The 56,413-nt window shown below is 44.5% G+C and overlaps 1 protein-coding gene across 2 annotated transcripts; it reads right to left on the bottom strand.

Annotated features, from left to right (window-relative positions):
- Nucleotides 1–4,367: 4,367 nt before the first annotated feature.
- Nucleotides 4,368–38,211, bottom strand: USP46 (ubiquitin specific peptidase 46). 2 transcript variants are annotated; one of them, XM_012724217.1, is made up of 9 exons: nucleotides 38,136–38,211; nucleotides 35,713–35,926; nucleotides 33,765–33,994; nucleotides 24,664–24,740; nucleotides 17,783–17,866; nucleotides 14,237–14,434; nucleotides 12,155–12,233; nucleotides 11,118–11,319; nucleotides 4,368–5,119 (listed from the first exon to the last, which is right to left on the bottom strand). In XM_012724217.1, the coding sequence occupies exons 3-8, from the start codon at nucleotides 33,975–33,977 to the stop codon at nucleotides 11,218–11,220; spliced, it is 753 nt and encodes a 250-aa protein (XP_012579671.1). In that variant the 5' UTR covers nucleotides 33,978–33,994; nucleotides 35,713–35,926; nucleotides 38,136–38,211; the 3' UTR covers nucleotides 4,368–5,119; nucleotides 11,118–11,217. The 2 variants fall into 2 exon arrangements, with proteins under 2 accessions (XP_012579671.1, XP_012579672.1); XM_012724218.1 differs by lacking the exons at nucleotides 4,368–5,119; nucleotides 38,136–38,211 and having other exon boundaries at nucleotides 9,691–11,319; nucleotides 14,273–14,434; nucleotides 35,713–35,795.
- Nucleotides 38,212–56,413: the final 18,202 nt, after the last annotated feature.

Here is a 56,413-nt window from a genome sequence, read left to right as displayed (position 1 = left end):
AAAAAAAAAAAAAAAGTAACACTTGCAAGGGGGCAGTAACACTATCAGCTGGGTCCACTTACCAGTTCCACCAACCAACACCTGAAAGCAGGGCTGTTGAAGGGTTTGAAAACCTCAACCCTGCTTCATTTTTAGGGGATGAGGATGGGAAGGGTGAGGTTCTCTACCCGAGAGCCTTTGGCTTCTGTTCTGTCCTGGCTGCTGAGATCACCCCAGGCCACTGCCACTCTGGGTGCCATCCTCAGACACCACGAGAGGGAGGCAGGGATGGTCAGAGAGCAGCTGACTGGAAGCTTGCATTTCTCTCCGGCTGCAGGGAGGCATCACCTCAAAGCAGCAAGTATGGCAGGGCAAAGCCCCTAGCCTGCAGGTGATGCTGACAGGGAAAGAAAGCAGACGAGTATAGCTAAGACCTCTGGGCTGTGGTTCCGAGCTAAGAGGCTGCAAAGTCTGCACTGTTGTCCAAGACTTCCTCTCCTCTCTGACATTATTTGACTTAACCCAATGGTCAGTGACATCTACGAATGATAGGTCATGAGGAAAAATACCAACAGGAAAGGGGAGAGATAAATAGAAACATTGAGCTTGTCCTCATGCCTGTGGAAAATTCCAGAAGGGGGTAGAGGGACAGGTAAAACGGAACAGAAAGCAAGAGAGCCGTTTTCACTTTTGAATCAATATGCCTAAGACTTTGGTCTACATTCTCTTACAGATGGCCATTAATTTCATCTAATGTGCCAAATAAACGTGCACATCCTCAAACACTGAACCCTGTTTCATTGTATTTCACATTAGCCATTATACAAGCTAAGTTTACTATATACATATTTAATATTTAAACTCATATGTATATAGTTTTTTATCATTTATGTATGTATATAAGAGCTGGGATGTAAGCCAGAGGTGTGGGGTGGGGAGAGGTGAGAGGAATCACCAGAGACAGAGTAGGGAACAGATCAGGCAGATCAGCTGAGATGTACTGCTGCGGGGAGCAGTGGGCGGGACAGGAGAGGTCTGCTGTGCCATGTGGGTCAGCTCCCTGGCTGGGGATTGAATTTGTGCAGCAGTGACTGCTGATAGTTTTGTAGTGCTGAGACTTAACCCTTTGTGCCACCAGGGAGCGCCCAAGCTAAGTCTACTTTAACCATAAGATCATTATTACAAAACATAACAAGTTAGAGGAATGACAAAATTAATGGCCCATTCTTCAGAGCTGGTGGTCAATCTGAACTGTACTAATGCCTCGTATTTACCCTTTATGGATTCAGAGATCCTGAAATGTTAGAGACTTGTTATTTTGGTGACTTTCCAATGTGATCTGAGAATTCCATCGGTCTGATACAAGACTGTCCATAGTTACCTGTTGGAGATGAGCAGAAAGTTGGTAGAGCTTCTCTATTCTGTCTCTATGTGTATGCATGTTCAAAATGTCCCATAACAAAGCTTTTAAAAATAAAATGTCTTCCCTGAAATCTACTTTAAAATAGATCCTATCTGTCAACTTTATCAAGACCTTCGTGTGGCCGAAGGCAGGCACCAAGCAGCTGTGCAGAGGAAGGATAACGCCACGTTCTCCCTGCTCCTTCAAGGCCGCTTTGCAATTTCTCTTTGTTGCATGTTCTCACATTTCCATCCTTCACCTACTCACAGCTTCTGTTCTGATGTTGCTACAGACTTTCTGTCCAAATGGAGAAGAGAAAAATCCTGAGCCTAATGTGATTAAAGTTCCATTCTACAGCTTATAATTTGAAATCAGCAGACATGACTACAAAGAAATGCCTCAGCAAAAGTAATGCAAGACTGCTGCAAAATACAGAACAATTTTCCAGCAATTCTAAAATAGCAAATTAGTGCCAGCCCTTTAGAGTTTTTGTGCAAGAACGAAATCAATAGCTTGCAAAGAATTTTAACCAGAATGTGAATAGGAGAAACAAAACAGTGTATTTGCCCTCAGGTAGAGCTGTAAGGATTTAAAAGCAGGCTTAGTCATTTTAGCTATCTTAGCAAGGGGCATTCTCCCACTCCCTCCCGAATTTAGACAGTGGCTCTCAGAGCTTTCATTTCAATCCTTGTGTTAGTTTCTCCAAGAAGCTGTTTTTCTTTACTCTTTTTCTTCCTTTCCTGCTTTGTAACAGCCAGACAGGGACAGGAATCAATTATTCTCAGCTCTTCTCAGGTGCCTTTACTCTTACTCCTGCCCGATGCCGGGCATTTGTTTCACTCAATGACTGACCCTTCTAGGCCTGAATCTCCAGACACTAAGGGGACACTGTCTTCAAGGAGGGCATTTTCTTTTCTCCTTCGCCCTGGTGACCCCTTGTTCTGCTGCCCCATCCTGCAGAGAGCTGAAAACCTATTAAAGTTAAGTCTTGATTTAGACTTAAAATGGCTGACTTTGGTTTGTTTTTAGCAAAGACCGTGAGCAAATAATGTATATAAAATAAAAGCAAGATGGGCCACAGTTTGAGAAAAGCTCCCAGCAGAGGGCACTAGACCCTGCACTACTCAATCACCTCCAGACCCCGCGGCCTTCACCTCTTACTGTCCCTCACCCCCATTCTTAACTCTGATTCTAGAAAGTTTATTGGCATCCATAGCAAGATCCAGGCAGAGCCGGGATCTTCTCAGCAGGGAAAGTCTGGAATTCTTGAAATAGACTTTGTTCCTTCCCTGCGGAAGACACTCAGGCCCCCATCAGGTCAGTTTTAGACCCTGCCTCAAATATAGGATCTGTCTCCTGAAGGGCTCAACAGATAGACACACCTGAACCTGAGACACGCACAGGTGGGTGTGGAAGTGTCAGGAATGCAGAGTGAGCCAAGCGTGTCAGTCCATACATGTCCAGCTCATAATCACCAAATAAAATGCTTGGTGTGCTTGCCAGCAGTTTCTGTACGTTTGACCCTACGTTTGACCCTCTACTTTATAGGTCAGCAAAAAAATGAGATCCTGATTTAGTCACTTTTAAGCTTGCCTTGGAACCCAGCCCCTCCCCCCACCTGACCACCCCTGTTCCGGACAGGAGTTCCTAGAGGCCAATTAGATATGGGACACGAGTGACAAACTTGACTGTGTGTGGCTCTCCTCCCCGCCACGAGAGGGGCAGACCCAGGCTGACCCCAGGAAGTGGTTATCCCCTCTGTTCGGGCTCCCCCAGCCAGACCACCAGGAACACAACGGTGGTTGAACAAACTGCTGTTCACAGCAGTGAGACCACACACTGTGGGCAGCTCTATTAGAGGGTGTGAGAAAGAACTTGCAGGATCGGAACTTTGGTTTGTTATTGGGGGGACGGTTGAGGGAATAAGGGCTTCACTCCTATTGGCTGCTTTCAGGAGGTGGGGCCAATGCTTTCATCCTGTACATTTTTTTTAGATTTATTTATTCATACAGACTGGGGTACAGGCCAGAGATGCGGAGGGTGAGAGGATTCACCAGGAACAGAGTGGGGAGCAGAACAGGCAGATCGAGGAAGTACACTGCTGAGGGGAGCAGGGGGGGGCGGTCAGGAGAGGTCTGCCACACCATGTGGATCTCCTCCGGGGCAGGCGGGGATCGAACTCATGCGGAATTGGCTTAAGCTTCTTAGTGCAGTGCTTTTAACCCGCTGCACCACCAGGGAGGGCCCCATCCTGGACATTTTAATAAATCTCACCTAGGAGGGCAACGAAGCTGTCATCATTGGATGTTTGGTATCCGTGGGTTGCAGTGACCTTGTTTTTGTCTATGCAGATAAAATTATACAGTGGTCTTGGGTTTTGTCTCAGTTCACCATGGTCACAGAACAACCTTGTCTGAGGTTAGTGTTCTGGGAGGTTGTTTACATTCAACCAGAAACCACCATGGCCCAGTGAGCACCAGGCCAGCTGGGAACAGCAGGCAAGGAGGGACTGCTGGGGGCCGGTTCCTGGCCGTCAGGAGCTGCGTTTCTGTTCTCAACTCTGTGCAGTCTTGTCCTTCATGCCTGGAAGATATTATAGGGGTCAGGGAAAACTCAATACAGTACTGCAGAACTTCATTTCTTGTATGCTGTTGCTATTTTTTTTTTTTTTTCAGGTAACCACCATTCAGAATTTCTTGATTAAGGAACTAGTTACTGTATGTCTTCCATTGCTGGGCAACTGTAGCTTCATCACTGTTGAACCCAAGGAAAGCCTGCTTTACCAAGCACCAGTCCTTAGCATCTTAATCCCAACACTATGGCCAACATCTGACTCAGGTGCCAAAGCTCTGACATCATTCAAACAGGTAGCCAGTCACGACTTTGATTGTTAAAGTCTTAAGCCTTCTGATGCATCTCCCCCTCCTCCCACTAGAACCTGGTCTTGGGATTCTAGGTCCACCACTATTATAGAATCTAAATATAGAATCTAAAGTTCTATCAGAGATCCCAGTCACGCCAACAGAAAGCATAAAGAACCTGTAGTTTTATATGAGGTAGGGACAGCTGTGGGGTTCTCCTCTAAGTCTCAGGGCAAGCACACAGATTGGGACAGGTATTAGCAAGAGACCCAAGGCCAAAAACCGAGCAGTAATGTCAGAAGGGGTTTAACCTCTTCTCCTCTTACCCCTGCGACATGCACCCCATTATACTTCTACATTTGATACAATTTCCATATGAGGGCAGATTCTGTGGTGAGTTTGTTGTTGATAAAAACCTCTGATGACAGTGTTTAAATACCAGGGCAATCAACAAACATGCAGGACACAGGTTTCTCTCTTATTTCTGATGAAACCTCAAATGTACAAGTTAGCATATACAACACAGTGAAGTTAGCAACTTATTGTTTTCTGGGCTTTAGAATTGAGGTGGGAAAACATACAGAAGTAATTTCTTTGCAAGGAGTTTTCAAATCATTTATTCTGAGGGGGAGGGAGGGATAACTTGGAGAGAGCAACAGAATGAGCTTCTTCACACACTAGCTTCATAACCCATTAAAAAGTGTTTTTCTACATCTCAGTTGGGAAACAGGCAATTCTCAACCTGGAGAGAAGCTCTCTAGTGAAGAGATTTAGCTTGCTGCAGAAGGCATGATGGCTCACTCTTATATTTTTCTGGTGTTTATTTTCAGTTGTCTCAGCACAGAATGTTCTCTCAGGCAAGGTCAGTTAAGAAACTCTGAAACACAAATACAATGGAGTTGGATCACAGGAGGAGAACTTGGTAAAATATATAGAAATGGTGGCTTCTGCTAGTAAATTATTTTGCTTCCTGCCAAATCTATGTCTCAGTTTTCTTCTCCAAGGCCCCTACTACCTTGGAGAAGCAAGAACAAAATATCAATTCAATGCATTAGTGCCCAGCATTCCCAGGGAGTTTCTGTGGGATTTCACACTGCCTTAAAAATGAGGACCTTATCTTACAACTTGAACATGATACCCCCAAGGTTGCTAATAAATACTTTATTATGAATCTTCATGTAGGAAAATGAGCACAAAATTAGGAATCCTTTTTACAAAATCTAATGTCTGACTCCAGAGTCTCATAACCAAAATGAAGTTTATTTTTCATTTCTCTGTAAGCTCTTAATATGCTTTGTTTAAAGCACTATCAAAACATAGGGGAACCCCAAAACTGAAACTTGGTTGATAAGCCAATAAAAGCATTAGTCACGTAGCTGAAAAAAATCAAGCTTTCATTGATGTTGGTTAAATTTAGACAGTCTCTAAAATTACTTGGTGCTAATGTAACGAGACTGTTCAGACATTTTATTCATAAAACCACAGTAAAACTTTTGATGTCCTGGCTCGTTTACTATGACAACTAAGAGCAAACCCTCGGATGCATTGTTGCCACATAGGGATTCACACAGGGTTTTGAAAACTGTGCTGTCCCTGGGTGCTGAGAGGCAGGCTAAGTTAATACCAAGAGCAGGCAGGAAAGGGACTGGAGCTCCAGAGGAGGCCAAGGAAGGGAGGGAGTGAGTGACCTATTTTATCCACAGTACCCAGCTGCACAGTCAGAAACAGACTGAATACCAAACCACGCTGGGCATGACGAATTTTCCACACACAAGTAATTTCCACACTCTAAATTCCTTTTCCACTGACTTCCCTTCTTCCCCCCCCCACCCCTTTTCTTTTTAAAGGATTTATTTATTTATGCATACAAGAGCTGGGGTATAGGCCAGAAGTGTGGGGGTGGTGAAAGGATTTGCCAGAGACAGAGTAGGGAGCAGAACAGACAGATCTACTGAAATACACTGCTGAGGGGAACTGCAAGCGAGAGGAGAGGTCTGCTGGGCCATGTGGGGCAGCTCCCTGGCCGGAGATCTAACTCAGGCCCAGCTCAGGTCCTAGCGGCTGGCAACTGCTTCATAGTGCTAAGATCACCCCTGTGCCACAAGGGAGGCCCTCCACTGATTTTCTTCCAAGTCAAGAAACCTCAAGAGAAACCCTGCCTGCTTCCCCACTTCATCTTCCCCAAGTCCCAGCACACGGCCTATAGCAGAGTAGGTGGGAAATAATCGCTTATGAAACTCTTCAACTGAGGTACCTCTAGAGTAAGACTAAGTGGTTTGTCTTTATACTCTCTCCACAATCAAAATCTCTGCTTAGGAAAGAACAATGACTTAGCATAATGTTTACTTCATGTAAAAGTAAAGCAATGAAGACAGGAGGCTTCATTCTCTACTAAAGGCATCTGAAATAGAGAGGGAAGGAAATTTAGAAAAAGCAGGAACATTTCTCCTCCAGAAGTTATGTCACGTTGGTGGTGACAGGCTTATCCTATAAACCCAACTGACAGATGGACAAGACAAAGACTAAAACAATGTATTCCCAATGTCTTCCCCTCCCTCAGCCTTCAAGGCAGGTAAAGTGACTTCCCCAGCAGGCTCTATGCCAGCTCAGTCACGTTCAACTGAATTGCCCCAAGACAAGACTGATGGAAAGTGGGTGACTTAGTGGCACGCTGGGTTTTTATTCCCACAACTGGACCCAGGCAAATATATTCATGTGTCATTTCCTGCCCAGTCACAAAACCCTGAAGTGACTTGCTTGATGAGAGGGGTTGAGGGGGGAATCCCAACTATCCCAAGCATGTTAACAGCAATCCTGATTCTCAGTCCTGGGAAACCATTCCCTGAGAACACAGCATGTGGGTCCCCACCTGCCCTGCTTCTGGTAGAACAATGTAAGGAGTGGTGATCACCCAACCGGGGATGCTAACTGGGTCTCACAGCTTAGGAAGCAGCCCAGCACCCAGGGCGAGGGCCAGGGCCACAGAACTGATGCTGACGCGTCACAGAGCTGCGAGCTGTGTCCTTGTTTGGAGGGGGGCTTTCAGTTCATAGCTGATAAAGCATATTTTATAAGCAGCCCCAGCTTAAGCAATTCATGGGGATGTCTATAATTACCTACCCTGAATTCTTTTCTTCATTGCTCTTAATTGGCTCATCCCCAAATAGAAGGTTCTGGATTAATTCTGTTAATCTTTTTCATTCAAAACAGTGGTGAATTATCTCCAGATCACTGATTGTATCAACAATAACACTTCCTTCACAGATTATAATACCAAACATGCTCTACATGTCCACTGCTTCAAAATTGTTTAGAGCCGAACAGTTTGCCAATGACCCACATTTTATCAAAAGGATTTACATCCGTGTGTATGTAACATTACTCGCATGTAATTCTCTAAAAAGAGAATTCCTACTTTATTTATTTATTATTATTATTTTTTTGCAAACAATTTTAGAGGCAGGGTGTTAAACTGATTGAAATTTCACAAGATTGACATTATTGCTTAAAGTGCTTGAATTGGTTACATTAAAGAAAAGTAAGGTACAGACTGCTTTAAATAAAAACAATTTTTTTCTTTCTTTTTTCTTTTTTTTTTTAGCAACAAAGTCAAATGAATGCCACACAAATACAGTAACTATTTTGGTTATACAGAAATGGAAGCCAAAAATAAATAAATGTAATACTGGAAAACAGAAATTTAATTAGGCAGGAAAGTAGGAATTAATTTTCCCTGACCCATGCCATTTACATGAGTTAATCACAATAGTGCTGATAAATGCCTTGACCATATAATAGCAAACGAGGGCAAAACATTTAATGCACAATATTTTAATACACATGAATATACAAAGTTGATCAGAATGCAATGTTTAAAGATAAAATCCATCTGTAATAAAGCTACACTCCAATATCTAAAATAAGCCCTAAGCTCCAGTTAGAACACAGTTCATTATTAGGCATGCCCATGAAATTAAGGGTACCCATGAAAATAAATGCATAGAGACCATTTCTATAACTTTATTCCTATTTCCTCTTATACCCAAAGTACTCCAGGTATGAAGCCAAGCATGACTGGTTTCCTATACAAAGCAACACCCTGTGTGTTGTTCCTTGGCTCCTTCAAACCAGCCCACTTTGTGCTGTCCCAAAGGAAACGCATCAACATAACAGACTGGATGTCCACATTTTGCTGAACTTACTTCAAAATATCTTTTTAGCATACTGTGTCATAACCTAGATGCTAAACTAGTAAGTAGCCGGTAAAGCAAATATTTCTCCTCTTTTTTAAGAGTGAAAGGCTAACTTAATTTAAAACATCCAGCAGTTAAAAGAACCCAACAGGTCTTCTCAGGCCTGCCAGAAAGCGACACACAATCACCCTGGCATTTGAGGGAATACTGCTGAGCCTTTGTGCTATTGCCGACCTCAGAAGGGTCTCACCTGTCTACACCTTCTCTGACTTTATCCAATGAATGAGGGATGAAAAATTAAAGTGTTTGCATGCTACTGTTATTACGTAAAGTAAAAAGACTGGGCGGGGAAAATGTAGCTGCCTAGTGTTCGTTTCATTGATTGGCAAGGAAGAGGGAAGAAGTCATGAAATAGTTCTAAAGTATAAAAACTTGGAGTGTTGGTGGATAAGTGCATTTTGTTCTTCCACCTTCCTTTCCTTGACCGCACAATCATTTTAATGACTTTGTATTATCTTCCATATTCCATACTTTCTGTTATTCTAAAAGTCTATCCATGAATACTGAATTATAACTCACCTTCTCTATTAAAAAAAGAATGAGTTCAGTTAAGTCACTGGGAAACACTCCTTACAGATTTTTTAAAAACCTAAAACACACAAAAAACCCCAAACCAAACAAAATGTACTGAATCTATGACTTAGCATTTAGATATTACTTCTATAAGCTTCCAATTGAAAATTTTTTTCTAATAAATTAGCTTCAAGAGTCATTTCAAAGATAATTTTAATAGTTTTTCTTATTAATCAGTTCCAAAATAAATTAGAGCTCAACCATCATTTCTTTAAACTTTGCAACCTGCTGCCAAACATATGGGTTGTATATTGTACACACAGTTCCCTGTATCAATTACCTTCGATCGGAAAGTGTTTCTCCTTAAAAACAGAGTAGACTCACCTTCCAGGTAAGTGATTACTGCATATGTCTTGTGGAAGGAAAAAAAGACAAAATATTTATACATATGAATTTGCCCCTAAAAACAAGGCAAGGTATAGTTTCATCATTTGTATAAAACAATAAGCTCACCCTGTTTTTGTCTTCTCCAGTGAAAAGTAAAACATTTCACTTCAAGCATGAACAAATGAGGTTTTGCATGCTTATTTCGTTCTGAGTGATAATCAGTTCAAGATATTTCAGAAAGATAAGAAATCCAGTTTTCATCTCGATAAAGTGCTATGCCTTAATTGTTGCAAAATGACCACTAACATTTTTAATTTCAATTTTAGTTCACATTATGCCAAAAGTTTGCATGTTTGTTCGCTGATTTTATTAGGTAACAAGATGATATGTTCACAGTATATTTATAGTGTGTGGAAGCCAGCTGACTTCCCGCAGGAAGCCAAGATCTCCAACTTGTATTTGCAGGAAACCAACAACCAGCTCAATGGCAAAACACCAAACTGACCCTTTTAATAAAAGGTCCCAATACTCAAGTGAGCTAATAAATACATATATAATAAAAGTGAAAAAGATAAAAGTAACTATGGTGAGATGAGGTTCTTCCATTTAAAAAACTCCCTCTCGTCAAGCATTCTAAGAGTCTGAGCCAAAGAAACGCTGCCCCTTTGTTCATTCCTCCACCTGCGCACGGACACTTTCTGTTCGCCACCTTCTTACCCAGATAATTCCAATATTCCCTCTGGGAAAGGTTCCACATCAGCTCTGGGATGTGCCAGCGCCTCAGTGAACAAACTGATAAGTTGACAAGTGAACAGTTGTACAATGCGGCTGATGGTGGCAAAGGCGCATCGCCTTCTTGTGCCTGATAAAGAAGGGTGTTGGTGCTGACCGTCTCAGGAGAGCTATGCCAGAGGTGGCCACGCGGTGTCCTGGGCCTGCAACCACAGACTGCCAAACACCAGCAGGACTGGAAAGACACCTTGGAAAGCTTAGCAGTGCCAGATAAAGGATAAATACAATTCACACCACCCTACTGAAGAAAAGTATCACTAAAAACAGCATAGTTATTTTCCTGAAACTTGGTTTTGGTAGAAAGGTAAGAAAAGTAACTTTTCACTGTCCACTAAAGCTTCCTCCCCTTGTCTGTGCCTGCCCTGAGTCTCACCCCTTCTCAGCCCCTGCAATTCTCATAGCCAGGAAGGCACAGCCTGCTGCAGACCACCAGCCACCATGAACAGCTTCTTTTCACTCTGCTCTGCATGGAGGGTGATTTTAGTATCGAGGTTACTCACGTTTAAACATTTTCACTTGCACAAACTTAAAGCTATAGTTGCAGCCCTAAAAGGTGAACATCTACCCAGTTCTTCCATCTTCCGGTCAGAAAGGAGGCAGGAAAGCTAAAAATGGGTAACAATGTTTCCAGGAACAAATTAAGGGAATGCATTGAAAGGAGGCTCAGGAAGCCGTTTAGGGAGTTTAGCAAAGACCAGAAAGAGACTGCAGACATTCCTAGGAAAAGTCATTCTGATTCAGCCAGACACAGCCAGTGGCACAGCATTTACCCAACCCTAGAATTAGCGACTGTTATTCATATAAACCTTACTACAATCTGATTGCAGTTAACTCTACCTCAGACTAAAATAAACCACAAGTAGTGCTGCATGTAGAAAAACAAAGGGAGACAGTCTAACACAGCCAGACCACTGGGACTCGGAGTAATACCGTTCGTGGGCCGCTGGGGAAGAAGGCAGTCTGCAGAGAAACCAGGTAACAGTGCTTTGAACATTTCCCCCACTTGAATTAGTCCCACAAGTTCTTTAAGTTATTCTCTTGACTGATAGAATAAAATATATCCAGATTCTGAATTTTTTGATATATCTGATGTCAGGCCATAGAATTCTTCAATAGCTTGGGCATCTATTTTCTGCAAAAAAAGAGAAAGAACATAATTGTTTAACATGATTACAGGGAGAAGGGAAGAAAAACTAACAGTACACATGAAAATGCAGTTATAAAAACACTGTCATACAACCACGATTGGTGATTTTCTACAGACCTGACAGAAGGATATCATTATTATATAAATTGCCAATCACTAGGGAAGAAAGAAATCTATTAGCAACCATTCGTGATCCTTCTTTGAAGAAGGATCCTTCTTTTCATCTCTCGAATGGCAATTTGGGGGGGTCTTGGGATAATCTTGGTTCATTGGGACCAGCTGTGCACTTGCAGAGTTCACTCCCTAGAGTGTTATCCTTGTGAGCTAAAATAAACCAAGTTACTGAGTACAGATTTCATTTTAGCTAATATTACTCTACAATAAAATCAACACATAGACTGTTCTAATGTAATATAAAGATTTTCAGATCCAACAGACTAAACGACGTGTTTTTAAAAACTAATCAATATGAGAAAATTTTGGTATAAAGAAAGAATCCTATTACGACATTGATGTTTATTTGGTCTCTTCCAGAAAAGCCGTGCTAGGAAGCAGAATTGACATTAAATAGGACTTATGGTGACACAGAGAGCCCATGTCTACGGCTCATCAGTGAGCTTAATAAGTCCACATCACATCCGCCTCCCTTGTCAGGGGAAATGCAGAATTTCATTTTGGAGGAAATATAAGTCATTTTTTAACCCAGACTGTGGGAGAAAGGGCCTGTTTTAGGAAATGTTCATGTGTTTGTGTGCGCACACACACACACACACACCCCAACTGTGCCCTAACCCCACCCTAGAATAATCTGTATACCAACCTCTACAATGTCATCATCAAACAAAAGCCAGAAGCCATGACTTTTCACAATAGTAATATAATGCCCACGATTAGGACCACTGGAAAAGAACAAACAAAACAAAGTCACCAAGTTAACATTCAGTTCTTTATAAGCCTCCACAATGATTCATTTGGAAAAACTACTGGGAGAAAACGCTCCTAGCTTGTGTGTCCTAGCTTGTGTGTCCACACTGGTCGGCCACAGGCCGCAGAGGAACACGCCCTGCGCTGGGCGTGAGGGTGAGTGAGACAGCGGTCTGCTGTGGACTTATAATCCAGGGGGTGGCAACAGACATACAAGCTCGGCGAACAGCAATAAATAATCACCGCTCGCTGCTCTGTGCTAGACCCTATTCCGCTGTCAGAAAGCAGAGAACAAAACCAAGTCCCCACTTACACGGGCCTGGGGTCAGATAGGCAGTAACTGACTGAAACAGAAATATTGTTCAGGCAGTGCAGAGCGCCACGAAGAAGCAAGCAGCGTCGTGCACTGCGTGATGGGGGAACGGGCTCTTCCACAGTGGCGAGAGGCCTGTCTGATCACCTGGGGGGGGGGCCCACGTGACTCCGCGCGGGAAGTCTCAGGAACGGGCAGCAAATGCAGATCTGCCGCAGACAGTGGGGTGGACGGAGCCTTATGTGCTCGCTAAACTCCAAGCGCCTGGTGAGTTAGGGGGCTAGGCCAGGAGGAGGGGGGAACTAGGGTGTCATGGTTAAAATTTTAAACTTTTCGGAAGCCAGAGAGACTCTGAGGAATTTTAAAGAGCAACTGATGTGATCTAAGGTTCAGGAAGCTGTTAACCCCTAGTGCACAATGTCAAGTGCTGAAATAAAGGCAGATATTCTTCAGTGTGGGAACAGGAAGTAGCTGCCATTACTGCAGTTACATCTGTACAGCTGAGAGAGTTCATCCTAAACCTAGAGACTTGTTCTGTAACTTTTAATGTACCACTAAGACTGCCAGGCTGGATTTCTCAGTTTGCTTTGCTCAATCGCGGATGCCCCACGCCCCCTGTCGCTGCCGGTCGGCAACCTCACCCAGCCGCACTGCTCAGCCCTCCCTCCCTGCTCAGCTCAAGTCTCCCCTCTGCACACACATCGCCCTTTGCATCGTGGGTCTCTGCAACTCGGCCCCCAGCTGCCCCTGCCCCAAAGTCCGCTTTCTTGGCCCACTGCATCCTTAGGTTCCGGCTCAAAATGTCGCCTCAGTAGATAACGCCGTTGTGGCTCAGCTTGCCTGACGATGTACCACTCCCAGCGCTGCCTCATTCATCTCCCTGTTCCTGCCTAATAGCACTAATGAAATCCTAGCTTATTTTGCCGTGTTTGTGTGTTCTGGGTGGTGACTGGCTGGTGTGTTCACTTGTCCGGGTCTTGCCCTAGATCTCAGTTTCTAGACGGCAGGCGCCGCATGCCTTGGTCACTACTGGACCCTCAGGTGGTAGATGGAGCCCAGGAAACAAGAGTTCAAAAAGCACCTGTCATGGAAATCGATGACTGAGGCAGTACACCCACACTGCAGTCATGGGCTGGAGGGGATATGGAACAAAGAACTTGCTCAAAGGATTTTCTGCGAAATGCTTCTTCCTATCTGTCTTCGCTCTTTCTCTAATTGTGCGCTTACAATAGCGTGTTGGGGAAAGATGGAAAATTACATAAAGAATATCTTAGAGCAGATTTTTCATCACTCAAAATGCCAAAAAATTTCAACTTACCTACAATTTTTTTCTCTTAAAATATTTTGGACATTGCACTATTATTTGTAACCTAGCTTTTGAAAAAGTAAAACCATATAGCATCAGCAGTTAATTCTCCATGCCACTTTAAATTCCTCCTAGGCATCATCTCTAACCAATGAAGAGTTACGCGTGGAGGTAGGCATGTTTGCATTTGCTTTTGACAGGATGCATAAAAAAGAGCAGCGTCATGGAGACGTCCACAGTCACTGTTATTACAGAGCTCGGGGCCCAGAAGCGAACACTGGGTCCTTCGGAGCGGAGCGGGGGGTGGGGGGGGTGGGGGGGGCACTTCCCCGCCTCTCCTGCGACCCACCCACCCTCACCTGCCGCAGTGCACCACCACCGCCACGAGGTCGTACATGCGGTCCAGGTTCACCGCGTCGCTGGAGGTGTTGAAGAGCCGGAGTTCCAGCGGGAAGACCACTCGGTACGAGAGCTTGGTGTACCTGTGGAGCTGCTCCATGTACTTGAACCGCTTCAGGTGCAGGGCCAGAATCATGGGCAGCTTTTTCACTCTCATCCTAAGGAGCCATGAAATAGAAAATCAGTTGTACCCAACACTGTGAGAGCACTACTGCCTGCAGGAGAGCAGGAGGAGTCTAACAAAGTTCCAGCCAACAGATAAACCACCACTCTTGAGAAAATAGTGGGTTCACTTACTTAACGCTGACTTACCACGTATCTTCAGCTAGCTGGAGCATGTTGGCCAAAGACAAATGTAACGGCAAGTCTCTGGTCAAAGCAGACATCCCAGAGTTTCTGTGCCAATAAAAAGATGCCATACGAGTGCTCCCTGCCATGCCCTCTGCCTCCCAAGAAGGAATGCTGTTTGGCAATCCCCCAAAGGAGAAGAGAGGTGGCAGCCTTTGAGAAAAGAAGTTGAAAGAACAGCAGGTGGGACGTGGACCCGCGGGGGTCTGAGCACCAGTGAGGATGTTCAGACAAGGCTGTGCTGGCTCTCGGGAAGGGCCTGTCCCTCACGCCCTGCTCGTGTGCTTTTGGGCATGTCATTTCCTCATTTAAAAAATGCAGGGCTTAGCTTGGGGATACATAACCAAACTGGGGTCAGTGGAGCACTGGATGTGTTACTAGGGGAGGGGTTTCTGTGGCTGTGTTGACAACACTACATTGTATTCTGAAGCTCCTCAATGCACATTAGCATAGTGATTTGAGAAATCCCACAGTAAGGGAAGTATTCTCTTTTGCTTGATGCAGCTTTTCCCAAACTTACATCAACACAGAAAGCTCTATTCACTAGATGACCATTAATGGGCCTCCATAAGAAGCCACCAGGGCTACAGGTCATGTGGACATCTCTGCTCGAATAGAGGGTCTCCAGTTACCATCCAGGACCCCCATTTTATGAACGTCTTACATGTCCTTTGAGGATCAATGCTGCTTGCTTGTCTACATTCTCTGTGGACATTATTTGAAAAGAACAACATTTAAGAGAGCATTATTCCAAAATCTGAGGTAAAACCCCATTCATAAAAACAAGCAAAACAACATCAGCAGAAATATAAGGCTCGGGGGGCACCCTCAACGCTAAAGGAACACACTACATCCGATACATGAGATCACCCAGGCTTTTTACTGTAATAAACACCTCGGGCCACACAGGGAGACTGTGCTGTCCTTTGGTGGACTTAGGTTGTAAGGGCTGGAGGCACAGGCCACTCTCACTCCCACACCTGCCTCCTACAGTGACTAACCTTTTGTGAGTTTTGATGCAGCAGGGAGGAAAGTGCATGCCTCTCCCCAAGTGAGAGGCTGGGCAGAGAAATGGTATCAGCTCAAATGCAGACGCCTGAGGCTGCAGGTGGCAGTAATGAGTGCCTGTGAGTTACCTTGGATGAGCCGTAACTGTGGGCAGGGTGAATTTAACTCAGAAGGCTGCACTGAGATGGAAGTATGGAGTTTCCTAGTTTCTGGGCTTGGGAGAATCACTGGATATCTCCACGAGTCCAGGAGCTGTCAATGGTTGGTGCTGATAAAAAGAAACCTTGGGCCCCATCACAATTCAGAATGTGATGACTTTCTTATTATTTATCCATGTACCAATATGTTACTGATTTTCTCATGATTCCTTATGAAATCATGAACATTTTAAACTTCTAAGTCTCCAGAGAAGAAGTTCCAATACTCAGGCAGTACTTATAATATTACTGGCTGTCTGCTATGTGTTATGTATTATGCTAAAGCCTTTTTGTAGTTTGTCTTGAAATCCCAAACGGACAGCAATTATATTTGATAACTACTTGTTCCTAGAATAGTATCTGGTATAGAGTTAACATTCATAAGTGCTTGTGGAATGAATGAATGAGCAAATGACATATAATCAAACAAAGGGACAACTCCCCTCGTTTTACCTTGAGGAAGGTACCTGTCTTCCCCAAAATGACTTCCCAGACACCGCTACAGGCACATGGACATGGGATTCAAAGTTAGGTCTGTCCCACCTACTAGCTGGGGACCATTTTTGCACATCATAATCTGACGAGGGGTTAATATCCAACATATCTAAATAACGAAAACTCAGCAAAAACCAGCCCCATGAAAAATGGGCCGGCGCTCTGCACAGATACTTTCTCCAAAGAAGACATACAGATGACCAAAGACACATGGAAAGTTGTTCATCGCCTCTTATTATTAAGAAGATGCAAAGTGAAACCCCAGAGATGTCACCTCATGAAAACAGTTTCTTGGTTTCTGGGCGTGGATAATAGGGAATCAATGGCTATCTCTGAGACTCCAAGAGCTGTAAATGGCAGGTGCTGATAGAAAGTGAACTTGGACTCCATCCCAAAAGGATAAAAGACAAGGAGCAAGGGTTGGAGAGGATGTGGGGAGAAGGGGTTTCTCGTGCACTGTTGGTGGGAATGGGGACTAGGGCCATCACAGTGGAAGGCAGTGTGGAAACTCCGCAACAAATTAAAAATAGAAATTCCTACAAGCCACTGGCCCACCTCTGGGTACCCAATGAAAAATACAAGCATACTAGTTTGAAGAGATCTATGTATGCCCAAGTTGACTGCAGTACTACTTAAAATAACCCAGAACTAGAAATAACTTAAGTACCCACGGGTTGATGAATGGATAAAGACGAGGTGGTATGTGGGATATACACAAGTGGATTACGACTCAGCTCTATATAAAGAGTGAGGGTGAAAGCTGCCACTTGTAAGAATATGGATGGGCCTAGACGGTATCATGCTTGGTGAAATGAATCACACAGAGACAGACAAGCACCCTATGAGGTCACTCCTCTGTGGTGTATAGAGAAACCAAAAGAAATCACCTTTTTGGCTTTAAGACCAAATCAGGGGGTGGCTTGGGTAAGTCAGGTAAAAGGGGTCAATTGTATGGTGAAGGGCAGAACTGAACTCTAATGGTGAATTTAGTACAGTTCACAAAGTGCTGACAGAGTGAGGCATATCTGAAACTGACATAATGCTATAATACAAAGTCACTTGAATAAAAAAATAATTTTATCATTAAAAATAAATGGAGTGGGCTCTCCGTGGTGGCGCAGCAGGTGAAAGCACAGCACTACGAAGCTAAAGCCACTTCAGCCTGTGTTGATCCCCGCCCCAGAGGTGGCCCACATGGCGCGGCAGACCTCTCCTGACCCGCCCGCTGCTCCCCTCAGCGGTGCGCTTCCTTGATCTGCCTGTTCTGCTCCCCGCTGTCTCTGGTGAATCCTCTCACCGCCCCTGCACCTCTGGCCTGTACCCCAGCTCTGTATGCATAAATAAAGAAATCTTGAAAATCAAAAAATAAATAAGAGTGAATTTAAAAAACAAACATGTGCCGGGCACTAAGGCATATGTTGTTTCTCAACATACAAAGCCAGATGAGCCTTTACGCACCTTTTCTGGGCCTCCTGTTTGCTGCAGCAGGTTTCACAATAATATTTCTGTTCACTACACAGAGTTTCTGTGTTGCTGAAGTCTCTGCAGAGGAAAAGATTTTCATCTTTTAAAAAGTTCGAAATATACTTGATATACCCTACTTGAAAGCCTCTGTTACCTGCAGGCTCACTTCTAGCACTGCGGGGAAAGAGGGAATGAGAAAAGGTCCGTCTTAGGAGTGGGGCAGGGCCCTGACAGCACTTCTACTGACTGGGCTGTGATTTCACCACAAGAGATTTCAAGTGTGGTTTTATTTAAGGGGGCACAAGTAAATAAGAAATCAGGGTTCCCAAAGGCTTCAGGAAAAGCTCGGAGTTTGACAGTGGATACCAGTAAGGTGAAGACTGAAAATGATGTGAGCAAATACTAACAACAGCAAAAAAGAAAAACTCACCACGACACTATGAAAGTTGGGGCCGAAAAAGGCAACCACGGAAAACGCAAGGTGACATTATTGCACATTTAGCGAAAAACAGTACGTCCCAGGTAGACTGGCTTTTCAAAGAGCACAAAAATAAAAGACGGTAAGGTTGAAAACAGCTACAACGGCTCTTCCAGCAAACTAAGAGTCCCGGGTGAGCAAAGCATGACTGCTTCCTACCAAGCGCCCGCTCCCGCCCCTCACACCCACAAGCTAAGAACCCTGACTCAAATGCCACTGTGTCCTGTCCGTATTCACCTATCGTGATGTTTTACTGTACTGCTTATAGTTTTCATTTTTTAAATGTCACGGCTTTTCATTCTTTTCTGGTCATTGAGATTCTGCTTAACATTCCTGTGGCTTTGCTTCCCAGGCTGAAAAGAACATCCAGAATATAATAATACCCTCAGAGTCTTGAAAACGCCTGTGACATTTCCTTCTTCACAAGGAGTGTCCTAACACCAAAATGATCAGATTTTGTGAAATGGAAAATGTTATATACATAGCGTTAGAGACTCAACCGCTTCACCAGAGCTTTTCCAAAGGAAACGCAGACTGTTCTCTCATTAACTCCCCAAGCATTTAGGGGCGCACTCTGGACAGGGTGCTGGATTTGCAGTGCACATGCGCTCCTGTGGCCCCGAGAGACACACACATGAGTTCACAGCATCAAGTGCTCGGTGCAGGGGAAACAAACTGTTTCACACAAACAGTTACAGTGCACTGAAGCCTCAAACCCCAATGCCAGCCGGGGCCGCCAGACCTGAGGCCAGTTGCACCCTTCCAGCCCCCTCCTCCCACCCGCTGCCCTCACCTGCCCCAGCAGCCTCGCTCCCCACACCCCTCCCTGAAGAAAACAGGTCTGCTGTTTTCTTCACACTGGCAGCTCCTTTCCAGAAGCCTCCATGGCTGGCCACCTGTTCAGAGCTCAGCCTAAAGGTCATCTCTACAGAGGGCTTCCCTGGTCACTCTCGCAAGCCCACCCAGCCCCTCTCCATACCTGTGACTCGTTTTCTTCTGAGCACTTACTCCTAACGGAAACCGCCCTGCTTACCGGCACTCTCACCTCCCCTGCACACAGCCGAGATCGCCTGTCTCACTCACTGCTGTGCCCAGCACGAGGACAGGCCCGACGGCGGCACTGTCACCCTCACTGTGCAAACAAACGGAGACAGAGCGTGTGTGTAAAGTCCAGGGGAAGCCAAGAGGGAAAATGGACCCGGACAGGGTAACTCGAGCACGCCGGTGGGTGAGAGTCAGGGGCTCCAGGTGGGGATGTGAGGGCGGGCAGAGCTGTTCCCGAGATGCTGGCTCAGACCTGAGCTCGCCAGACAACCTCCAGACAGTGCTTTCCGAAATGCCTCTTCTGGCGGCACCGGAGAAAGACGAGGGGGCCACGAGAAGGCAAGGCAACTGCTGAGAGGCGACGCACCAGCTGCAGGTTTCAAGTACCGAGCACATCATCGAGCACATCACCCGGCCCCACGGCAGCCGAGGGCTGGCTGGCACGTCACTGAGTGACTGGTGTGACATCCGGTCTGGGCCTGCACAGGAGTATTCAGGCGGAATGGGAAACTGAAAACAGGGAGATGAGCCTGGGGCATGCAGAGATTCACATCCTGGGTAAGGCCACCCAGAAAACCTCTTTGTACTGCGAAAGTCAGAACAACTAAGGCAAACACAGCAGTGAAGAAGGAACTGAATGTTTTCTATTCATACTTATTTAGCAAAAAATTTTCAATTATTTGTAAACCTAAATAGGTAGAAAAATATTAGACATTAGTGCCTAAATTAAAGAACTTGGGCCTCCCAGTGGCTCAAAGGGTTAAGTCTCAGCACTTTGAAGCTGTGAGCACCGCTGCAGCATGAGTTCAATCCCTGCCCCGGAGGTGACCCACATGGCACAGCAGACTTCTCCCATCTCACCCGCTGCTCCCCTCAGCAGTGTACTTCATCGATCTGCCTGTTCTGTTCCCCACTCTGTCCCTGGTGAAGCCTCTCACCGCCCCTGCACCTCTAGTCTGTACCCTAGTTCTGTATGCATAAATAAATAAATACATCTTTAAAAAATAAGTGAAGAGCCAACTTACAAGTAACCACTGGCTGGAAGACACCACCAGGAGAGGTGGGGCAGTGAATCGGGGTGTCCGTGAGTGGAGATTCAGGGAAGAGACTTCAGAAAATGCCAGACTACATTTGGCAAAGGCGGTGGGGGGACCCCAGCAGGAAAGGATGAGGGAGAGCAGGACTGCCAGTCGAGCTGTACGGTGGCCGGAACCGCAGCAGACCGCAGGGTGGTCTGCCTTTCTCAAAGCGAGAAAGGGCCAAGGGTCACAGAGGAGTCTACAACACCCGGGACTAACGGCGCGCGCAAAGCGGCCGTGGGGAAGCACAAAGCTCTCTGCAGCAATTTAAGCTACAACAGTACAGACAGAGGATGGAGGAGGTCTCTAAAGAAACACCTGCCTTTACAAGAGAAACCATCAAACTTTATGGAAATTTATACGAGACTGAGAAAGTGGAGAAAACACTATGTGCCTGAAGGGAAGGCTACCTACGGTACAGCTATCATGTCCAAGTTAGGTAATGCCCCTATCTGACACACTTTTAATTAAAATCTTCACTTTTTCATTCAACACAATAATTCAAAAATGATTGGGGGAAAATGCTCATGTAATGCTTTCTGGTCGTTTTCATGTTAAGGCTCACATAGAAAATGACTCCACGACCTCCATGGTGGCACAAGAGATTAAAGTCTCGGCACTGTGGAGCTCGCTGCAGCCACTGCAGCATGAGTTGGATCCCCGCCCGCCCCGGAGCTGCCCCACATGGCGGCAGCCCTCTCTTGTCTCGCCCCCTGCTCCCCTCAGCAGTGTCTTGCAGTAGATGCACCTGCTCCCCGCTATGATGAATCCTCCTAACCACTCCCCTGCACCGCTGACCTGTACCCCAGCTCTTGTATGCATAAAGAAAGAAATCTTTATTTTTAAAAAAAAAATAATAATAAAGACTCCAGGTGAGAAGAGGGGGTGTGTAACCAATGCGGCTGCACCTATGGGAGCCATGGCTGGCAGCTTGAGGCTCTCACCAGCCTCCCAGGAGCGGAGAACTCAGCACACACCTGTAACCTACTTTACCTGGCACAACAACAACTGGGTCACTTTCTTCTAGAATCCTGTGTTCACTGAAATTACCTGGGAAGCTTTAGAAGCTTTAAAAACAATCTCAGCGCTTAATCCTCCACTAGTCAATTACAGTGCACGCTCTCCAGGCACTGCTGTGAGAGAGGACAGCTCCCTCTCACTGCCAGGGCTGACGCAGCAGTCCCCACGGCTTGGCGATCACTGACAAACATGCCTTTGAATCACCTGGAGCTCCGTTCAACTGCAGGTTCTTACTGATTCATTCTGGGGAGTCTGCATTTCTAGTTAGAAAAGGTGCTAGCCCTTAGATGGCTGTTTGAGTACAAAAATCTAAAAAGTGATGCTCAAACTTTGCTGGTTATCAGAATCATCCAGAAAAATTTAAGTGGGAAGTCTGAGCCGACTGAGTATGAGTATGACATGGGCCTCTATTTCTGCCTGCCTCCCTGGTGATTCAGATTCACAGCAAAGTCTGTCTTACTAAAGATTTTTAAAAGGAAATTCACAAGATAGACATAAGTGTCAGATACTGGAAAGTCTGAATATCAATCATACCAAAACAAAGGTCAGAGAAAATAATATACAGGCAGGGGACAATGGGTGGGTGCGAGTGGACTTAGTCCAGTGAAGTAGAAGAGGAATTTTGTTTTAAAAGAGGAATTTTGAAAATAGAGGTTTTGGAGAATGAAAAGAGCACTTTCCTCCTAACACTGAGCTGACTGCCTCAGCGCTAGGGAAAGGAATTTACACCAAAGGAAGGCAGAGGGAGGGAGAAGTGGTTTCAGAGCACGGAGCCCTAGAGGATAAAGGTAAGTGTCAGGGAGGGAGGCTGGGGAGGGATGAGGCAGTAGAGTGGAAGACAAAGGCACAAAAAGGCCTTGGGAGGATAATTAAGAGAAAGTTCATGGATTTTAAAGTTTTGCCTCAGGCCACCTTTGAACCTTTCACAAAGGAAAAAAAAAAAAAAGCATTGTCAGCATCGGCTTGTGACACAGATGGCTTCCCTCACCCTGCTGAAGACACCTGCTCAGGTGTGGGTATCAAGTCACAGCCCAGCTGCAATGTGGGTTTAATGGCTCTAGACTGTATCACGTTTAACCACTACTATTTCATCATTTCTCTGGGGCAAAAATTCAGCAAAACTACAGTGGAACTGATCACCAAAAGCCCTTCTCGGTGGAGATGACTAAAATCTTAGGTACAAATTAGCTTGATTTTTATCTTCAAAGTAAGTGAAACTGAAAAACATCCCACCAGAAGAGATATGTAAGGACCTGATGTTAAGGAAGGAAATTCATGATTCTAATTTTAAAAACAAACCCAAGAATGTGAGCAAAATGAAGCCATGAAAGGAGACAAGAAAGATCCTGATCACTCCTCCTCTTTTGTCTCAGAGAGGAAAAGCTAATGAACCGGCTGGCATCATGTATTCCCTGGGCCTTTCTCCGCACTTCCTTCTTTTGGGGCAAGCTGGAAAGCTGCCACCTCAGCATAGAATTCTCCGGAGTGACTGACAACACGTGGCAGGCTTTGCTTTCTGTCGGAGGTGAGACCCCAGGCATGTGTGAGGGAGGGGAGAGCTAGGCAGTCCTGGTCTCCTTCAGGAGTGATGTAAAATGGGGGTGGGGTAGTCTTAGGCACACCAGCCTCCATGGTGCACTTAGACCAGAAGCTCCTGTTCAGAAGACCCTCTGAGGCTCTTTCACACCCTCCCAGCCCAGTTCTGGTATTTCCTTATGCCACAAGCCTGACTTCAACAAGCGCATGGCCTATGTTCCTACACCGAAGGTATAGAGAAAACACACAATTTGTCCAGGGGGAAAAAAAAAAGGAAACATAAGTGTCTTTATAATAAGGTTCTCCAAACTAACCAGGTTAGTTTCAAGTTCCAGATACTGTCATCTGCCCTAACAGCACAGAAATTCCCTGGAAGGGAAAAGAAGGCGCTCAACCTCCTAACTGAGTCCTTCTAACTCCCTCACTCAGAGAAGGGGAGTGGCGTGGAGTACCTTCTTTTCGTCCTCAGTGCCTGATGTTGGCACAATCAACCCTGCAATCAGAAAAGGAACAGAACTGGCTCTTCTTTTCACAAGAATATTAAGAACCCATGCCATAAACTGAACTATTCAAAGCAAAAGGGGCCAGCGGGCCTACAAAAACAATTTGCAAACAAAGACATAAGCGGCTGTCCTAGACACCTGGGCCTAATGCATCTGGGGATAGGACTGACATGCTTCTCACAGGAAGTGCTGAAGTAACTATGGTGTGAGAGGAGGGGCCCTGACTCCTGGAGGACACTGGAGCAGTCAGCCCCCTGCCCCTGGCTCACACACACATCACGCACAGATGAACCAGGCAGCCCTCAATGCTGGAGTCAGGGCCTCTGCCCTGAAGATAGTTCCCTAGCAGTCAGGAACCACAGTAGGCCCTTTAATTTATTCTTCTAAAAGGTGCTCAGTAACATGAATTTCTGAAGGACAATTCTGTCACCCTGATTCTGACTGCTAAAACTCAACAGTGCCTTATTACGGCCCTGTAAAACGTCTCTGAGCTGGGGTAGCCTACACAATAGCGGGGAACCCGACTACTTACTTGACTGTAACAGCATCCCACAATGAGCACTCTCTAGACCTGTTCACTGTCCTTGCAAGCACTGATCACTGCCACCATTCTCACTAGAATGTTAAGTGCTAAGAGAGCAGAGGAATGTCTGGTGCTCATGCCTTCACCCCAGAGCAGGGTCCAGTACAGGGCTGGGCCAACTAAGAAGCACTCCTGACCTCCTGGTGAGAGAACGGAGCAGGGGGAAGGAGAACCATGTCTCCATGGCAACTTGGAACACATCTCACTACACAGGCCACCTTTCATTGAACATCGGGTCAAAACTGCCTAATTTTTTAAATAATAGATTAGTTTAGAAAATGAAAGTGCTGGTACGTATCTGCAGCATTTACTCACTTAACTTATATGCTTGTTATGTACGTGTCCTACGCACACACACAGTTGGAGGTTTGACGAACGCTCACAAAAGCAAGAGCATATATTTATATGAAAGATTAAAAACTTATTTTTAAACTTAGTAACTAATGACTTCTTCTCCAGACCACATCTACTTATTTTAATCTCTCTTGGGAAAGAAGAATAGATTAATAGGATTACCTTGGTTTAACAGAAAGGGAAATTATCTCCTGAGGAAATACAGGATTTTTAATTTTTTCCCCATGTATTTCCTAGCCTGATCCAAAGTTCAGGCCAGTCAGAATTTACTAGGTTACCTTAGACAGTGAGTAATAGATGTATTCTGCTCCACATCGACAGAAAGGTCGAGAAAATCTTCATCTTTGCTACTAACCTGAAGCAAAAAAAAAAAAAAAAAAAGAAGAAGAAAAGAAAGCATTTGGCACAAAATACTCAACAGACAAAGCAGATAAAACTCAGAATATTTATAAGTAACCCAAAACTGTAACTACGGTAAACATCACACGTGGTTTTAGCCTGCTCGCCCACAGTGAGAGCCGCCTGAAAAAAAAGCCCAATCCAGAAGAAATCCCAAGTTCTCGGTTTAGCCTTCTCTTCATTCCTGCTTTGGTTCAGAACTTTCAATAATTAAAACTCAACCTGATCTCTTCCTCCCGGCTCATCTCCCCACTGAGGCTAAGCAGGAAGCACTGACAGACACCAAAGAGTTCACGGTGGCAGATGATAAAAATGGAAATGGAAAAACAAGAGACTTAGAGCGCCTCCTGCTCAGATTCTCACCTCTCCGCTAAGCGGTTGGTGCTTTCTGCCAGTGCCCTGGCACCAGGCCCTCCCTCACACGTGTCAGTATTCACACTGAGTGCAGGTGGCTGCGAGCCACACTGGCCACACCCAGGCAGCCCCTGTGCTGTCTGCAGCCTCGGCTCACACCGTCGGCCACGCCCCGGCTCCTTCTCAGCCCTCCACAGCTCACCAAAGCTGAGACTGCAAAAAGTCTACTGGCAAGCCTGAGGTTTCGCCGCCTAGGACTGAAAGGGACAAAGTAGCCCAGCAACAACTCCACAGGCAGCAGAAGGGCACAGACACTCCTCAAGTATGACAGCTGCCCTCGGACCAGGACCCCATTGCTAGGAAATTCTCTCAAGGGACAGCCAAAGATGTGGACACGATCATTTTACTTCTATGACCAGGCACAGAACAGGCATACCCAGCCTCTGCTGCTTATAAAGCAGATGGCTTCAGACCAATTACTTAGCCTCTCTGAACCTCGGTTTCATCTGTGAGTTAGGCAAAGTGACAGTATCTATTTCATAAAGTTGATGAAACGATGCAAAGTGCTTTCAGATATAAGCACTCAATATACTGTGGACAGGTGAAAAAATTTAAGTGACCTAACGTAGCTAAAAAGCTGGGATGGCTTTACTACACTGTAGGCATGACAGCAAATGAAAAGCAGGCAGTACAATCATGTAGCTGTGAAGATCTGACGGGTTAAGTTCAAGCGTGTGTAAGAGGGCATGTATACATTCATATACACAGGTAACACAGCCTTATCTCTATTATCAGTTTGAATTTTCTAATCACACTTGTTTCACCTTTTTGCAGCTATGGTAGAGTGCATGAAAGACCTGTCTGTGCTCGCTTCGTTGACAGACTAACTTCAGGGGCCAACAGGCCTGCTTCCCACCCCTGACTGAGTTCAGCCATGTGAATTGGTCTGGCCAGTGCTATCACTTGCTGGAATAGGAGCTATCTTATAAACTGAGGCTTGAACAAGCGCTTGTGAAATGGCTTTCTTGCATGTCTGTCACTGCCATGAGAAACAGAAGCCCACACTAGCCCACTGTTTCTGGCAAAAAGCTAAGAGTCCCATGCAGCAAAGCTTCTCCAAGGTGCCCCAGCCAAGCCCAGTGCTGTCTGCTTATATCTTCTGCTGACCCCTGAGTGGTACAGACATAGAGAACACGAGTGGCAACTCAGCTGGACATGAATGGGCTGACCCAAGACTCAAGCTGCTGCCAAAGAAAGATATTAGTTTGAGTTCAACCAAGTTACGCACCTTCTGAAACTAAAGAAATTCAATACTCATTAAAGATAAATAACAGCCTCTGAAACTTAACATTCTCAATGTCCTTGATAGGATCCAAACTTACACGACATGAAGAACTGAGAAAATGGAAGACATTTTAAAATAAAACAACTGAGACGAATCCTGGGATGACCAGGTATTAGAGTCATCAGATGAAAATTTAAAGGAAGCTATTAAAACTATCTTCAGTAAAGTAAAATATACTCACAATGAATCAAAAGATAAAATATATAAAATCTCAGCAGAGGAAGCTAAACTATAAAAATGGATCAAGCCAGAATTCCAGAATTGGAAAATTAATAAACTGGGTGGACTTAAGAAGTGGAAATGACAGAGGGAAGAACAAGAGAAATTTGAAGCCAAATCAATGAAAATTACCCAGTGAGAAAAATATAGGGGAAAAAAAAAAGAGATTGAAATAAAAATTAACAGATTCTTAGAGACCTGTCAGAAAAATTCTCAGGGACACATTATATAATATTGTACACATAACAGGAGCCCTAGGAGAAAGAATAGGACAGAAAAACTATCTGAAAAATCATGACTGAATATAACCTAATTTTGAGAAAGACATTCAAGCAAGATTAATACAAAGACCAGCCAAGGCACATCATAGACAAACTGTTGAAAACCAAAGGTAAAAAAGTAAATCTTAACAGCTAAAGAAAAATGGCACATTACACACACACGGATGATTCAGCCGGAAGCTAACCTCTCAGCAGGAGCTATGGAGGTTAGAAGACAGTGGGATGATCTTTCATGTGCTGAAAAAAGACGACTAATGCATTATTCTTATATTCCATAAATAAATCCTTCAAGAATAAAGGCAAAATGAAGCTTCTTTATAATCAGATCTACACACAAGAGGTTAAAGGAAATGATACCAAATGGCAATTCAGGTCCTCAAGAAAAAAGAAAAGCATCAAGAATGTAGTAGCGGCATGTGACTGGTGGCATTTACAATAAATGTGCGTATACAACACACGAGGTGGGTGGTCGTGAAGGAACATGCACCCATACAGATTTAAGTTTTCTGTTTTCTGTGAAACGCAAAATTATCAATCGTAAGCAGCCTGAGAAAAGTAGAGAATATATATGGTCATCTCTAGAGCAACCGCTAAAACACACACACAAAGGTATACTTTAAGAGGAAAATTAAAATGGAGTTGTAAAAACACATGTATTTATATATATTTCACTGCTCCCCCAACCATAAAAAGCAGGTAAACAAAACACTAACAGGGGAAGTAAAAAGAAAACAAATAAAATGGGAGCCCCAGATACAAATATTTCAATAATTACATTATGCATAAATATAACAAATGTTTCAAGAAAAAACAAATTGCAAAATAGATTAATTTAAAAAATTTATATGTTGCTCACAGAAGCTATGCTTTAATACAAAGACAGAGCATGAAAATAAGTGAATGGAAACAGATACACGATGCAAAATTGTCATAGGTATGAATTCAGACTGCTATATTAATAATCAGAGAAAATAGATTTTAGATAAAATTATAATCAAACATAAAACAGAGATCTCTACACAATTAGGTGAGTTTACTGGAAAAAAACAGCAAGAAAGTAATAGCATGCCTTTTACAAAAAAGCCATAATCTTAAAAATATATGAAGCTGGAAAACTATACTGTTCACCACTAAAAAGGGTTGAACTGTGCTCACTTTGATAGCACACACACTAAAACTGGAGTATACAGAAAGACTAGCATGAATTACCTGTGCAAGAATGACACTCAAAGCTGTGACACAGTCTACAAATCAGGAAGAAATGGACTACTGATACATACGCCACACAAAGGAACCTCGAAAACATGATGTAAGTTTAACAAAAGTCAGACACAAAGGCCATACATGTGGCATGATTCATTTGATATGAAATGTCTAGAAAAGGCAAATATCTAAAGACAGAAAGAAATTAGTAGTGGTCCAGGGCTCACAACAGAAACACCCGGATACACAGGGTCTTATCGGAATCATGGAAATATTTTTGACTAGATTATAATAGCTGACAACTCAGTGTATTACTAAAAAAAAAAATAGATGATTTTTATGGTATACAATATATAAACTATATCTCAATAGTTGTTTTAAAAAGCCAAAAAAATCATGAAAAAGAAAGACAGATGTTGAAGAAAAAATAAGATAATTCCACAATCATAGATTTAACATTGCTTTTTCTATCATTGATTTTAAAAAAAATACTAAGGGAAAAATCAAGAAGGGCAAAGCAGATCTGAACTGCCATCAAAACCAACTGACAGCCAGCCATCCACTATACCCAGCAATCACAGAGTACACACTCCTTTCAACTCACTGGTTCCCAGTGCACATTCACAATGTCTGCCCATATTTACTGCAGTCACATCCTGGGGGGTGACTCTGGCATTAGCAGGTAGAAGCCAGGGTGCTGTTAAACATCCTTTAAGTAATTACGCAGGGCAGCACCACTTAAACAACTATTGACCCTAAATGTTAACAGTTCCAAGGTTGAGGGAACCCACTTTCATGGCTACCACATCAGGCTAAGTGTTAGGACACCAGAAATATCACAATAAATTTCAAACAACTGAAATCATATAGAATATGTTCCCTAACCGCAATGTAATTAAATTAGAAACCAGTAACATTAAGATAGCTAAGAAAATCCCAAATATTTGAAAATTAAACAATATATTTCTAAGTTATGCATGAATCGAAGAAAACTATCACAACACCAATGAACTTATTTTGAACAAATAATGAAGAAAACATCAGAATTTGTGGCATGCAGCTAAAGCAGTGGCTTAAAGGGAAATTTATAGCTCTAAAATGTGTATATTAGTAAAAAAATATATTTTTACCACTTCTGTTAGCTTTAACTGCTGTATTACTAGTACCTAAAATAATTTCCAGCTTTAGTAAGTACCCACCAAATATTAAATGGATGAATGAAAAGTGAACAAGATTATGAATGACTTTCTTTTTGCATTATTCCTGAATCTGATCTTTTTAGTAACCCACAAGTATTATATATTTTAATTAGTGAAACTTTTTTTAAACCTAAATGGTTACTCTCTGGGAGAAAATGATATTGCCAACCAAAATCAAATTTTATTTAGATTGCTGAGATCAGATTCTGCTCAAGATCTTATACTTGAAGGGGGACAAAAACAAATGAACCAGAAAGATGTAAACCTAATTAACTGATTGCAGAAAGGTACAGTAACTTTTTCAGTTCCAAATGCAAACTGCTTCCAGAATTAAAGAGTGTGAGAAAGCACTCTCAGGTGAATCCTCGCTGCTAAGGTTATCAAAACAAGGCACAATAGTCTTCCAAAATCCATTTGGATAGTCATCCTCTGCCCCACACTGACACAGTCAAAATTGGTGAGTGATCAAGCAAATTTTTTTGCCTCTCTCTTCCAAGAAAGCTGCCAGGAGATAAAACCATTTTCTTCCCCCACACACGATCTCATTCTGGTCTAAGTGAAAATACAGCTTGTCTCCAAGGAAACATATATATCACCAAGGCTCCAATCCTCTCCACGAGTGCAGGCGACTTCTTATTCTTTCTTTGTCCCCAATGTTGGGCACGGAGTCACCCAAAACTCACTTAAGTAGAGTAGAAGAGCTCCTGCTTGCTCTTCGTTTTAAAACAATAAACAATTAAGTCAACCGGCATTAATACAGAGGGCGTTCATATAAATCATGAGTCTGTCAGGTTCCTGGTGATTAAAATCCTACTCGAATGTGTTCCTATAGCCCCCAAATCCTCTCCTGGGCCTCGTAGCACAGGTGAGACTGGACAGCAGCCCCATGATACCCAGACAGGAACTGAACTGGCTTAGAACAGAATCAAAATGGTGGGGTTCAGGCAGGGCAAGTGGCAGCCCACCAGCATGAGTGGCCTCTGACCCCTGCCGAAGAAGTGGTCCGGCCACACCACCCTGCCCACTCTTCTGTGTGAGGCGCTCACAAGCTCCACCAGAGCAATCTCAGGCTCTGCATAGAAGAACTGTGCCGCTGGTACTTAGTCAAGCTGTTCTTTAGACAGCCTGCTGGCTCCAGGAACAGAAACGTGTTTGGGGAGAAGCACTAAAAACCACAGATCTGCAGAGCGAAAATTCAGTTAGTTCAGTGGAAAAAGGGGGAAATTAACAACAACAAAATTAAGTTCCTACTGGCCCAGCGAATCTTATGAACCAAGCAAAGAACCACCAAGGGAGTGCTGAGGCTAGACTGGAAACTCCCCACGCCTCAATTCCGGAGCGCTTTTACCAAGGTTATCTGGGAAAGCTAGCACAGACCGACCCCTTAAAATAGTCTCTCTGAGTCTGCTGCAGAATGAAACTATTTGTCTCCATAAATCTCTCAGTTGACATTTGCACTGCAATCACAAGCAACATTTACAAAGGGTGAGACCCAGAAAAAAAAAAATCATTGTTTTCTGAAAGCATGAGGGCTGGCATAAGGAGTTTTCCACACAGGAGGGACCAGCAGTGGAGGCTGCCACAATGGCAAGGCTCCCCCAGGGGCTAATTTGCTGCTTAGGATCTAGTGCAGTTTAATCCCACTGTGAGGTTTCATGAACGCAGTTCTTGGAAACTCTGACTGAAGTGCTGTCTAAAGGCTTCCTGCCCTGGGCACAGGGTGTTACTCAAAGGGACCGGTGTTTCTCATCCTGTGAAGGAAAACGTTAATGTTGGGTCCTCTTTTACACTAAATTCTAGACAGTTTACAACCAAAAAAGCCTGCAGATATGTATTTTCTTAGAAAGTCTAGGGCTTTTTAACAACGGGAGCTTTCTAAAAATGGAGTGTGTGGCCTCAGGAGACTGAATTCTCTGTCCCTGGACAGTGTCCAGCAGATACTGGTGACCAACTGGCCAGGGCCTACAGCGGGGCGTGGCACAGTGCAGGAAGCACTAGATGGCTCCAGCCCATCACAGGAGCTGAGAAATGGAGGTGATCACCCAAGAAACTCCAGAAGAAAAACACTCTTGCTTAAAATCGTCTCATCATCTTGGGGCATAAAAATACGGGACTTTCAGAGTGTACCACTCTCCACAAAGATACATTCAAAACTCATGCTCTTTCCACACACCACGTGTATGTAAGCAGTTGGACATCCATTCCAACAAGTTGTCCAGTACCATGCAGAAGTTGCAGGGGACGTCTTAGGGCATGCAGGTACCATCCGTAGTAACCTTCCTGGAAATAACGCTTCGTAACAGTCTTCACAATACAAATATCTGTATTTGCTGCAATTAACTGACCTGCTTATAGACAAAAAAGACAGTGCAGCAGGGAAGGAGCCAACCACGTGAGCCTTCCCGGGAACCCTGGACGCTGGGCTAATGTCAGGGCTAGCCCAAAGGGCCGAGCGGCAGCACCGGCAGCAGGCCGCCAGGCTGTAGGCAGCGGGGTGACACCCCCAGTTTGGCTCCGGTGTCATAAGCTCCCCTGGGACTCCGCATTTCTTAGCAGTGTGCCATTGTAATTATACAACTAACTTACTCATTTTGTCAGTAATGTGTTTTTTATGCTGAGGGTTCTAGAGAGGCCAGGCTCTTACTGTATTCCCAGGGTTTATTCCTTTATTTGGGAGGAAAAAAAGCCAGTTCTTACTGAACTCCTTCATCCAGCCACTATATTGCCCACAGGAAAGTTGTTCAAAATGATGTTGCAAACAAGAAGGTGGGAAAATGAGAATGTTCATATGAAGGCTGTGCAAATTGGTGCAGTCATGTTAGGAGTCATATTTTTTTAGTGAGGTTAATGATAACCTCATATCACCTAACAAATCTACTTCTTTGTCTAGATCCTAGAAAAACTGGATGCACGAGCACACATTTTATGGACCAAAATGTCGTAGCAGGATGGTTTATTATTGTCTGAAATTGGAAACAACTAAATACACACCAACAGCACAATGGATTAGTGAATTATGGTCTATTCACTCAATGGAATACTGCAAAGAAAATGAATGAACTAAAGCATCACACAACCACACAAAAGAATCTCACAAGGGATGATGAGCAAAAGAAACACAGAAAGCACATATTTTATGGGGCCAATTCTAAAAATCAGAAACAAATCACACTGAACTATATGTTTAGGTGGTAAGGCTCAACCAAATATTCAAAGAACTGATGAAAAGTTACACAAACTCTTCCAAAGAAACAAACAGGAAGTCACATGGAAGAAGCAAGAGAAAAAGAAACCCAGTAGGAAGTTACTGTGGTGGCGGAGATGGGAGCACCAGGCAAGGGCTGATGGTGCCCTGCACCAGGGAGGCGCAGCGGGCTGCAGGGAGTCAAAAGAGCAAAGAGACAGGCAGGACTTGTTGCTGCGATAGAGCCCAGGAGTCAGGTCACGATGGCGCCAAGGAATCCTCTCTCGATATAAAAAAGAAAAAACCAAGGACAAATTTGAAAATTATAATATTTACAATACAGCCCTAGTTTTGATGTTGAGAGATACATAAATCTATTCTAAAAATAAACTTGAGTATCAAAAGGAATCAAAACTGCAATAGATGAAAAGACATGGAACGTTAAAATTCATGCGTTCACCAGGAAGCAATAATACAAAAGAAGGAAAAAGCGATAATGTGTTCTAAAGGCTTTGGCACTGTTGGGAAAACGGCAAAAAATAATTAAGACAAGGAAGCATATGATAATCTCTAGAGCACTCCCAAAAAGAGTCAAACTAACAATATAATAAATGACATATCCAGTGAGAAACAGCAGGACTTTCAGCCATCATATAACAAGGCTACTCAGTTAAAATCACATCCACTGAGCCAAGATGACACCCTGAACCATGCTCTGGAGAACAAGAATCTTTGAAATCAACCAACACTGGCACTGGCACCTACCACATGACAGACTCATCCCAACACACAAGCTCCCCACTCCTACGACAGCACTGTAAGGGGCTCCTAGCTGCAGCAGAGTCAGGAAGCAGGCCTGTCCCCTGAATTCAGTTCACCATACCACATCCTTTAAGTTGGAGCAATGGTCTGTTCTAAGTCTCACAGGACCTCCTGGTGACCAAAATCTTTTCAAGATAAACTGATGGAGATCCAGTTCAGTACGTGGATCCTACACATTCGCCCCTGTGCAAACCTTGTAACACTCAGCCATTTGAGACATGCTGGAGGAGGACGTGCTTCCAAGAGTTTGCCCTGGGATCCGCCCATAAAAAAATTGTCTGCATGTTAAAGACAAATGTTATAATGCCACATTATACTCTCGTGCAAGAAAAACAGCTATGACCGACTGTATGAAGGCCTTCTCAGCACTTACAGTTTCACAGTTCAAGCATCGAGTTTCATTGGTGAGCGTTCCCTGAAAAATCTCGTGGACCCAGGTGAGTTCTGGTTTATTATTCTCCGCAGGTTCGTTCATGTTGCCATTTTTTAATTTTCCGTTTTGCTTTTCCTGTTTCTTCTCTTCCTGCAGGATGTCCGCAATAGTGTTTAGCAAATAATTTAAAAATTCGTGCGCATCCTGCTGCATGTAGTTATCAAAGAGATCTGAAAAGAAGAAGGTCAGTATTTCAATGTCTGGTTCTTGAAAAACAAATTAAAATGCTGTTCTGCATGCCGCATTTCAGTTCTTATACTGAGAGAGTTGACAGGCTTGGCACATAATCATCACTATTTTGCATCTTCAGTTGGTAACTTTTAAAAGAACTTTTGTTCATTTCCATTTCCTACCACCCAGGAGGACTAAATTTTCCATATTACCTTGAAGTCATCATGAAGACAAAACAGTACTGAAATTTTTGTCCCACACAAAAAAATTATATATATATATGTATTTATGTGTGTGTGTATATATATATATATATGCACATATATATAAAAGAATACAATGTCTTGATAAATTCCCTGATAAAATATCAGTATTTAATATGACATGACCACAAATTATCAATTATTCACTTGGTAATTTATCTAGAGCAATTGGGGCCCCTTCCCAAAGATCATATTAAACTCTGGAGTGGGCTGGAAGCAGCTTAAATGAACCACATAAGGGAGAGGAGACACGCACGTGAGAACATGTCTATCTGATGGAGTTCTGAAACCGGATACGTCACAGAAGCCTATGCTGTTCACTGCCATCAGGACAATCAAGAGATGAATGAGGCTGTGAAACCTCATTATTAATCACATTCACAAGGAGACTTGGGAGTGCTCTGTTTCCTTCTTGAATTATTTTGATTCTGGTATGTATAAACTAAAGCAACATTAAAAGACAACAATCAAATTAAATGAGACTTTATAAAATAAACATCTGATTAACTGTACAATTCTGTTAAGTAAGGTTGAAATCTAGGGTAAACAGAAGTAACAATAGCAAATATTTCTACAATCATAAAAATGACTAATACAGAACTTCTAGGATAATCTAGTTTCTACCAGCACTTCCCTTGAAAATAAGATAAAAAAAATCAGGGGGAGAAATGGATATAGTTATTATATAAAGGTATCAATTTCATATCCTCCAATTGTCTTTAGCAAATAAAAATCAAAGATATTTTTAAAACAGCACAGACTCAGATTAGATAGGATGTATTTATTCTAATCACTTATGACAGGTTTATAAAACATTATTTTGCCCCTTTATTGCATCAACCTATTTATTATATCCTGCTCAGAAGGGCTCTCTTGAGCAATTTCTGCTCTCACAAAGATCCTACCCAGAAAAAAAAATCCATGTGAAGCAAATAAAAGATCATTAAAAAAATAATAATAATAACAAAACAAGATAATAAATCTAAATTTCAATCTTTTTTTTTTTTTTATCCAGTTCTATTTTATGTCTACTGGGTGGGAAAGGTGAGGTATCTTTTCTTTAAAAGAATATTATTTGGGGGCCTCTCTGTTGGTACAGGAGTTAAAGTTTCAGCATTGTGAAGCTAGTACCAGCTGTTGTGGCATGAATTCGATCCCCAGCCAGGGAGCTAAGCCATAAAGCGCAGCAGACCGCTCCTGTCTCACCTGCTGCTCCCCTCAGCAGTGTATTTCAGTAGATCTGCCTGTTCTGCTCCCCACTCTGTCTCTGGTGAATTGGCCTACACCCCAGTTCCTGTCTGCATAAATAAATAAAAACAAATCTTTAAAAATATCTATTATTTGCATACTGAGCCATGCTATTTTCCCTGCCAAGTGCCAGGTTCCTTTTGAGGATGTACAGTCAATTCTCTGTATTTCAGAACACTCGATACATTAATTACCACACTACTCACCATTTTCTTTCCTCAGCCTAGAGATGAACTTCTTTGGTGGGATCACGCCAACCTTCTTTTTCTGTGTGGCAATGCTGTGGAAGAGGTCTGCCAGGCACGTCAGCAGGTTTTCCTTCTTTTTTTGCTGGGCCTTGTATGCCAGCACATTCTCCCGGAACGGCCGGCAGAAGTACAGCGCCTGGAGCACGGAGTTACAGTAGCACGTGTTTCCAAACTGCCAAAGGACAACAGTGGGGGTTCAGCTCTTGGCCCAGACCCGCCATCCCTGTCTCCAGTAGGGAGGGGGAAGGCCGCCCTCTGCCAGCCGCCCGGGTCTCCCGGTAGCGGGGTTGCTCCCGCACATGAGGAGACTACTCTGGACACCAGTGACTAGCTCACCAACAGGGAAATGAACACAAATTTACATAAGCCTGGTGCTGCTCTAGCCCAGAAGAGTCCCCAAAGTGCTTCTTCACAAGTCCTCTGCCTTCATTAAGGGAAAGTAAAAATCTGAGGAGACCTTCTGGCGTGGAAGACACAGGAAACAAATCTATATAATATGAAGACCCAGAAAAGCCGGTTGGTTAAATGAAAGATGCGACACTACAACAGATCCAAACTTCCAAGACATGGAAAGTAAAGACCCAAGTCTGAAAGTCATCCAGGAGCCACTGCTCAGCTGCAGGAAGCTCCTTCACTGGGCGAAGACTTCTTCCATATTTCTCTCTCAGGGCTCCCTGGCCCCCAGCTCTAGACCACATTTCCTCATGACTCCGGAGTGACAGAGGCGAAGAAGTGCCTTGTTATGTCATCCCCTTGCGGCTCAAAATTACTCTGCAGCATTGTTTCTGCCAAAGTGGCAACTGTCCCATTATAATACTGCCCAGGCCGCGTCCCCACCCCCCCCCCCCAAACACACACACAAGTCAGATGAGAGCCCATTGAATTATATTCCGCTCTTCTCAAAACCCACGAAGACTCAGATAATGTCAAGGGGGAAAAGTCTTCATCTCACTAGTTTCAACGAACTGTAAAGCCAACTCTGGGAAAACAGAGCTGAGGCCATGGCTTTAGACTTTTTCAAACACACTAAGATGAAAAGGAGTTAATAACAGATAATAACAGATGAATAGCAGATCACAAAATACTGTGCAAGATTAAAATAGGGCATGAACATCTTCTCAGGATCGGCTGTTGGCTTGTGTGCTGCTTACCCTGGAGCAAGGCAGATGCTGCGCCATACTTAACGCGACATTTCCACGTATGCTAAGATAGAACGTTTCCTATTTTTACATATATTCCTCCACTTTGACACAATTATGTAAGAGGAGACAAACCTCTTTACAGAGACGCTGCAACTTTGATGAGCGGCTATCTGAAGTAAACACAAATGAAACTATTAATAAACTCAGCTTTCACAAAGCTTCTACAAACTAGGAAATAGTCTTAGTTCCTTCTCCATCTGCATTTGGACTAGCCAGGGCAGAATTCCCACAACTTGAGTAACTGTCTTCACCTAGCTCAAGCAAGGGGGCTGTGCACAATGTCAAAAATAAATGAGTAAACAGATAGAGATGATAGATATAGATAGATATATAGATAAGACAGACAGACAGATAGAATCCCCAACACTCGAGCCTTTCTTCATCCATTCTTTTCTCTTGTACTCAATGTCTCACTTTCAACCAGAGCCCCAGTGGGTCAAGGACAAATCCTGGGGGAGACAAGGAACTAACATTTCCTGAGCATACGAGTGTCTCAGCCTCCGGTCAAGGCCTTCAGCAGGAGCTTGAGTTTAACCATCACTAGAATCCAAGAGGCACAACGGTGAAGATCCCCACTCTGTCAGAGAAGTCAAGTGACTTGCCAGGCTGGAAGGCCGAGCTACTGAGCACGTGCCAGTCAGGTGTGTAAAGGATACCCCGTAAAGCTCAGGGGAGAGGAACTGTGACCCAACAACATAGTCAGAAACCTTTTTCTGAAACTATTGATTCTTTCAAACCTGGACTAAATTCTCCTTCTCCCAAACATCTGTCACTCCTAATAACAAAAGAGCGTACAAAATTGGACCTTATTTAAAAATTGGAGATGATCAGGGGTCTCCCTGGTGATGCAATGGGTTAAAGCACCGCATTATGAAGCTCCCCGAAGCCACTGCGACACGAGTTCAATCCCCGGCCAGGGAGCTGACCCACATGGCGAGGCAGACCTCTCCTGACTCGCCTGCTGCTCCCCTCAGCAGTGTACAGTCAATCTGCCTGTTCTGCTCCCCACTCTGTCTCTGGTGAATGCTCTCATCCACCACACCTCTGGCCTGTACCCCAGTTCTGTAAACATAAGTAAATAAAATCTTTAAAAAAATATTGGAGATGATCAAAGTGGCCGTGGAATTGCTTGAGGGACTCAAAACCATTTGATAAAACGGTACATTTTTAAATACTTACATTGACCAATCCGAAGTAGTGTTCATTGATTGGAAACTGCTCTGGACCAATGTCTTTTTCCAGAGCAGAGGCATTGGTGCCCTAAAAGAGAAAAATAACAGAAGTCTGTTGTGCATGAGATAGACATGAAGGTAAAAATGATACTTGGGACAAGCATCCCGCGGGTGGCCAGTGGTGATGTTCGCGCTGGAAGTCAAGGTGTCAGGCACAACTGGTCACCGCGTGCACAGTGAACAACAGCCTCACCGTCTCTCCTACTTAAACTTCCCCCACAGTTTGTGCTACTCGGCTTCAATCACCTCCCCCTGGGGAAGGAGGCTTCAGACAAGCAAATGAGCAACTATCACTGACAACTGAATAAAACTATGTTAAGCTCAGACAGCTGCAGCAGCTTCTATGCTACTCAGTGGTGCAGAGAACCCTATCACCACTTTAGAAGTCAGTTTCTCCATTCTGAAGAGCTGTGTTGTACCCCCATCTGCTAGGGGATATCCCAGGTGCTGGCAACGGAACAGAGAACCAGACAGGCTCCATGCCTGCTCTCATGGCCTTTGTATTTTCACAGATGAAAACAGCCTGAGAGAACACTGGACAGATGTGAGAGGGTCGCAAGGAGAGTGGAGAAAAATACAGAAGGAATAAGGGTGGGGCCTCCAGGAGAGGGAGAGCTAGAGGCTCGACTATTGCAGCTTTAAGTAGGGTGGTCACAGAAGGCCTTACCGCAAGTGGGAAATGTTCAAGCAACAGTGTGAGTGATGGAGAGAGACAAAATTTAAAACCTAACAAATCCACCAAGGTAAAGATAACAAGGACAGTTATCAGGTACCTTAGCATTCACCAGGGACTGAACTCTATTCTCACACCAAGCCTGGTTATCCCCATGTAACAGTGGGGAGGCGGAAGAGCTGGGACCCAGGAGTCGGATGTGGGAGCCCCGCTCTCAGCCACGTGCTACATGGAGCCATCAGATCAAGTTTACTGCGCCCCACGGACAGCCAGTGGTGCCGGCTACAGCATACTGCATTATGATCCCCTCCCCAAGTGCGGACGGGTGTGCTGGGGCTCAGGAAAGTGACCAAAGGGCCAGTGCAACACGTAAGTCCTCTGCCGGGTGGGCAGGGCCAGGCCCCTCGGGTACCGCGGCTCCATCACGGCGCTACGGCGTCAGTCCACAGCCATCGCACCCTCCGGCTGGCACACAAGGCGCACAGCATGTCAAAGACTTGGGAGATGAGTATATTTAAAACAATTCTTTCAAAAATAAATCTCTACTTGGCTCATAATTAGCATCTCCTGCATATCAGGAAGAAATGGCCAAAAAAGTGGGCTAGGATCAATAAAAATAGTCACACATCAAGCAAACAATACAGAATAACCCAATTCTGTGAAAACAGAACCAGAGCAGAAATGGTACATGCACCCCCACCCCCACCACCCCCACCCCCCGATAATAACAGCTTTTGTTGCCACTTTTCTTCTAGGTTCATTATATTTTTCCTCTACACATCATCTGGATTTGGAGTTCAGGGATCATCTCTGCGTAACACAGCTTCACCACCTTCAACTGGGTTGGGGGTGGGGGGGACTTTCATTGCCCTCACAGTAATGCAACCCCAAGACCAGCCTAGAAGCTTTTAGGTAATACCAGGTTCCAGGAGACGTTATGGCATGCACAAAAAGTCACGAAAAATTTTCCATAAAGCTACATCGCAATCATGAATCAATGTAAATAATGCATATTAAATATACCCAGAGTCATTTCTGTACATCTGAATATACAGCTTAGAGCCCAGGAGGAATTTCAGACATAAAAGTTCAGTAGATTAGACAGAAATCGTTAAGTTCCTCTTTACGAGGCAGCTATATAATCAAGCTAGTACGTGACGTTTGCTGTTTGAGAACTCTTAGATTGAGTCTGCTTTTTTCTACTTGATATTTTCCTTGGGAGTAGGTGGTGACTCATAGTAAGGACAGTGACCCAGGGGCAGAGGTTTGCAGAAACACCGGATGAAAGGCAAGGACTAAGGGGTGTGCCCACACGGGAGACCCAGCACGCAGCGGAGAGGGGAGAGGGTGGACTTGGTGAAGCCAACTCCTCTCTGGGGTCAGCCTGTGCTCACCACAATTCAGGCCAAGCTTGCCCATCTTCCTGCTCGGCACCTGCACACACCTGCCAGAAGGGTCTAGAGCTACTACTGAACACTGCACCTTCACCCTCTTGTCTAAGCGTCTGCCCTTGGGAGGCATGAGCTACCCAGCACCCCTTCCTTGCCTCTTCTTGGCTGACCCCCTCTGCCCCCCACCCCTCACAGAAGATCTACATTTATACTCTAACCCCTGCAAACACCCCGGCGGTTTCCAGAGCCACATCTTACTCAATCATGTTTTTATGCCCTCCCCTTCGGCCATCCTCTGCCAAAGACGCACGCTGGACCCCAACACCACTCTCACGTCCACCCAGGCCGAGCATGGTTGCTCCCCACCCCGCTCACTGCCCCCTCACTGGCCTTTTCACACCTCCACTTTCTTACTTGGCTTGGAGTCCACAAGCCACAAATCCAATTGTTCTTGTAAACACCCCTTACTCTGTTCTCGACCAAAAAAAAAATCAACCCATTCTGAACCAAATGATCCACCTTCTTCCAACAAACACCCAGACAGATGCGCAAAAAGGGGCACAGGGAACATGGCCAAGCTTACTAAAGGCACTAAAATTCACCAGACCCAAGAGCGCACCCCTCTGGTGCGCTCATTCTCCATCCCACAATGACTATTTCAACCTTCCCAAGCACCTCAAAACTTCAACATTCCCTTTGTGCCTCACCTGGCCTCCCTCTCAACAGAAGAAAAAAATAAATAAGCCAGCAGAGAGAAACTCACTCAACTTTCCTCTCCCAAATATTCAAGCCTAGGTGCCTCCGTCTGTTCATGGCAGAGGTCACTCTGTCCGTGCCAGCCACCCCCCCCCCCATCTTGCAGGTCCTTCCCATCAGAATTGAACGTGCTTAACTGTCTCATATTAAAAATACATGCAGACGCGCCTACACATCTGCTCCAGTTACTGCCTCTTTCTCACCTCCCCTTCATAGCTAAATTTCTTTAAACAACTGTCTACTCTAAAACAATTACAGATGAATCAGAGGATTTCTAAGATTTATCTCAAATAGTAAGTCGGGGCTGGGGTAAAAGTTGTGTCATCAAAGCTCAGTGGACAGTATATGGGGCTTACTAAACTGTTCTATATTGATATTTTAAATCTTGTATATAAGCAGAATAATAGTCCTCTAGAGATGTTCCTATCCTAAGCCTCAGAACATGACCTTATACAGCAAAGGAAAACTGGGTTGCAAATGGAATGAATTGTTCATCAGCTGACCTTAACTTGGAGGAAGGGCCCTTGATTATTGTGGTAGCCCAACGTAATCATAAACATCCTTAAAAGGGGAAGACAGAAGTACAAGGATAGATTAGAGCATGTGATGTTTGCAGGACTCAGCTCACCTTTGGAGCTGAAGGTGAAGGAGAGGCCAAGCCTGAAAAAATCCAAAAAGCACAGAGGTGGTTAACACCCCCAAGAAAAACCAGCACTCCACTGTATTTCAGTTCAAGGAAATTCATTTCTGATTATTGAGCTTCAGGACTTCTGTAGCCAATAAGCTACTGCTAACAGTAGCAACAGAAAATGAACACAGTATGTTTAAAGTTTTCCATGTTACCCCTTAAGGCTTGTCCCTATTTCTCACTCCACATCTCACCTCAAAACAGTCCTTTCTGGATTCTACCCCCACTTCACTCCCCATGAGCTGCAGACATTACCAACTTCAGCGGACATTTTTAGCTGGTGCTTTGGGGGATTCTCTCCCTCTCCCGCCGGTCCCCTGTGGATGCCAGGCCATTGCCACTCACAGAGCTTCACTCAGCTGCTCACACCAAACATTTCCAAGGATTTATCTTCATGGCAGAGAACCTCACTGCTGGGTTCATTCAGACTGAGTAAATAAGTGATTTTTTTCAGTGGCTTATGTCACCAGCCCTCCAAATCCAGCTACTCCAAACTAGAGTGCTCCCTTCTCCCACCCCCTATCCCAATCGTTTCTTGGTGTCTCTCCTCTTAGTAAAGTGACAAGGCCTCCCCGCTTTTGTTCATGCAGGAAAAACCCCAGTGTTGCGTGGTCCCTTGTGCACCCTGCACCCATCCCTCACCATGTCCTACTGATTCACTCTCCTTCAGGGTCTCCAGTCCGGTTTCTTCTCTTTGATCTCTCTCCTCCAGCAAGGCCAGGCCACTAGCATCTCTCATCTGAATTACAAGAGTGGCTTCCCCATCCACGTTACCATTCCGCACCACTGCCAACACAGCAGCCAAAGTGCCCTTTATAAACACCAGTCAGCTTTAGAATCTTCTAGTGATTTCCACGGGGAAGACACTTTTCTTACACGCTTGGTCTATCACGATCACCTTCATTCCCCAAAGTCTCAAGTTCCCTCCCACACATCACCTAAACGCTGTTCCCCAGTTTCTTCACCTGATGGTTCCCTACCAGCCTTCTCATGGAATTTTCCACTGACCAGCCCTAGGTTCAGTTAGCTCCTGTGACAGAACAATGACTCCTCACTGATGTCTCCACAACCCATTCTCTGGAACCTGTGAACCTGGAACCTTTAATGGTAAAAGGAACTTTGTAGATGTGATTTTATTAGGGATCTTAAGATGGGGAGATGATCTAGATGACCTAACTGACATTAATCACAGAAACCCTCCGGAAAGGGAGGCAAAGAGGATCAGAGTCTGAGCTGCTTGAGGACAGAATCAAAGTTCCCGGATCTGCTAAGGTGCCCCGCATTGTTAAGGGGAAGGATGTCCTGAAAGAACTCTGCAGAGTCTTGTGGACTCCACCCCTGCTCCAGCTTTCTGGCCTCTATCCCCTATTCCAGTGATAGGAAACTACAACTCCAGAAGTAACAAGGAGAGAACTGCGAGGACCTAAGGGCAGAGCTAAGCAGGAATTCTGGGACTTTGGGGGATAAGTAGTAAGCAGTTTTCCAACTGTTGCTCTGGAGAGGTAACGGTTCTCTCTCTCTCTGGAGCAACTGCTCTCTGACCGTGTGACTGGGGCTGGCAGTGTTAGTTTGGGACTAAAGCTTCAAGTTAGCGGAGCTGGTAGAGTATTCCAGTTACTTTATATCCCTCTCTCTTTCCCGAGATTGTTTCCTTTTCCTTTCCCTTTTTTTTTTTTTTTAATACTAAACCCAATACCCTTTCTGTGTGTGCCTGCAGAAAATTACATTTTGAGTGTGTGGGTGAGGCCCCACAGCCAGAAAGGGAGGCTAAGAGATTCAGAGTCTGAGCTGCTTGAGGACAGATTCAAAGTTCCCGGAGATGCTAAGACACTACGCCCTAAGAAGGCCATCCACCAAAGTGGGTAAGCCGGCTAGAAACTGGAAGATAAGAATCCATATTCTCTCCCAGAGCCTCCAGAGGTGTGCAGCCCTCCTGAGGCCCTCATTTTAGGACTTCTGACCTCCAGAGCTCTAAGACCATAAATAAGTGTCACTTCAAGCTACTAAGGTTGTGGTAATGCTTTTTACAGCAGCGCTAGGAAACTAATATACCTCCTACATTCAACCCCCCACTCTACCCCCGAATGTCCTTCTTATGGTATTTACTCCAGTTGCTAGTTATGTGGCTATCACCCTTGACCCTGTCTCCTAAGCTGTATGCCAAATGGGAGCAAAGAATATCTAACCTGCTCAATACTGTAATCTCAGTGACTATCAGACTAAAAATACCTGCTGCTGTGTACATGAGTAGCTGGGTGTACGGCGGTTGATCTGGGGGGCGGGGGGGGGCACCTGGACAGACGGGCAGGTAGGGATTGTTAGGGCTGGCTGGGTGATTTGCTAGCTGATGAGGCCAATGTGGTATCCTCTATCACTCCCCCATCTTCCCTTTCTTTCTGTAAATATATACTCTAGAATTGCTTTCTGTAGATACAGAATGTGACTGATATTGACATCTGGAACCAAACTCTGGTTTTACACACTAGCATTTTCCATTGGTAACAAAGTTTTGTGCATCTTTCACAGGTTTCAGAATTCAATTATGTTAAATGCAAATCCTTTCTACATAATTAAAAGACATACATGACGGGGAATATTTCATGAGAAAAAGGAGGAGGAATACTTAAAGACCAACCAGGTTGTCTCAACCAAACTTTTAAATAAGCATTATCTTCCCACCCTGCAATTCTACTTTAGCAATTTATATTACATGTAAACACAGGTCGAATAACATGTAGAGACTGTAACAAAGACCCAAGTAAGTTTGGCTTTAACAAGAGGGAAGTTTAATTCTCTCTTCTTTGTCAGTGGCAGCACAGGCTGATAGGGCAGCTCTGCAGAGCTTCTTCTCATCCTGAAGAACAGCTCCTATCTTTGGAGCAAAGACATCTACTCCAGCTCCTGCCATCAAACAGCTTCTGCTTACAGTGGAGGGTAGGGGGTGGGGAGAAAGGCTAAAGCAGACAAAAGGGAAAGGACTGTCCCTTCCCTTTCAAAGATGCTCTTGGAAGTTTCACGTATCACTTCTGCTTACTGTCCCATTGGTCAAAAGCTAATGTAGCCACGAGACCACACCTAGCTGCAAGGGAGTTTGGCAAGCACAGCCGACCCCTGAACAGCCATGAGCAGCTACAGTGACACATGGAAAGTAGACAGGCAGTGCACACGGGTCCCTGCAGCAAGGTTAGTAACAGGAGACAGACCTGTTGAAGTTACTTTAAAAGCACCCTGAATTGGTTGAATAGTTACGGTGGTTCATATGAGGAAATACCATGTAGCTTTTTGATGGTGCATGGAAACTGCTTTGAAAATGGTTCCAAGATACAGTGTGTGCATTAAAAGACATGAGGACATCAACATGAGTAGGATAATACTGGAAATTCCACTCATCCAATCTACAGGCACTCACCTGCTGAGTGCCTGGAGCTATTCTGCATCTGAGGGACACAGGTGAGCCCAGCAGGCTAAGCCCCCATTCAATACCAACCTTTTAATGGACATCTGTCTCTGTATACGTGAGAAAATATTAACACCATCACCCATGTCTGGGAGTAGGGCTGGGTGGGGCTGGGAGATGAGGAAGACACCATGGATACTATTTATTTTCTCTCCTCAATTGTTTTAATTTTTCACTATGAGCATTTTTGTCATGAAAACTGAACAAAAAGTGAGCAAACTTGGGGACTCCCTAATGGCTCTAGGGGTAAACTCAGCACAATGAAGCTCTCCGCAGCCACTGCCGCACAAGTATAATCCCCAGCCCTGGAGCTGACCCACATGGCGCAACAGACCTCTTCTGTCTCACCCGCTGCTCTCCTCAGCAGTGTGTTTCAGTAGATCTGCCTGTTCTGCTCCTCACTCTGTCTCTGTTGAATCCTCTCCCCTCCCTCTCCCTTGGCTCTCTCCCCTCCTTGCCTCTAGCCCACCTCCCAGCTCTTGTCTGCATAAATAAGTCTTTTAATAGAAAAATTAGCAATTTCACATTCTGCAGACCAGTTACCTCAGGCTCACGGTATGAGCCCAGGGCTACCTGGCCATTGTTTATCCCCAGGTGAGTGCACCTTTGATTTCAGTGGCCTCTCTCACTAGGCCTCAGCTTCCTAAAAGACAGGTCCACTTGCTGCTATCGGCATTCCTACTACTCAGGGTGGCAGAAAGAATCACCAAAACCAGGCACATTGTCAGCACTACGTGAACTGTAAGTGGTGATGCAAAGCCAAGAGATGGCATTTCAACCACGAGCGCCCAGCACGCTGGCACCAACGGCAAGTGGGAGGCGCTGAAAACCATCGTTACATGGCCAGATGCTGAACAAAACATTTCTCTATGGTGGTAAATCACAGGGTCTGGAGGTATAAGAAACAGAGTTCTTATTTCCATCAGGGAAAAACAATGCGCTGCATTTCATTAAAAATAGAATCTGGGCTGGGACAAGTTCCAACAAGAAGACTGCGACGTTGGCTCTTCAGAGCACTTCTGCAAGCCGTTCTGTGCCTGCCAAAGGGTGCTGCAAAAAACACAAAACAAATAACAACAACAAGCCGGGGAGGATGAATCACAAAGGCATTAGATGGGCATAGAGAGGCAAGTCTCTTTAAAGCTATTTTACAAGTAATTTATAAGGAAAATTGCACTAGAATCTCTTCTTTGGGACAAGAAGGCGGCTGATCCTTGCCCAGAGGGGGCCTCAGCAGAACGATGGCACCACAAGGGCACCACCAAGTCAGCACTGTTCCAACCACAGAGATGACATCCGCACCACCACTGCGTGGATGGGTAACTGAGGCCCAGAGGCGTGAACCTCACCTGCCCAAGAGTACCCCAAAGTACCCCATTTTTCTGTACCCCATGACAAGCAACCTCTCAAGTTGGTTCAAGGTAGAGTGGGGACACAAGAAAGGCCAAAAATACTATCAAATGTGTAAGGATTTCTGAGTACACGGAGAGTAAGCTGTGAATTCTAAAACAGGAATTAAAATAGGTGACAGGAGAGGTGAATGTTGTTGCTCAAGTCACATCTTTAATACCCAAAAGGCCCTTTTACTTATCAAAGATGCCTTCAAAGGACAGAAGTACATAAAGAACTAGTTTCCAAAAGTCTCCAGGCTTCTGATAACAAAAGGTCATTCCCAAAGCCTTCTGGAGAAAGTGAGACAGGCAAAGTGACAGAGCCCCAGACCTCAGGAGAGCGCAGAGCCCTGCCGGGTTCCAGGAGAACCGGGCGGCACCGGTGCTCCCAACGGGTAATGCCAACCCCACCCCGTCCCCATCCCTGCTTGAAGGGCCAACTTGTATTTTACTCATGTCAATCCTCACAATGCTGCTGTGAGAGGGGCACTATTGTATCCTCATTGGAGAGATAACAGAGAGTGTGAGCAACTCTATCCAAGTTCACACGGCTAGTGATCGGAATGACTCACTTTGAACTCACGCTGTGTGGTTCCAGCGTCCGTGCTCACAACCATTTCCTCTCACAGAGGCAAGGGCCTGCTGATCCTAACTGCAAGAATCCAAGAACTGAACAAACTGAAGGGGCCACAAAGTCGTACAGGTAAACAAACCCCTGGGCAACTGGGGTACCCCAGAAATAGTCTAGAATGAGGAGCACATGTGTCCTTTGCTGTAAAATCACTACAGAATATTTCAACTTGCTTAAAAGAAATGCAAATCTGAAGTTGGAAATCAGGAGAAACATGAGCTTTGGTCAGAAGGAAAATGGATTTTTTTCTTCAAGATGATTTCAGAGCTGTGATTCTTTCAATAAGTCAAACAGGAAAGAAAGTTTAAAAAGGCAGAAGGAGAAAACAGCATCAAAGTGTAAAAATGAGTCCTGCATAAACCATTTTATATCTCATAATAATAAATGCCACCATCTTAATGCCCTCACTCACAAATTCTTGGACAAATATTGATAAAACAAAGGCAACAGAAGTATAAGGAACAAAATGTGCTGATACAGTAATAAGTTTATCTCCTAGGGGTGAGATAAGATTGGGGGCCGGGAAGACTGGTATGAATGGTCTTAGGGGAAAATTCTCCCTTTTAAGACCCAAAGAAAGCTACAAAACACCCTTTGTACCTCTAGAAGACAAGAGCTGCAGAAGGCCGGTTTGTCAACCCGTCAGAACTGCTTCTTCCTCTCCCTCTCCTCACCGTTTGACTTCAACATCGCTTCTTCCAAGCTACCTTTCCTGATCCTGCCCTCGTACAGAGTCCTGAATGCAAGTTCCCAGCACTGATCACAGCCTGTGATAATATGCTGACTTAACATCTGTCTTCCCACCGGGTCACACGTTGGCAGTGGCAGCCCTTGGCCCACCAAATGGTTTTGCAAAGAAACTTTTACTGGAACAGTTAATCATTCCTTTACTTATTATAGCTACTTTTGCAATACAATAGCAGGGTTAAGCATCTGCGACAGAGCTGTTGAGGCGCAGGAAGTCTAAAATATTTGCTACCCAGCGCTTCACAGACAGCCTGCCAATGCCTTGCGCCTGCGCTGAGGCCTGCGCTGCCCTTTGACTGGCCAGCCCAGGCCTCCAGAGCCTCTGGCCTGTGAAAGGCACTTAATAAATGTGCTGATAAATAAACTTGGGAAACAAGGGGAGGGTAAGGCTTTGCCCCATTATTCAGAGCTCCACGTCTATGTGTTCATCGAATCGTGCCAACTACCCGAGGCAGATTACACTAATTATACCCACTGTACACATGCGAAAGGGCAGGGCGGCTGCCCCAGCTCTCAGCCCAGAAAGGCAGAGCTGGGACTCCGACCCAGGTCACCAGCTTCGGAGGCTGAGCTCCTGGCCACAAGTCAGAGGAGATGATCTTTTCATTCATATTTTTAGTAATTCCTTAGCTGCAGATGTCGGGGCTGGGCAGAGAGCCAGGACTTTCTGAGCATGCCCTCTGGCTCTGGCTCTCACATTGCTTAACCACCACGCTCAAGACCCAGCGTGGCTGTGCATGCCCATCCTGTCTGGACAGCAGACAGGTCACCCAGCCCCACCAGACAACACTGAGTGAAACTCCCCCTCCAGATACATCACTAATGGGAACTCATTATCCTCATTTCATAGTTGAGGGAAATGAGGTTAGCACGGGTGTCAGCCAAGGTTAAATGTTAGCAGGAGGCAGCTGGGAGCCGGGAGCCCTCAATCTCAACACCATCCCACTGCATCCCCCCCCACCTTGGTTTTCCCAGCGCCACCGCTCCTGCCCTTCCCATTCCTCTCAAGCTTGCGCCGAGAAAGTCATCCACAGGAAAGCACTGAAGGGCCATGTCAGTGTGCACCACACCAGCGCATCGCTGCCATGTCTTCTAAGCCTTCTATCCAGTAGGATACAGTGAAATAATTGGGGAAAAAAACTCACCATGACTTCATTTAATGACAACACAGGAACAACAATACCTGCTGAACAAAGGACCCTAGCAAACATGATGATTCCAAGTTATCCCAGGAGGGACATTAAGAGGAGCTTGAGACTCCAGCTTGTAAAAAAAAAAAAAGCTCTCCATGTGCCCATGTGCCTAGAGACTGCTAGCATAACAAAGTCTTCACGCAATGATAAGATTTTAACTCCAAGTAAAACAGAGAAAACTGGGTGTGTGTTTGTCATCTCGGTGAAGAAGGGGGAAATATTTATTCACCCGTAGTGATTGAACTCAGTGGATGAGAAGCAAGAACCTCAACCCATGTTCTACAAAGACACCAAGACACAGTCGAGGTAATGAGGCCCCTTAAGCTCCCACTTAGCTCAGGGGCCGCTTCCGAGAAAGGCGGCACAGGAGGCCCAAGAGCTCACAAAAGCAGGGTTCCAGCAAATCAACAGCAAATTTCACCAAGGAGGTACCTTGAGCATTCTCCCTTTCCCCTAGTTCAAGTTGAGGTACAGGGGTGGTTAGAGGCTTCACCAGAGACAGAGCTTGTAAAATCAGTGAAAAGCCAGGACACCAATATCCCCATTTCACAGCATAAAAAAACAACAAAAACAAACAATACCTGAACGCACTTGTGTGGCTTTCCTGCCCTTGGAAGTCAAGCCTTTCTGGAGCAGTATTGCACCTCCAGAGATGATTTACTCAAATGTAATGAAACATCCAGAAAAGTAGTGGTTGTGAAATAAAAGTCTATGTTCTATCCCCAGAGTGGCGATGGTAGAAAAGAGATGAGTGGTCCCTCCCTGGTGGCGCAGCAGGTTAAGCACAACACTAAGAAGTTAAAGCCACTTCAGCATGAGTTAGATCCCCCAACTGTCCAGGAGGTGACCCACATGGCACAGCAGACCTCTCCTGACCTGCCCGCTGCTCCCCTCAGCAGTGTACTTCGTCAGTCTGCCTGTTCTGCTCCCCGCTCTGTCTCTGGTGAAGCCTCTAACCACCCCTGTACCTCTGGCCTATACCCCAGTTCTGTACGCATAAATAAATAAATCTTTTAAAAAAGAAAAAAGAAAAGAGATGAGTAAGAAGTTACTGAGATCAATATTACAAAGAAGCTGAAGCCAGGTATAATGAGTGGATAAAGCAACGCTTTATCTGTTGAGCTTAGTAATTTAAAAAAAAAAAAAGTGGGGTTTGTGTCTTATATATTTTGGGGGCTTTATTCCATTTTGCTAATAATTTTTTACTGTATTTTACAAAAATATCACTCTGCTACAGATTGAAAATAAAAATAGAACTAGTCCTTCCCTACAGACTTTGAAAATAATTGCCAACAGCAAAACAGTGAAATGAAATTGGGCTTGTTTTCTTAAATGTGTGAGTAGATGCTCAAGCTCACTCTTAATGAGAAAAATGCAAACTAAAAATAGACCAAGACACCACTCTTCTCCCTCACGGCAAAGATCAGCAGGCTCTGGATACTACAAGGCTTTGGCAAGGCTACGGGCATTCAGGGCCACTCATGATATTGGTAGGGGGCTAACTGGCAAAAATCTATCAGCTACAAATTCAAGTCCATGTCTAGGAAGTCAGTTGACAGACATACTCCCGCAGGTGCAAAACAATGTGTGGACAAAGTTTCTCCTGCAGCCTTGCTGTAAAAACCCAAGACCAGAAAATACCATGTGCTGACGGGTGGCCTGGCTGAGTGAATTTAATACATTCAGGCAACTTGCCCAACTTGCCCTTTACACATCAACAGAGATCCGTCTCCAAAACACAGAAAGGGGCAGATTAAGACAGATCCATCTATGTCACAAGTACTATCTTTGCTTTTTAAAATTATGAAAAAACACATCAACATACCTGGCTTGTATGTGTATAAGATAAGCTACCTCTGAATGGGAGCAGCAGAAACTGCAAATAGCAATCGATGCCAGAGATAAGAATTGGATGGTGGGCAGACTTTCAACATAATTTGCACAACATGGAATATCGACCATGTAAACTCATGTAAGCTTTTCAGAAACATTATTTTAAAATTATTTTTTTAAGACAGAAAAAAGGAAACGAATGACAGAACAAGCAAAAGCCAGAGAAGCTACTTATCTAGATGTCAGTTGGAAATACCTAGCTGTATATACCAGATACTACAAGAGTATTCTAGATGCTTACTGGATGATTAAGAATCTTTTACATGATGTGCCCTTATTATCAGGAAAAGGGGGGAAAAAAAAAAAAGAACACTGCATTCTAACTGATGACCACAAAGCATTTGCAGTAACTCACCAGCCCTGCATCTCCCAACAGCATTTCAGGAGGAAATCACAGCTTCTTCCTCCTTTTGTCTGCCCCCAGGGCTCACCCTCCCTAGTCAGCTGTCACTGGAGGTCAAAACCAGCTTGCCACATAGGGCTTATCTTCTCACGGGTATTCTAACCAGTAGGGAATGGTTCCTAACACCTTACAGGCCCACGAAGAAAAGCACTGGCAAGTGTCAGGGCAGGTGTCTAGTTCAGAGCTCTTTTCACTGGATTGTCTGGGGTCCTTTGCTAGCTATAAGAAGGGCACATGAAGAAAACAGAAATAGTACAGCCAAGCATTGGGCTTAGCCCTGGACATCTATGATTTCAGTTACACCACTGAATGTCTAGGACACGAAGTCTCTTACTGCCTACTATGGATGAAAGGCAAAAATCTCACAAAACCCAGCCAACATCGGTATTGAAACTCCAACCAGATCTCGTCCATATGCCAACCTCACCAACCAGTTTAACAGTGTTCCTCCAATAGCCAGCTACTTGAACCACAATAAAGAACCTCTTATCTGAGCTAATGTCTCCCAAATGGTGGGCCATGAATCGCAGAGGTAGGTGAGATCATCTTAGGTAACACAAGTATGAATATTTTTAACTTCAGCAGTTATGGTTTTGATGTGTATTAGAAAAGCACATAACTGGTTCATCAAATCCATTACTTCACAGATGTCTTAGCACAGCATGTGGCCAAATTAAAAGAAGGTGACCAGATTTAAGAAGAACAATTAAGTAAATAAGTTAGTTAGATGGTTCACAGATACAGTGAAAAATAACAAGGACATCTGAAAATCATGGGTCTAAGAAACTGGATCCATTCCATGATTCTTCTCTAGAGGAAGAGAAATTTGGGAATAACAGGTGACTCATTCTGAATGTCATCTATTTTTTAAAAAGATTTATTATTTATTCATGCATACAAGAGCAGGGGTACAGGCATAAGAGGATTCACCAGAGACAGAGTGGGGAGCAGAACAGGCTGATCTACTGAAATACACTGGCAATGGGCGGGTCAGGAAAGGTCTGCTGCGCCATGAGGGTCACCTCCCTGGCCAGGGATTGAACTCATGCTGCAGTGGTTGAGGAGAACTTCATAGTGTTGCAGCTTAATCCACTGCGTCACCTGAATGGCCCTGAACATCACCTATTTTTTATTTGTTTTCACCCGTCCTCCTCTCCATGCCTCTCTCAGGTTGAATGAGGCAGGAACCTACTGCCCAAATATCCTCCAACATATTTACATGGCAGGATCCCATAGCAGTTTAACCTGCATGGACCACAGGTCAGGTTTCCCCTGAACAGTTCAGGGCAAATAATATGTACTACTGCCTAATTATTTTTAGCATCTTTTTTTTTTTAGCATCTTTAAGTAAAGTATCTGACTTCAAAAACAAACTTTTATACTAACCCTTGAAAACTGACCACAGAACTGAGACACCAAGAAGCGGGGGAGGGAGGAGTGAGAACAGGGTGGGAAAACCACATTTGACTACAGTGGCGGACCCTGGGTGCTTTGGTGGCAGGTGCACTAGGGTGACCACAGCGGAAGGTGAAGAGCCTTCCAAAACACTGGCAGTAATGTGAACCAACAGCACTAAAATTACAAAAAAAAAAAAAAAAGTTAAGTGTCTGACTTGGGAAATTAACTGGATGTCAGTCAGCTACAATGCAGAGCTGACTGGGAGGGAATGAGCTATGGGTGTGTCCCTAGCCCTGTTCCTCCCCATTCCAGAGTGGAAAGGGACTCCTGTGGCCCCCACTCATGCCTCTACTCTTGCCAGCCTCTTTCCCCAACCCTCTGCTCCCAAAAGGCTCACTAAATGTAGATGGCAGGTCAAGATGAAGACAGAATTCCACTGAGCCCTGCAATGACGAACTGAAAGAAAATTATCAATTCATGAAAAGAGCGAGAGTGATTATAGAAAACAAGATGCATGAGGGGCTCACAGCTCACAAAATCCTTCCAGGAAGGTATAAAGAATGTATTTCATCATCTGCCTCGGTGTGTTGTAGAAAGATGGGGACAACAGGCTCTAGGCTTACACACAGAGCTCCACGTGCCAAACCCCTCCACCTTAGAGCTATATAGAAGAAATGGCTTTTTTCCCAGGGCCTTACAGGTCTAAGTGTGCTCCCCAAACCAGCAGCATCTGGTCACCAGAGAAGTTGCTAGAAAAGCAAACTCTCAGCCCCACTGTAGAACTATTGAGTCAGAATCTGTGTTTTAACAAGATCCCTTGGTACTTTCTGTGGAAGATAAAATTTGAGAAGCTTTGCTTCAGTGCAAGGCAATTCTTCCACCCTATCAAACTACATCTCTTCATTCACTTATCCAGTGACTATTTACTGAGCACCTACTACACTACACGCTGGGCTCTGTGCTGAGTGCTCGGAAATCAACAGTAAATATTCAGTAATGTAACTGCAGTTCCTGCCCTCATGCCCAAATGTCGTCAGTCTAATGCTGGTTCACTACCTGGATGCTCATCAGAATCAGCTGAAGAACCAGTAAAGAAAAAAAATGCAGATGCCTAAAACCAGCCCCAGACCTGCTATACCTACAGTCTGGAAACCTGAGGCAAGTGGCCCTGAAAGCTTTCCATTAGCATAACTCCACCGGGGGCAATCACTTAGGGGAGCAAACTGACCAGGCCAGGTCCAGCTGCAGAAAGCACTCGAAGGAGCAGCCCCTCCCTGGACAGGATTACATCCTGCAGGGGGAAGGCACAAGTGAGTGCCTCAGGCGTGAGCGTTCCTCACAGGGCAGTATCCAGAAGGAATATTCAGGAAACTGCCCCATGGTCCCTAGATAAGGGCTTGGACAAATAAACCATGTTAAGTCAATGAACGGGGTTATTATAAAACAAACTAGATCTATTGGTGTGAACACAATCCCAAATTGTTGAATAAAAAAGATACTCTTCAAAAAGCTACATAGCTTCACATGTGGCAAACACTGATGTTCTGCTCACGGACACATAAAGACGTTCCTGGTAAAGACTGCCCCACTTCAGGAAATGGTTAGTTCTGAGAGGAGGAGAGAGGGAAGAGAAGGTTGGGTATTATGTCTAGAAGAGATCTTAGCCAAATGTGACTACATTTTAACATCTGTTAAATGTGAACGGTAGGTATTTTGGTGCTGAGATATATCAAATTGCATGCTATTTTCCATACTTTTGTGTGTTGCTTCATGATTTAATTATTTTTTAATGTTCTTTTAAAAGTGTCTCAGGTAGGCCCTCCCTGGTGGCGCAGCGGGTTAAAGCACAGTACTGAGAGTCTGAAGCCACTTCCGCATGAGTTCGATTCCCGCCTGCAGCCTGCCCCGGAGGATACCACATGGCGAGCCAGACCTCTCCTGACCTGCCCGCTGCTCCCCTCAGCAGTGTACTTCGTAGATCTGCCTGTTCTGCTCCCCACTCTGTCTCTGGTGAAGCCTCTCACCGCCCCTGAGCCTCTGGCCTGTACCCCAGTTCTGTATGCACAAATAAATAAATAAATCTTTAAAAAAAAAAAAAAAAAAAGTGTCTCAGGTAATGTGATACACACAACCTGGGCTGTAACTTACCGTTCTAGGAGTATAAAGAAATAAAATCCTGACTATTTAATATCAAGAAAAATGTACAGAGTGGCAAAGATCTGTACCGTTTGAGGTTAAATTACTACCTGAAATAATTGTACAAAAACTTAAAAAGCTCTTATTTGTCAGATAATTTCTACAAACAATATTTTTTAGGGGGCCAAGGCTCTTAACCGGGAAAGTAGTGAGTCCTAAAGTTGGTCCTGAGCGCACGTGCCGCAGAATGGGGAGGGTGTGGGAAAGAGGACGCTCATTTAACGGGCAGTTTCTGGGCCCCGCCTTACAACTGCACATCAGAATCTCTGATGGTAGAACCTCAAAACCTGAAATTTCTATAAGAGAATGTATATGGGAATGCCAAGTCCAGTCTAGATAGAACCACAAAAGTAGAATCCTTTTTTTTTTTAATTTCTGATGATCCTTTATTTTTTCTATAGCTAGCACTGTTGAAGACAGGTTCAATAAGGCTTTTTAAAATAATATAATAGCTTATTTTTATATCATTTTGTGCCTTTTACCATCTCAGTTGTAATCCCCGTGGGCTTCCCATCACCATAGTCCCATGCATCCTTCCCCTCCCCACCCACCCATTTTTGGCCCCATTCCCCACTCATCCCCACAAAATGTCTCTGGTATATAGTTGTTCATTATTATTTTCACCCCCTGGTCCTTTGAAAGTAGAATCCTTTTAAAGCAACTGTAAAGGCTATTTTAAAAGCCACACATTTCTGTGTTCAATCAAGTGACATTCATCATTCTCTGAAAATTAAAATAAAGTACAGGGAATATTTTCTAAATACCCAAGAGAATAATTCCACAAGTACATTCAAGTAGATCTTGATAAAAACTGGTTTCCTGCACAGGATTCCTAACCCAAAGGACAAAGAAATGTATTTTAGGAAGAACATAATTTCACCTTGCCTTTCACAAGAACTTCAAAAAGCAACTGAGTAAACAGGAAAACTCCACAAGTCCAGCCTTGCTGCTGCTCTCAGCGGAAGAAGCTCTAGACACAATTTTCACCAGAGCCAATTTCAATTAAGCATGAACAGCGAAACTTAAACTGCGAGGCCTGGCTAGCTGAGCAATGTATCCGGAATTTACTCTCCACACTCAAGACAGCCCCTACATTCTAGACTTCGGCCCTTGGCGTAGAGATTTCACCACCTGATAGCACTCCCTCAGCCTGCTTCTACTCTATCCCAACCCTAACTTGACTTTTTCTTTGGTTTCCCCCTTCAAGGCCTGTTTCCCTATTTTCAGGCAAAAGTGACTCCGTAGTTCCCACTTTTAAGTCCCGTTAAAAGTTCCTTACAGAGGCCCTCCCTGGTGGCGCAGCGGGTTAAAGCGCAGCACTGAGAATCTGAAGCCACTTCCGCATGAGTTCGATTCCCGCCTGCCGCCTGCCCGGGAGGAGACCACATGGAGAGCCAGACCTCTCCTG

The sequence above is a fragment of the Condylura cristata genome, unplaced genomic scaffold, assembly GCF_000260355.1.
Source record: "Condylura cristata isolate star-nosed mole 26May11 unplaced genomic scaffold, ConCri1.0 scaffold00012, whole genome shotgun sequence".
NCBI classification, from domain to species: domain Eukaryota; kingdom Metazoa; phylum Chordata; class Mammalia; order Eulipotyphla; family Talpidae; genus Condylura; species Condylura cristata.
The sequence above is the reverse complement of the archived record's forward strand: the minus strand, read 5'-3'. Positions and strand labels throughout refer to the sequence as shown.

Excerpts from the sequence above, each read along its gene's own strand:
- USP46 (XM_012724217.1), bottom strand. The coding sequence starts at position 33,977 with ATGCAGCAGGATGCGCACGAATTTTTAAATTATTTGCTAAACACTATT. Across the intron at positions 24,741-33,764 it reads GATGCTTGAACTGTGAAACT|GTTAGTAGCAAAGATGAAGA; the intron begins GTAAGTGCTGAG and ends TTTTTGCTTCAG. Across the intron at positions 17,867-24,663 it reads TCTATTACTCACTGTCTAAG|AGACTTCAGCAACACAGAAA; the intron begins GTAACCTAGTAA and ends TTTCCTCTGCAG.